The sequence below is a fragment of the Miniopterus natalensis genome, chromosome X, assembly GCF_054644295.1.
Source record: "Miniopterus natalensis isolate mMinNat1 chromosome X, mMinNat1.hap1, whole genome shotgun sequence".
Classification (NCBI taxonomy): domain Eukaryota; kingdom Metazoa; phylum Chordata; class Mammalia; order Chiroptera; family Miniopteridae; genus Miniopterus; species Miniopterus natalensis.
The window spans coordinates 66,330,673-66,402,761 of NC_142103.1; the positions used below are offsets into that span (position 1 = coordinate 66,330,673).

At 39.7% G+C, this 72,089-nt stretch overlaps 1 protein-coding gene across 1 annotated transcript; it reads right to left on the minus strand.

Annotated features, from left to right (window-relative positions):
• Positions 1–18,017: 18,017 nt before the first annotated feature.
• GABRE (gamma-aminobutyric acid type A receptor subunit epsilon) lies at positions 18,018–34,402 on the minus strand. The gene is given in 9 exon segments (XM_016214077.2): positions 18,018–18,223; positions 18,335–18,486; positions 22,454–22,595; positions 23,944–24,026; positions 24,743–24,912; positions 24,914–24,963; positions 29,616–29,675; positions 30,107–30,327; positions 34,347–34,402. Coding segments are annotated over 9 exon segments (1,140 nt in total).
• Positions 34,403–72,089: the final 37,687 nt, after the last annotated feature.

A 72,089-nucleotide genomic window follows, 5' to 3' on the forward strand; every position in this document is an offset into this window, starting at 1 on the left:
TTATTGCATTGTATGTTCTTGCTTCCTTTATCAAATATTAATCAAGCATAATGGCTTTGGTGATTTCTGCATTCTCTGTTCTGTTCCACTGATCAATATGTTTGTTCTTGTGCCAGTACCAGGCTGTTTTGATTACATTGGCTTTGTAGTGTTGCTTGATATCTAGTATTGTGATACCTCCAACTTTGTTCTTCTTGCTTAAGATTGCTGTGGCTATTAGGGTTCTTTGTTGGTTCCACATTAATTTTTGTAGTATTTGTACTAGGTCTGTGAAATATGCAGTTGGTAGCTATTGCATTGAATATATAGATTGCTTCTGGTAGTATGGAAATTTTAATGATGTTAATTCTACCAATCCATGAACACTGTATATTCTTGCACTTGTTTATACCTTCTTCTATCTCTTTTTTCAAAGTTCTGTAATTTTCAGAATACAGGTATTTTACCTCCTTGGTTAAGTTTATTCTTAGGTATCTTAATATTTTTTGTTGCAATGGTAACTGGGATTGTTTTTTTTAGTTTCTTATTCTGAGAGTTCATTGTTGTTGTATAAAAATGCCATCAATGCTTGTTTGTTAATTTTGTATTCTGCTACATGGCCAAAATCATTTAATAAATCTAATAATTTTTTGGTGGAGTATTTAGGGATTTCTATGTACAATATCATGACATCTGCGAATAATGACAGTTTTACTTCCTCCTTTCCATTTTGGATGCCTTTTATTTTTCTTCCTGTCTGATGGCTGTGGCAAGGACTTCCAGTACTATGTTGAATAAGAGTGGTGAAAGTGCAGAACCCTGTCTTGTTCCTGTTTTTAAGGGACATGCTTTTATAATTTAGCACTGAGTGTGATTATTGCTCTAGGTTTGTCATGTACGGTCTCTATTATTTTGAGGTATGATTCCTTTAATCCCACTTTCTGAGAGTTTTTATCAAAAATAGGTGTTGGACTTTATTGAATGCTTTTTTTGCATCTATTGATATGATAGTGTGATTTTTGTCTTTCTATTGGTATTTGTGATGTATCACATTTATTGATTTGCTAATATTACCCAAACCTTGCACCCTTGGAATAAATTTCACTTGGTCATGGTGTATGATGTTTCCAATGTATTCTTGGATCTGGTTTGCTAAATTTTTTGAGGGTTTTAGCATGTATATTCATCAGGGATATTGACCAGTAGTTTTCTTTGTAGTGTCTTTATCTTGTTTTGGAATTATGATAATGCTGGCCTTGTGGAAAGAGCTTGGAACTGTTCCTTCCTCTTGGAATTTTTGGAATAGTTTAAGGAGGATACTTGTTAGTTCTTTGAATATTTGGTAAAACTCTCCTGGGAAGCCACCCAAGCCAGGGCTTTTGTTTGCTGGAAGTCTTTTGATTACTGCTTCAAGTTCATCAGTTATTATCAGCTTATTCATGTTTTGTGAATCTTCTTGATTCAGTTTTGGAATTCGTATTTTTCTAGGAATTTGTACATTTTGCCCAGGTTGTTCAGCTTGTTGGCCTATAGTAGTTCATAGTATTTTCTTACAATCCTCTTTATTTCTGTGATGTCAGTTTTTACTTCACCACTTTCATTTCTGATTTTATTTATTTGGCTCTTCTCTGTGTTTCTTAATCAGTTTTCCTAAAGGTTCATCAGTCTAGTTTATCTTTTCAAAGAATTGTCTCTTGGAGTCTTTGATCTTTTGTACTGTGTTTTTTGTTTTTGTTCTTTTTTTGTTTTTTTCCATCTCTAGGTCACTTACTTCTGCTCTAATCTTTTTTAAAAAAAATATATCTTTATTGATTTCAGAGAGAGGAAAGGAGAGGGAGAGAGAGAGAGATAGAAACATCAATGATGAGAGAGTCATTGATCAGCTGCCTCCTGCACCCCCCCAAATGGGGGTTGAGCCCGCAATCTGGGCATGTACCCTGATGGGAATCAAACCCCGATCACCTGGATCCTAGGTCGATGTTTAACCTCTGAGCCACGCCCGCCCGGGCTGCTCTAATCTTTATTATTTCATTCCTTCTAGTTACTAGGGCCTTTCCTTGTTTTTCTCTAATTCTTTTAGTTGCAGTGTTTGATAGTTTATTACAGCTTTTTCTTGTTTCTTGAGGTAGGCTTGTAATGCTCTGAACTTCCCTCTCAGGACTGCTTTCACTGTGTCCCGTAGATTTGGGGTTTGTGGGTGTTCATTTTCATTTGTTTCCAGGGAACTTTTTATTTCTTTCTTGATCTCATTGGTAACCCATTCATTGTTTAATAACATGCTATTTAGTCTCCATGTGTTTGAATCTTTTAAAGGTATTTTTATTGTTGCTTATCTCTGGTTTCATGCCATTGTGATCTGAGAAAAATGCTTGATATAATTCAATCTTCTTGAGTTTGTAAAGACTTAGTTTGCGTCCTAACATGTGGTTTACCTTTGAGAATGTCCCATGTACAAATGAGAAGAATGTATATTCTGCAGCTTTGGGGTGAAATATTCTGGAAATGCCAATTAAATTCTTTTTATCTAATGTGTCATTTACGGTTGCGGTTTCCTTTTTGATTTTTTGTCTAGAAGATATATCCCGTGATGCTAGTGTGGTGTAAAAGTCCACTACTATGATTGTACTGTTGTTGATCTCTCCCTTTAGGTCCTCCAGAACATTTCATATATTTGGGTATGTATTCACCAGGGTTATATCCTCTTGTTGTATCAAGTATTGTGTAGTGGCCTTCACTGTCTCTTGGTATGGCCTTCAGTTTGAAGTCTTTCTTTGTCAGATATGAGCATTGCTACTGCAGATTTTTTTAAGTTTCCATTTTCATGGCAAACTTTTTCCAACCCATCATTTTCATCCTGTGTGAGTTTTTGTTCTGTGATGGGTCTCTTGTAGACAACATATATTTGGGTAATGTGTTCTTATCCAATCAGGTACCCTATGTCTTTTGATTAGAGCATTTATTCCGTTTAGATTTAAGGTTATTATTGATATATTTATTTAATGTAATATTTTCCCTTTAGGCCTGTGTTCCTTTCTCTCAATATTTCTTTTTCTTCTTAAAGTGTCCCTTTAGTATTTCTTGCAACACTGGTTTGGTGGCACTGAACTCCTTTAGCCTTCTTTTGTCTGGGAAGCTCTTTATTTCACCATCTATTTTGAATAATAGCCTTGCTGGATAGAGCAGTATTGGTTGCAGGTTCTTGTTTTTCATTACTTTGAAAACATGCCAATCTCTTCGGGCCTGAAGTATTTCTGTTGAGAAATTTGCTGAGAGCCTTATAGGGGCTCCCTTGTAAGTCACTGCTTGTCTTTCTCTTGCAGCCCTTAAGATTCTCTTTTTCCTTAGCATTTTCCATTTTAATTTGAGTGCCTTGGAGTGGCTCTCTTTTCGTTTCTCTTGTTTGGAACCCTTTGTGCTTCCTGAACTTGTGTGGCTTTCTCCTTCACCAGCTCAGGGAAGTATTCTGTCATTATTTCTTCCAACAGGTTCTCTATCCTTGGTCCTCTTTCCTCCTCCTCTGGTACCCTTATAATGTTAATGTTTTGTTTCAATTGTCCCAGTGTTCCCTTAAACTGTCCTCATGCTTTTTAAGTATTCTTTCTTTTTGTTGCTCTGATTGTGTTTTTTTCTACCTTATCTTCTAATTCACTTATTCGATCTTCTGTTTCATTGAGCCTATTTTTAATTCCTTCCAGCCTATTCTTTTTTAAAATATATATATATCTTTATTGACTTCAGAGAGAGGAAAGGAGAGGGAGAGAGAGAGATAGAAACATCAATGATAAGAGAGTCATTGATTGGCTGCCTCCTGCATGCTCCCAACTGGGGATAGAGCCCTCAACCCAGGCGTGTGCCCTGACTGGGGATCAAACCCCAATAACCTGGATGGTAGGTCGATGCTCAACCGCTGAACCATGCCCAGCCGGGCCCTGCCTATTCTTGATGTCAGATATAGTATTCTTTATTTATGCCTAGTTCTTATTCATAATATCTGTATCTTTTTTTATGCTGGTGTAGCTTTCACTAGGTTTCTTGTATTTCCCACTAATTTTATGAATGCTCGCATTAAGTGTCACTAATTTCCTTGAGCATCTTTATAACCATTACTCTGAGCTCTGTTTCTAATAACTTGGTTACCTCCATCTGATCAATGTCTTTTCTGGCAATTTTTCCTTTTCTATAGTTTGGGGGCTGTTTTTCTGTCTCCCCATTTTAACATCTCTGTGTTGGTATCTGTGTATTAGATATATTTGTTGTCTCCCAATCTTGTAGGGTGGACTTTTATAGTGAATGTCCAGTGGGACCCAGAGGTGTGTTTTCTTTATTGTTCTGAGCTGTATGCTGTAGGTGTACACTTTCTGTGGGTTCTTTGGGTTCTTCTGTTGTAATTGGGTCTAGATTGTTGTTGATTCATTCATGGGAGGACTCTCCTCTCAGGCCAGTTAACTGTGAGGCTCAACCACAACCACAACATGTGAGCTGTTGTACAGGTGCTGACAAGGCAAAACAAAACACAACCAAACTGACAGGAAACAAACAAGATCTTGAAAAATATCCTGAAATCACAATGAAAACAACCCAAGGGAAAGTAGAATTAGGTAATCAAAGTGAGAACACAAATACTAAGGCAAAAAAGAAAGGATAGCATTGCTAATAGTAAACAAACAAACAAAACAAACAAACAAACAAAAAAACAAATAGGGAAGCTACTGGAGGATAAAAGGAGCAGAGAAAAGATTCTGAAAGGAAAAATGAACAAGCAAAAACATAAGTGTAGAGAGTAGGAATAGGAAAATGGTTAAAAAGACAAAAAGACAGGAAGACAGAGAAATAAAGGGCAAAAAAGTTATGCCATGGGAACAAGAAAAGAGAGAGAGGCAAAGCAAGGATAGGGAAGAAGGCCAATAAGAGCTATGGAAGAAGCAATAAAGAAAAGCAATAAACTTAATTGATTGTAATAATATCCAAGCAATAAAGCAGAGAATATCAAGAAAATATTGATAATAGAACAATAAAATCAGACACAAGCAAAGCAAGAAAAAACAAATCCAAAAGTCGTCTGGGGAGGTTATGTTTTCTCAGGCTTACTATTTTGTATGCTGATTTCAGGTCTCCTGGGAGCTACTTTGTGTCAACCACTGTCAGGAACTGTCTAGGTTTGGCTCTTCATATCTTTATGTACCTGGTTGTTCTGAGGCACCCTGTGGACCACTTCCACCTTTCAGCTATTTTTCGTCCCCCATGTGGTTGCCTGGTCTTACTCCAGGGTCTTCCAAAGAGATTCTTTAGAGTGCAGGCTGGCTAGTGTAGCTCGGGATATTGCTCTCCTTACTTGGAGGTTTCTCTGTCAGGCACTCACTATGGGGAAGTTAATCTCTGCTTCAAAGTCAGCTCCTCAGTTTCTACCATATCCTCCAATTCTAGTTCCCCACACAATGGCCTGCTGTAGGTTCAGATTGAAGTCAGCCTGTTGCCTTTTCCGTACGGGCAATTTCAGAGACCTGGGCTCAGTGGGATTGTTCAAAAGACACTCAGGTGTGCGTGGTGCTTGCCCAGCCCCCAAGAAGGTGTTTTAAGCATTTTGTCTGGTTTCCAAACTATAGTCCCTGAGAGTCTTATTCTTCTAATGTCCTCCTATGAGCTCTTCTCCCTTCCCCCACAGAACTGTGTCCAGGGTGGGGGCAGGGTAATCTGGGGCTTCAGTAAACTGAACCAACCCCTTTTCTGTTGGGCGTGGTGCTCTTAGCCTGCAAGAGAGGTAGGCCTGCTGCACCCCTCCTTTCCCAGTTCTAGTTGGCTGATCTCCCAAGGTGCTCAGTTCAAACTCTCCACAATGCAGACGCAAATCTCAGCTTTCACTGGTCTGTCTCCTCAATGTAATTCAGGAAGGTGGGTGCCATGAGGTGCCAACCAGTAATCAAAAACATATAAAGTAACAAACAGGTAGAAAACCTACTCTGGTACACTTGAAGTTGTACCAGGGCCTCCTTATAATATCCTAATGTTTTAGATTCTTTTTTTCCCCCTGTTCTGATTGGGTATTTTCTGCTACCTTATCTTTCAAGTCTCTGATTTGATCCTCTGCTTCATCTACTCTATTGTGGATTCCCTGTAATGTATTCATTTCTGGTCATATATTCTTCATCTATGACTGGTTCTTTTTAATTTTTTCCAGCTCTGTTTTTATGTTTCCTATCTCTCTGTTGAAGTTCTCATTAAGTTCATTTACTCTTGCTCTGAGTTCATTGAGCATTTTTGTAATCAGTTTTTTGAACTCTGCGTCTGGTAGATTGCTTGTCTCCATTTTGCTTGGTTCTTTTTCTGGAGTTTTGCTCTATTCTTTCATTTGGGACATGTTTTTTTGTCTCCTCATTTTTTCTGCCTCCCTGTGTTTGTTTCTATGTATTAGGCAGACTTGCTGCTACATCTCTCAGGCTTGGTAGAATAGTCTTATGCAGTAGTTGTCCTTTAAGATCCATTTTCATAACCTCTCTAATCATGGAGCTGGGTACTCCAGGTAGTTGAGCCTTGATTGCTGTTGTGACTTTAATGGGAGGGATTTACCCACAAGCCAATTGGTTGCTAAGACTGGCTGTGACCACCTTGAAGAATCAGCTGTGCAGAAGCCAACCCCACAGAGCATGGCTCACTTCAACAGGGCTCTGGTGTCCACTAACTCTGCCCCTTGAGTGTGTGACTTATGGAGGTGGTTAGGTGGTTCTTCAGTGTGGCCTTAAGCTGTCCACTCGGTGCACTGATTTTGGGGCCTTTTTTGGAGGTGAAAGCCAAAGTCAGCCACTACCTGTACCCTGCCCATGGCCACCAGGCCTGAGCTACAAAAGAGGTCTTCAGATGGCTGCTCCCAGTTCTGGGCTAGAACATGGTCAGGAGAGGCCAAACTGTGAACCAAGGTTGGCTGTCACTAGATCCAGTCTTGGGGCCACTTAGAGAGACGTATGGGGCATGCTGAGGACAGGTGTTACTTGTTTGATAAGTTTTAGGAAAGTTCAAAGCATTAGCCAAGACAGGCCATTTGTAATGAAGACACTGGAAATGTTTTGGACGGGTCCACATGATGAGTGAGATGGGGTCTCAGGGAATCACCAAGGCAGGGCAGACAGTGTTAGCCAAGTTGATGGAGACTCAGATAGGGGACCCACCTACCTGCTCTGTGAGGGCAGGTCTCAGAAAAGAAACAATGGCCTCTACCAGCACTTCTGTCTGTGAGAAAGCTGCTCCTCAAGCTCTCACCCTGATGCAAGACAATTTAGTTCCTTCCCATATGTCTTTGGTGCCTTTTGAGCAGGTGTCTGAGGGCAGAAGCTCAGAGTGAGTGAGTCCGAGTGAGTCTATTGCAAGCTCTTTAGGAGGAATGCCTGGGACTCCATCAGACTTGCATCTTGCTCAGCCACAATCCCTGCTTGTTTTTATAGCCAAAAGTTATGAGGACTTCTCTTCCTGGCACTGGAACTCTGGCCTGGGGGGCCTGATGTGGGACTGGGAATCCTCACTCTTCAAGGGATTCATGACTACTGAGATATCCTTCCCTATTTTTATCCTCCACATGTGGGTGTGTGACCAGTTTGTTCTCCATCTCTACCCCTCCTACCAGTCTTGATGTGTTTTCTTTATTTCCTTAGTGGCAGAATTTATGTACAGTTATATTTCAGGTGCTTCTGAATGATGTAGTTTAGTTGAATCTTTTATGTGGTTGTAGGAGGATTTGAGCATCTGATTTACCTACTGTCATCTTTACCCAATCTTCCTCCTAAGCATGGTTTTAAGGCCCTCTCTGATCTCACTCTAGAAAACTTTTGTCTTTGTCTGTCTCCCTTTCACCACACTTTGTATCCAAGGTTTTAATCTTCCTAAAGCACATGCTGTTCTCCAAAACTTGTGTGCTCCTTATCTCCATGGCTTTGTTCATGTTCTCCCTTCTGCTTGGGGTATCCCTACACTTTTCTCTACAAATGGTACACTCCTATTCATTTTTCTATTCCCAGTTCAAGCATCAGCTGCTATAAGATTTCTCTGTCTCCCATATTGTTACTGAGCCTGGGTTATGGGCTTTTCTTCTTTATTTCCACTGCCTCCTTTGTTTCCTAATCATTCATCCTTATTATGGAGTATGCAATCATATCCAAATACATCTGTTCCCAGAACTGAAGGATCCTTGAAGCAAGGACTTTGTCTGAATTGCTCTATCATCTCTGTCTCTAGCTCCTGTGTACAGGATGCACACTCATAGCCCATTTTATGCAAAGCCCTGCCTTGCTTGTGGTCTTCTTGCTCTTAAAAATATTAGAATTTTGTTGTTAAATCGCATTAATTAATTCCATATTCATTATTTTATTTATTTCTGTTGTTTTTTAAAAAAGATTTTTTATTGATATTTAAAGAGAGAATAAGGGAGAGGGAGAGAGAAACATCAATGTGAGAGCAAAACTTCAATCACTGACTCTTGTATGCCCCCTACCATGGTACAAGCCTACAACCTGGACATGTGCCCTGACCGGGAATTGAACCAGCAACATTTTGGTACACAGGATGACACCATTCAACTGAGCCACACTGGCCAGGGCTTTTTCTGATGTTTTGGTGGTGGTGGTAGTAGCAGTGTTTTGTTTTACTTTATATCTATAGTACCATGGCTACCAGACCCTGGAGGCTTAATCCAAATCCCATGGGGGTCTGGTTTCAGTTGGTTACACAGCAGCTTCTACTGCAGAAGTCCAGAAAAATGGCCCAAAGAGAAATCCAAATAGAGATAAGCCCATAAACAGAACCACAGCCACAGCCACAGCATTTTGCAGTCTATAAGACTTTCCCCCCATCTTCCAACCACAGGGTCCCCTCACCACTTAGTGATATAGAGAATCCAGGGATCCCCATTATTTTAACTTAGCAGATGGAAAAGCTAAGGCACTAAAAAGTGGAAGGGTCACTAATGCCTCCAGAAAAATGCTGCTTCCTGGACAAAAGGTCAAGAACGGCTGGCAGGACGAGCCTGGACTAAGGTGCAGAATTTAGAGACACTTATTTGGGGACTCATGTAAGTTCATAGTTGCCACCTGAGAATGAGATTCTGTAGTTAGACAAAGCAGCTGAGGCTTCAGATTCTGGAAGATTGGTGTAGGAGATTAGATGGGCTATTTTCATGCAAGTGTCCTACAAACTCTCAGGATGGTGGTGGGGATGGGTTGAAGGTGATGGGTGGAAGAAGTGTATAAACTGAAGTCACAAAAAACAGTATCCCCAGAGTTCACAGGGTTTGGAAGTGAATTTAGCATCCTGTAGATCACCCAGACCCATCTAGTAGAGAAGGAAGAGAAAAACCCAGAAAATAGGTGACCCATTGGAGCAAATGGCAGTCTTAGGCAGTATACTGCCCACTTAGGCAGACCTCAGAGTAGCCACATGGGGAGATAGCCATCAGAAGGTTTGGAAGGGCTCAGAAGACAGTTGCCTAACTGGTTTACTATGTGCCTTTAGGATAGTCCCTTCTCCTCTTGGGACCTCAGAGTCCCCATCTGGACACACTCTGTCTTGTGGGGTGTTCTGGCTCCAAGCTCTTCTTTTCCATGACTCTGGCCCTTGGCCCAGCCCCTGAACCCAGAAAGCGGCCAGTGGTAGGGAGCTACTGGTATCAGACACTCTGAGAAATCCACTTTGTATGAATCTGAGCAAACTGTTGTGCACAGAAGCCTTGATTTAAGACCATTTCAATAAGCCCCAAATTCATCACTTTGAAGGTCTATGAAGAAAATTCAAGTGCCATTTTCTAAATACCATTATTCAATCAAGCCTTTGCATCCAGCCCGGCAGGCTCACATGCCTACATGCGTGCCCTGACTACTACATCTTACATTTCATTGAGTGTGCCTAGTGTTCCTTTGACAGACAGCCCTGGTCATGCGGGGGCTGTAGTGATGATGCAGGGATGAAATTGGGAGCCCCAGACATGAAAATGACAACACAACAGGCATACTGTGAAAATCTGTGGAAAATTCCATAGCAGGAAGCCTCTACCTGGCCCAGGGTCACTTCTGTCTTTAGAGATACTGAGCTTATTCTCTGAGATCCCTTTCCCTGCAGGGCATTGACCCTAGCCAGCCTTATAAGAGTACCATTGTCCCTAAGGCATAATGCTCAAATCTGAGACCTAGCTGTCAGACTGCTCATGGTTGAGTTCCAACTACATTAGTTCTTAGCTCTGTGACCCTGGGAAAGTGAGCTGACCTCTTTATGCCTCAGTTTCCTCATCTTTAAAATGAAGGTAATAATAGCACATCAACTTCCTAGAGTTAGGGTGACAATTAAATGCTCTAATACCTATAAAGCACTGAGAAAAGTACCTGGTGTGTACTAAACTATGTATCAGTATTATGGTTCTTGCCATCTTCACAGCACTACAAATGTGAGTGGCATATATAGAAGCTAGAAACTAAGTTACATATTCCCCTAGGCCATAGGGTGTGTGGGGAGCAAAACAAGGTCTGGACACTGAAGTCTTGGCTTCAGATTTTGGCTTCACTGTTCACTGGCAGTTGGATTTTATGCAAGTCTGAATACTGTCGTGAGCCTGCTTCCCACCTTTAAAATGTGCAGAGATTCCTCAGGTCATGTTTGTTTTTGTTGTTTTTTTTGAGAAGGTGAAGAGTAAATAAAGAGACACTGCTTTCTACCCAGCAACACACATCTTGGTATCAAGGAGTCCAGTGTAGTTCCCAGACCAGCAGCATCAGCATGACATATGGACATGTTAGAAATGCAAGACCTAGTGAATCAGAAACTTCAGATGGTGAGCACAGTAATCAGTGTTTTAACAAAAGTTCCAAGGAATTCTGATGCATGAAAAAAAAAGCTTGAAAATCATTGCTCTAATCCAGCCTCATAGAGATGAGGAAACGGAGGACCAGAGAAAGCCAAAATATTGTATACTCACAGGGCACAAGGTTCCGGGTAATGGGAAGTGATGACCCTGAGGTAGTCCATTAGGGTACACATGAGATCATGGTCTCTTGTTTCCCAAGTGGCACTTTTGCTAGGCCATCAGTCTGAGCAGTGCTTAAAACCCCTTCTCCCAGGGAAGATACCCGCAAAGAGCTCCAGCTGAACCCAGACAGAGTCTTGATGCTTGCTCCTTAAAAATGTGCAAATAGAACATTTTTAGGTGCTAGTCTCATGGCTGAAAGGGAGGCTATTCCTTAGAGAAGCATTAGTAGGCATTGAACAGGTGGTGTCTTAATAAGAATATGGCCTGGGAAGCAAGAGAGACATTACTCTTACATATATCTAACTGGACACATTTCTAAGGAATAGCCTTTTTGTTTGTTTGTTTGTTGTTTTTTCTTTTTTTGTTCATTTTGTGTGTGTGTGTGTGTGGTTTTTTTTTTAAATATTACAGATGTCCCTTTTTCTCCCCAATGACCCGTTCCACCCCGTTCCTTCCTCCTTCCCAGTCCCTTTCCCCACCATTGTCCATGTCCTTGGGTTGTGTATATATTCATATAAATTCTTCGGTTACTCTCTCCCCCTCCACCCACCCGCCCTCCTCCATCCCTCTGACATTCATCAGTCTCATCTATGCTTCCATGTCATTGAATCTATTCTGTTCATCAGTTTATTAAATTTTTATATTCCACGTATAAGCGAGATCATGTGATATTTGTCTTTAGCTGCCTGGCTTATTTCACTTAGCATAATATTCTCCAGGTTCATCCATACTGTCCCAAAGGGTACGAGATTCTTCTTTACAGCTGTGTAGTGTTCCATGATGTAAATGTCCCACAGCTTTTTTATCCATTCATCTACTGATGGGCACTTGGTCTGTTTCCAGATCTTAGCTATTGTAAACTGTGCTGCTATGAACATCGGGGTACATAGATCCTTTCTGATGAATGTTTCGGGATTCTCAGGATACATTCCTAGGAGTGGAATCACTGGGTCAAAAGGCAGCTCCATTTCTAATTTTTTGAGGAACCTCCATACTGTTTTCCATAGTGGTTGCACCAGTCTGCATTCCCACCAACAGTGCACTAGGGTTCCCCTTTCTCCACACCCTCGCCAGCACATGTCGTTTGTTGATTTGTTGAAGGCAGCCATTCTGACAGGTGTGAGGTGATACCTCATTGTGGTTTTAATTTGCATCTCTCTGATGATTAGCGACGTGGAGCATTTTCTCCTGTGTCTCTTGGCCATCCATATGTCCTCTTTGGAGAAATGTTTATTTAAGTCCTTTTCCCATTTCTTAATTGGGTTATTTGTCTTCCTCTTGCTGAGTGCTATGAGTTCTTTGTACACTTTGGAAATTCGCCTCTTATCAGATACACCCTTGGAAAATATGTTTTCCCAGACTTTGGGGTTCCTTTGTATTTTAAGGCTGTTTTCTTTTGCTGTGCAGAAGCTTTTTAGTTTGCTGTAGTCCCATATGTTAATTTTTTCTTTTGTTTCTCTTGCCCTAGGAGATGTATCAGTAAAATTTCACTATGTGGGATGTCTGTGACTTTACTGCTTATGTTTTCTTAGAAGATTTTTATGGTTTTGAGACTTACGTTTAAGTCTTCTATCGATTTTATTTTTGTGTATGGTGAAAGATGTTGGTCTAGTTTCATTTTTTTGCATATATCTGTCCAATTTTCCCAGCACCGCTAATTGAAGAGACTGTCTTTACTTCACTGAATGCTTTTGTCTCCTTTGTCAAATATTAACTGACCATAATGGCATGGATATATTTCTGGGGTTTCTGTTCTATTCCATTGGTCTATATGTCTGTTGTTGTAGCAATAGCAGGCTGTTTTGATTACAATGGCTTTGTAGTACAGTTTGAAGTCTGGTAATGTGATCCCTCCCACTCTGTTCTTTTTCCTCAAGATGGCTGCAGCTATTCAGGGTCTTTTTTGGTTCCATATAAGTTTTTGAAATGTTTGTTCTAGATCTGTGAAATATGCTGTTGGTATTTTAATAGAAATTGCATTGAATTTATAAATTGCTTTGGGTTGTATGGACATTTTAATGATATTAATTCTTCCAATCCATGAGCATGGTATATTCTTCCACTTGTTTAAATCTCCCTCTATTTCTTTTTTCAGTGTCATGTAGTTTTCTGAGTACAGGTCTGTTACATCCTTGGTTAAGTTTATTCCTAGGTATCTTACTTTTTTTGTTGCAATGGTAAATGGTATTGTTTTTTTAGTTTCTCTCTCTGAAAGTTCATTGTTGGTGTATAAGAATGTGATTGATTTCTGGATGTTGATTTTGTATCCAGCTACCTTGCCAAATTCGTTTATCAAATCTAGTAGTACTTTGATGTAGCCTTTGGGTTTTCTATGTACAATATCATGTCATCTGCAAATAATGACAGTTTTACTTCCTCCTTTCCAATTTGGATACCTTCTATGTTTTCTTCCTCTCTGATACCTGTAGCAAGGACTTCCAGTACTATGTTGAATAAGAGTGGTGAAAGTGGGCATTCCTGCCTTGTGCCTCTTTTTAATGGAAATGGTTTTAGATTTACCCATTGACTATGATGTTGCTTGTAGTTTTGTCAAATGTGGCCTTTATTATGTTGAGATATTACCCCTCTATTCTCACTTTGTTGAGAGTTTTTATCAGAAATGGGTGCTGGATTTTGTGGAATGCTGTTTCTGAATCTATTGACATGATTTTATGATTTTTGTCCTTCTTTTTGTTTATGTGATGTATCACATTTATTGATTTTCAGATGTTGTATCAGCCTTGCATCCCCAGAATAAATCGCACTTGGTCATGGTGTATGATCTTTTTAATGTATTGCTGGATCTGGTTGGCTAGGAGTTTCGTGAGGATTTCCACATCTATATTCATCAGGAATATTGGCCTGTATTTTCCTTTCTTTGTAGTGTCTTTATCTGGTTTGGGGTTTAAGATGATGCAGGCCTCATAAAGAGTTTGGGAGTTTTCCATGCTCTTGAATTTTCTTGAAAAGTTTGAATAGAATAGGTGTTAATTCTTCTTTATTATGCTTGGTAAAACTCTTTTGTAACTCTGTCTGGTCCAGGACTTTTGTTTGCTGGGAGTTTTTTTGATTACTGCTTCAATTTCATTAGATCTTATCCACCTATTGAGATTGCCTCCTCTTCTTGATTCAGCTTTGGAAGGTTGTATACTTTTAGGAATTTGTCCATTTCACTCATGTTGTCCAATTTGTTGGCATATAGTTGCTCATAGTATTTTCTTACAATCCTTTGTATATCTATTGGCTCAGTTGTTATATCGCCTCTTTCATTTCTGATTTTGTTTATTTGGGTCTTCTCTTTGTTTCTTAGTGAGACTGGCTAATGGTGCATCAATCTTATTTATCTTTTCAAAGAACCAGCTGTTGGTTTCATTGTTTTTTTGTATTTTTTTTTTTTTTAGTCTCTATGTCATTAATTTATCCTCTGATTTTTATTTCTTCCTTCTACTTCCTCTGGGCTTTTCTTGCTGTTTTTATTCTAGTTTTTTACTTGTTGTGTTAGATGGTTCATTAGATCATTTTCTTGTTTCCTGAGATAGGCCTGTAGTGCTATGAATTTTCCTCTCAGGACTGCTTTCACTTTGTCCCTTAGATTTTGGGTTGTTGTCTCTTCATTTTAATTTCTTTCCATGATATATTTGATTTCTTCACTGATTTCATTGGTAACCCTTTCATTGTTTAATAGCATGCTATTTATCCTCCATGTGTTTGAATATTTGAGGTTTTTTTATAGTGGTTGATATCTAGTTTCATAGCATTGTGATCTGAGAAGATGCTTGATATGATTTCAGTCTTCCTGTATTTGTAGAGACTTGCCTTGTGCCCTAACATGTGGTCTGTTTTTGAGAATGTTTCATGTGCATTTGAGAAGAATGTGTATTGTGCTGCTTTGGGATGAAATGTTCTGTCAATGTCAATTAAATCCATTAGTTCTAGTCATTTAAGGTCTGTGTTTCCCTGTTGATTTTTTGTCTTGATGATCTGTCTATTGCTGACAGTGGGGTGTTAAAGTCCCCTCCTATATTTGTGTTGCTGTCAATCTCCCCTTTAAAGTCCACCAAAAATTTTTATGGTGTTTTTTTAATATTTAGTTTTTTTCATTAATTTTAGATATCATGCAACCAATTATGTTTTTAATTTCTTCATTTTAATTTTATTTTTTAAAATTTATTTTTAGTTTTGAGAATATTTCAGATATATCCCTTTTTTCTCCTCATTACCCCCTCTACTTGGCTCCTTCCCCACCCCAGGTCTTCACCACACTGTTTTCTGTGTCTATGGCAATTGATATATGCATACACGTTCTTTGGTTAGTCTCTTCCCACCCTGCACCACTTCCCTCTGAGATCTGCCAATCTGTTCCATGCTTGCATGTCTCAACCTGTTTGCCAATTTCTTTTCTTATCTAATTTATTGGGGTGACATTAGTTAATAGAACCTAATTTCTTCATTTTTAAAGAACTGTTTGCATGAGTTTTTAAAAATTTACAAATGATGCGGCTTTTATTTGTTTTTAGCTTTATTGCAGTGTGGCTAAGAAATTCCATCTGCACTTCTTCTTTGTTTCAAAATGAATTTGAATATGAGTGCTCACAAATTTGGCTTTTTCATTGCTCAAGAGTCAGGCTACCTTTTGTTTTCTCTCTGTATCATTCTAGTGTAAAGGAAAATGAGGAGTTGTTTACCTTGTTCTAAATTGTTACTTGTAATTTGCCATAGGTTAAAACATCAGAAAATATACAATAGAACATGTAGATTTTTTATAAGGAAGGTATTTCAGCATTATTTCAAGAACATTATGGCATAATTGTTGGCTAATATTATGGCAAAAATGTTAGTCACTCTTTTCTTTTCAGTTCTGCACTGAGAGCAGGTACATATGCATGCTTTGTAGGTCTGCAGGTCATTGATGGGAGAGCAAGACAGTCAAAAGTCTGGGTCATTACTTTAAGATTTAAAATCTGAGCTGAGAACAAACTTGGATGCTTGCCACACATTTCATGCTTTGCTGATAAACTTATTGATATATTTCCCCTTTTCAGGTGATGATAACAAATAGCAGATGGAAGCCCTACCTTACGCCTCCCATCAAAATAGACACAGATTTCATTCAGCATGTCCAAATGCACTTCACTGGATTACCAGAGCCAGGAGAGGTTGGATCTTGGGGACAACTTGAGCACCTGAGACCCAGGAATTCAGCAGGCCAATGCTGAAGAGAGGCCACCACTCTGGTCCCTGCCATTGGGTTGCCAGCAGAGGCTGTAGAATTGAATCATGGTGAACACAGATGCCTAGCTTTATCATATAGTCTAGAAAGTGACAGTGGGCTCTTGGGTAGTTTCCAGTGAGATCCACAGTCGCATAGAAATCTGTGCCTAAGGGTTCTCATCTGAAAAGTGCAGATAAGAATCCTGCCCTGAATCTTTCACAGGGCTATAATAAGGCTAGAATAGAATAATTTTTCAAATGTGCTTTGAAAAAGGTAAAGTGCTGTACAAATTTAAGGAAATTCAATTGATGGACTGTGATTGTGAGAGTGCCCCAGGGATAAGAGTGGACTGGCTCATGGATCCAGGGGCCAAAGAAGAGACAGAAATTCTATGCTGTGCTTTAGAGGGCATCAACCAATGCAAGTAATGTACACTGCAAAGAAACTTAGTTTCCTAAGTTTCTTGGCCTCCGGAAGTCACCATGGCCTAGCACCTGGGTCAAGGTTGGGAAAGCCACTGGGGGAGTTATATTAAGAGTCCCAGGGTTCAAAGAAAAGTGATAAGGTGGCATATAAAATGAGGGTTTATTACTGTTATCCCACAAAAATAGAAACCCACTGGATGCAAGGCATTGAATTGATAGTACAGGTGAGTGGAAGAGAAGGGGGTAGGGGAGGGAGAGGGAAGCATCACAATAGCAGAGGAAAAGATATTGTCCCAAAGAAGCTTAACCCTTGGCTTTCCTCTTAAAAGAGTAATAACAGTCTCTGTTTATCTGCAGGGGAAGGGCAGGCAGGGAAATAGAACCAAAAATATAATAATCTCACCTAAGGATAGGGGTATACGCACACACACCTATTACACTGCTGCCCAGCATCTTAAGGAAGTGTCAGAAACAGGCAAGCAGCTGGTCTGTGCACTTTGAGGCTTGAGGCCAGAGATGGGCCTGGAGCACCACAAAGGCAGTATTATGATTCTTGAAAAAAGCAGTGGTTGTCAGCACTGTTGGGAGACAGCTAATCGACTCATATGTGGGCATGGTGTTAGGGAGCTGATCACTGACAGCCTACAATTTTTAAACCCCTTGAGGACTGAGCTGGGGGCAGTGTGAGGGCTAAGAAAAGACACTCTGTAGTTGCTCTTGCTGCCTCGGTTTTCCCCAAACTCCCTTGGCAATGGATATGGGACCTCCTGGGGAACATAGGAGGCTGTCCCACAGAGTACCAGCTGGTACCTAAAAGTTAAGGCAAACAAGCCAGTAGAGCACGCTGAAGAAGAAGAAGGTCACTGGGAAAATAACTCATGAGTAGTTATGGATGTGGATGAAGAGGTGGCTCTGCTGCCACATACTGCCCTCACAACTGTGGACCATGCACAGGTATGGACAGCTGCAACAGTGCTGGGTGAGACTCATATGGAGCGACTGCTGAACTGGGCAAAATGGGCCATCCTCTTCATCATTCTCCTTTGCAGAGTCCTCGAACTCACACACAAAAGCATTCTGCTGCTGTTGGTAGGCACAGGCACAGGGAGGGGTAAGGCCAAGGGCATGGATACAAGGCTGAAATGAATAAGGAAGGGGAAAACGTCAAGGAAAGATGAACCAAGCCTAAGTGTTGCTTCAGGGGTTTCTAGGGATTCTGTCCTTGGCACACTGTTTTTGTCCCTTAGAATTCCCACCATCACATTAAAAAGTTTAGTCAACTCTCTGTAACACTTCAGGTTACCCTCCATCACTCAGTGAGCTGGTACCCATGTTCCATGAATCCTAGTGCCCTCACTTGCATGCCTCAGTATTCCAAAACCATGTTACCACTCCCATACCCAGCTCATATATGGTGAAGCCTCAGAGAAGAACCGGGTTCCGTGTGGTTGTAGATCAGGAAGTTAAGCATAGCGAACTCCACCGGAGTACAGAGGCAGAAGAGGAAACAGATGGCAATATAGAAATCCAAGGCTGTAATGTAGGAGACATGTAGGAAATTCTTCCGGGAATAAGAACCCAATGTGGTCATGGGGAGAACAGAGGTGATTCCTGTTAAAGCACAGTAGCAGAGGTAGGCTTAGCTACTTATCCATATATCACACTGCTGACCCCTGACAAAGCAATTCTGTGCCCAAGTGGATGCCCACCTTACCCACTTACTTAAAGAAGTCTTGGCTGGAACAGAGTCCTTCTTGATCCAAAAGGAAACCCAGAACATGATCACTGTCACAGAAGAAGGGACATAGTTTTGAATGGCATTTAAGCCAAACAACCTGCTCACATTGAAGAAAAGCATGATAATCATTAAATCACTAAGAAAACAAAAAATACCACTTCTTTACAGCAATGACATAAGAGTCTCTCCCAGGCAGGACATGTATATTAAATGTCCCATTGTTCAGCCCAAGGGATCCCCACCACAATCCTAGGATAGAGGCACATTATTCCAGTGCCACACACAGAATCAGAAGCCCAGAAAGGAGACACCCTGCAAGAGCCATGGTCAGTTAAGAGCTAAGCCAGGACCAGAACCTTAATTGCTTCTTTCTCAGTTCACTGTCCCACACCCTACATCTGTCTTTCCAGGATGGCAGAAGAGTCAGGTGAAAGTGAAAAATCAGCTGGCTCTCTAGATATCAGTGCACACAGCTAATGTCCAGATGGTTGAGACTTTTACTCCATTGAGTTGCCACCACATTTACTCTCCAGAATCACAGCTTTACACATGCACTGCTTGGCCTTACAATGTTTGTTCTCAGGAAATGAACCAAAGGTGGCTTGTGTGGTAGTGCGGGAATGACCAAATCCATTAGGCCTCCTTTCCATCCATTCATATGCTGGTGAAACGCCTTAATTAGCACTGTTCCATTGATCACCAAAAGAAATCACTCACCTAACCCCAAACCTCTGGGGGTTACCTGCTCCAGAAGAGCTACAGAATCAAGTCTACACTCTGTAACTTGATACTAAACGCCTACCACGGCCTGACTCAAACTGACATCTTACATATATATGCACACACCACCACACCCTAAGCTAATCTTATCTATTCTCAGATTTCCTGCAATAGCATTCCTATTTATACCAATATTCCAACTCTGAACTCCCTGTTATATTAATCTATTATCTTAACTCAATTGAGTGTTTTGGAAAAACAAAAGATTTAGCTGAAAATAAAAATTTCATTCAGTCCTCTAAATGTCTGGTCTGCAGAGTATACACCCACAAGGTGGCTGAGGTCTTCACATTCAGTTGAGCATCATGTCCTTGATGTTGGCTCTCTCTCTAGATGGTGATGGTTTCTACAGGAACTGATGACAACCTACCTCTCCAGTTGGCATCTTCTATTGTACCCTTATACTATGACACACTCATCTCAAACACTGCATGCCCATCATGATTCCAGGAATTTGGGGGGGCTTTTCTGAACCCAAAACATCCCTTTTCACTCTCAACATCACATTGGAAGTGTAATAGCTCAAATGCTGGCTCCTTAGTGAAGCTAAGTTCCAAACTCCCACCTCAGTGATGCTATAGAATTCCTTGGCTTGAAACCCCTTTTAAACCACTTCAGAGCAGGGCTTATGTGAGTCCTATGGCTTGAGTCGTGCCCATTAAGTCTGACAGAGCTTGGAACCTAGTACATTCTCAGCAAGTCTTACTACTGCCTCACAATGCAGCAAGGAGAGCACTAACCTGATCATGTGTCCTCCTATTTTGGAATGTAGATCACCTGTCCAGCTTGGGTGTATTGGAGCTGAGTGAGAAGATTAGCCTTTCCTATTCACCTTGGCAGCACTGATATTCAATGAATAAGACTTCACACATATTCTGGAAAAAGGCAAGGAAGTGTCCTGGAGTCAGTGGAATACCTGTGTCTCGACTAGTAGCTTTGGGTATAGAACTCCTCCAGGGTTGCTGCAGGGACCACTCACACTTGCCTACTGGCCAGAATGTATTTATCAAGTTCCTAGTTCTCTTTCCCTGGGGTCTTGACTAAAATTTAAGACACCCTTATTTAGCTACAACTACTCACATAGAACTTTGCTGAGTTTATATATTCTTATTGAAAGAAGATTTATTATCTTATTGGCTTTTTCTATTTTTATTTTATTTATTCCATCCAAAGAAGGGCCTTCTCCACTTGTCAACAGATATAAATTTATCTTTGAAGGCTGATAGAAGAATACTAACACATACCACTTTGTTATTTCTGAGGAATGCAGGAGCATGGGTAAGGAAAAAATGGAGGGCTGGGGAGCAGAAATACCTGAGGCTAAAGATGTTGTTTTTTGCTCTTATCTGCTTTGGCCAGACCCCAATTGGTTAATGCACTGTCAAAGGAGCAGAATTAAAAAGACTCTGTCCAGAGAATCAGGACTAGAAGGATGAGTAGACCCAAACCTTTGAGTAACAAAGGAAGAAAAAGAAACTAGTGCTTTATAGCCTATAAAAGAATGTGACCCAGGCTTGAAACCATAATACTGGTTCTTTAATCTTAACCCTGTGGAAAAGTAAGTTGAATAATTTTAGGGGGAAAGAACGAGATCCAATGGGTAAAAGTTCCAGAGATTTCAATTTCAGATGAACAGGGAGAGTTTTCTGATGGACAGAATTATCTAGAGAAGGAAGAAACTCCTTTTCAAGAAAATGAAGTCCTAATCACAGATACAATTCCATTAGAGTCTCAACACCCACCAGTGAAAGCTGATGTACTCTCTGAGGGCAAGTCTGGACTCTCTAAGAGCCTTCTGGTTCTAAGCCACAGTAGCAAGCTACCACAGCATTATGAACATTTAGGAGCTTAGTTCTTAAGTTTGCTACTTATGAAGAAAACTTCCCTTGAGCCAACTGGAAGTGGAAGAGTTTGGGATCAATCCCAAAGATAACTGTGATACTGGAGAAACCATGATTGCAGATCAATTGGTCTCTAGCAGAAGAGAAAGAAGCCCTCCTTCTTTCTCCCTAATAATGCTGCTTACCTATTATCATTGCTTTGGTGATGATGCTGGCTCTAGGGCTTTGTAGTCACTAGGGTACCATTTTGAAACAATGCAAAACCATCTACTAAACAGAACCACTAGTGACTTGAAAGCCCTTGGGCCTTGTCTCTTCTGTCATTTTTGATGATGGGTCTCCTACTTGATTGGAGAAACTGAGGTCCAGAAACACAAGAGGCAAGCCCACAATTAGTTAGCAGAAGATCAAGGATCCCAAATCAAAGGTAGTAAAATTGCTTACCCAGAATCCCCAAGAAAAAAGAAAGCATTTGTAAAGCAGACCTCTCCCCCTGCCTATTACTGTGCAAGCAAAGCTCTAGCCACATAAGCATGAGCTATCCCTCACCCAGTGATCAACTCAACAAGTAAAGCAAAAACATATTTTCTGCCCAGCTTCATGGAAACAAAACAAGTCATGTCCTGTAACAAATGGCTGTTTGGGTGAGTGGCTTCATCTGCATTCTGGAAACAATGAAGACAGTGTCTCCACTGCCTTGACTTGGTCAGTATGTGTGAACAGGTTTTCCAGGGCTGCTCTGGGAGCAGTCCTGAGGAGGTCCCTTGGCTCCTCATTCAGATCACCTGGGAACACAAGCAAAGATGCACACACCTAGTTGGACGCTGAAGTATAAGAGACCCAAGACCCTCTCCTCTGATCCTTCTTGGGAAAAGGTCAGAAAACCAGTGATCACCACATGTCCATGTTGAATTCACCATGAAGCCTTTGACAGGAACCTGTGTTTTCCAGAGCTACTCCTTTAAAATATATGTTGATGCAGCAGCCACTGTAGCTGCTGAAACTTCCTCCATACTACCCCAGACCTCACCTAGTTGACATTAGAACTCTAGCCTCCACCTCCTATTAGGAAAGTCTTTGCTTCTCACTCAGCTGGCTTGGATTTGTTCTGGGTATGGAGAACTCACATGAGCTCCATTCCCCAAAGTCATTCAAGTAGGTCAGTTGTAACAAAGACTTGAAACTAAAGGGTCTGCATGACAAAGCTGGTTGCAAATTCTGACAACAGAATAACTTTACTTACTTACCCTCTCAAGAGCTTGGCAAAACACTTACTTCTTTGCAGATGAGACTGAGATGTAGTTACAAAGTCTCAGTTTCCTCTGCAAACAGTTGTAAGTGCTTAGCATTAACAAGACAGGAGCCATGTGCTACAATATTTTCATGGGATGATTACATAACATTTGTATGGATGGATGGCCACCTCCACTCATCCTTACTACCCTCCTGGGCCTCTCCTTAGCCCTGGCTTCAAAGGGACACTTACCAGCTATGGTTGAGATAGTTTCAGTCTCATTGCTCACTCCTGTAAAATTAAACTGGAAGAGCTTCCAGGAATTACTCTCATTGATTTCAAGCTTGAAATCTTTCCACTTGTACATCATCTCATTCTCAGGATAGGAAACTGTAAAGCAATGTGAGAAGAAGAGTCATGTGAGACTGGGAAGCCCTGTGGAGGTCTCCATCAACATGGAGTCTGAACAATGCTTTGGAGTCTTGACTCTGGCTTCACCAGTGTGGTACCTTGCTTCTCTTACTTCACTGTTGAAGTTCAATCAATAAGTTCATTTACTGAGTGTTCCTCAATACCAGACCTTGTGCTGGAAATACAGAGATGTACAAGGCAGGAACCCTGCGCTCAAGCATTCACATTTTATTGAGTTGGACAGTGAGTATACATCTGTAATTCTCAGAATTTCTCTAAGAAACATCTGCTCTTGGGAGAGTAGGGAAACAGAGGAGGAAAGATCACTTACAGACATACCCAGAAAAGACCTCTTAGAGTAAGTGACATTCCCATAAGTCTTTAAAGTAGAGTTAGTTTTCTCTACATGTATTAGGCTTGAAGGGGTAAAGAGGGTGTTGTATGCACAGAGAGGTGAACATATCTGATGTATTATGGAAATGGAAAAAGTTCAGGATGGCTAGCTCACAGAGGTTAAATGAGGTATGCAGGAGTAGGTAGTAGGGGCCAATTTGTGAAGGGCCTTGAAAGACATTATAATGATTTGGAATTGATACATGAAAGTTAAAGAAGGTTTTGAAACTAAGAAGTGACCTGATCTAAATGATTCTTCAGTTAGGCCACTCTGGTCATAATATGAAGATGGATTGTTGACAAGGATACTAGTTATGTGAGGCCAGTGCAGTAATCCTGGCATAATAAAATAAGTGAAGGCAGGATTCAAAACTGTAACAGTGAAAATGCAGAGGAACAGACAGGATCAATAGAGATTTTGAAGGGAATACCAACATGATGTAATTGATTAAATGTAACAGGTGAAAAAGAAAGAAACATCAAAGTTCTTGGCTTCAACAACTGAGTGGGTGATGATGCAGTTCAATGAGATATGTGAGAACACAGAAACAGCACTTTTGTTTTGGGGGTAAAGGTTGGGAGTAGACAAAATATTTAGTTTTGGACATGTTCAGCTTCAAAGTGAAAATGTTGCAAAATCCAAGTGGAAGATGACAAAAACCTATCCAAATTAGTGACAGTAGAGATGGAGAGGAGCAGACATACATAAGATACACTTCAGTGGTGGGTAAGAGACTTGAGATGGAGTGAAATGAAGAGGGAGGAATCCAACATGAGGCCCAGGTTGAACAACACAGCACTGTCAGCAGGAAAGGAGATGGGCATGAATTGGGAGGTCCTGGGAAAACTTGACACCAACTTAGGAGAAATGTAAAAGACAAGGATGAGAAAAAGAAGGAGCCCAGCATGACTTTGGAGCCCCAGAAATCTAAGAAACTAGAAAAAGACAGAGGGCAAAAATGAGAATCCATTGGAAATTTGAGCATGTGGAATGAACATCCAGTATCAGTGGTCACCCTGGAAAAGAGAAAAAAACCTCATTAGGCTGGCCCTGAGTACTTACACGTTCACTCAACTTGGGCCCAGAGACCACCACCAATGAGTGGCAGCAAGGGGATTTGAGACAAAGAGCTCAAAGGAAAGACAAAAATAGAGAAAGAACAGCTTGGAAGAATCTGGCTACTCTGGTCTCCATCAATAGAGAAGTGTAGGGACTGACTTAGATAGGCTTTTGTTTTTTGCCCATCCCAGCTTCCAGAATCTGCCACTTTCCAGCTCTCTAACACCTCCCCATCCCACACCACATTCCCCTGCCAGGCAGTCGGGTACCTAGCCTGGTCTTTGCTATCTTTTTTACCATGTTTTACTGTTCCACCTAGACAATTCCACCACCGTGGATATGTCTTTACAGTCAATGCTCACTTGGGATGGAATTGTCCAAGCAATGCAGTCATACTGATACATTCTAGTCAGGGAGCTCTGGACTTGGAGCCAAGTAACTGGGTACTAGTCCCAGCTCTGCCACAAACTTGGCGTATGGCCTTAAGCAGTATTTTTCTATTTTGAAGCCTTAGTGTCTGTACATGAGAGAGTTGAGCTCATGGTTTTGGAAAGTTTAGAAAAGCCCTTAGAAGTAGCATTCAGGATGAAACCTCTGTCCATCTTTCTTTAGTGAAAATTCTCAGAAGGGGAGGAAAAGTCCCAAGGGGTAAGATTCCAGAGGTCTGACATACCTAATTGTGTACAACGCCTTGCCATCCTTGTGGATGTGGACCACCTGGTTTGGCATAGTGATTTCATATACAAGAGTCCACTTAGAATTCCTAAAAAAACTGTCTGGGTTCCATAACTGGCTCACCATGTTGCCATTCAGAACTAAGTTCTCAAAGCTGCCATTGTTAATGGAAGTGTTCATCATACCAGGTCTGGCACAAGGTGATGTCAATGGAGTACTCTTGGTGGAAAAGATAAAATAAAGCACACACTTGGGGCTATGCCAAGAACATCCCTATGGCATCCTGTGACAAGCTTATCAAGTAGATAGGAACCCACTTAGGTTTGCATAGAGGAAAGCAACATGAGTTCGGCTGTAGGAGTTTTCTATTTTCCGGTATTCCAAAAAGAAATACATGTTCCCAAATGGATAACAGTCTGGGAAGATACATTTCATCTAGAAACAGGCAGGCAATGGTGGCTTTGCGTGGGCTGGAATCATCATTTCACCACTCCCTTATAGGACTGTGGTGCTACTCCAGCCAGGTCAACACTCTCTCAGTTCCCATAGTTTCATAGGAAATCAAAGATCTCAGCTCAAAATCATTTCAAACATTCATAAACACACACAACTCTGATTATATACAGCAACGTTTCCCCTTTCAGCTTTTATTTGGGGAACACAAGTTTTAATTAACCTAAATCCTTCATCCTTCAGAATTACATTAAAAAATGAAGTGCTCTGAGTCACAAGAGAAATGTCTATTTAGTTGCATGTTTTTTAAATCATTTTTTGTTTTGTTTTTCCTCTTAAACAAGAGCATTTAACCTCTGAATGTGTGTGTGTGTGTATGCATAGATATATATATCCATGATTATTTGGTCTCCAGATATTGTCTATTCCATAAACTGTTAAACACCAAGAAGGATGTTTAATAGGAAGAAGCAGGAGCAACTGGAAATTTGCACCACTGGTACTGAAGGGAGAAAAAACAGACTGTAATAAAACTGCAAGCAACTTGAACAATAAGTAAGTGCCAGAACTAAGCCAAGGTAGAACCTTGAGGGCTAACCCAACTGCCTTTACTGTAGAGGTAGGGAAACTGAGGCTCAGAGAGAAAAGGGCCTATCCAAATCACACAAATAGTTAATGACAGCACATTGGCTCATGCTCAGAGCACCATTACCATAGCTTTGTCCTAGGACAACCTTCACTGATCTCCCTCTCCAGTGTTTACTGCACTTGCACCAACAATCCCTTTGGGTATGGAGATCCAATTTCCCTCTGTGGAATACCTGAGTTATCCTGCATCAAACAATGAACACCAACCAGACACCCATAACCCTGGAGGTCAGTAGAGCCTGCACAGGGAAAGTCAAGACAATTCCTGCTTGCCTTTGCTGCCTATTCCAAAAGGTGGTGAGAACTGCTGCCAAATTGCTGGGATCCAGCCTCCCGCACTGAGAATGTTCCCTGGAATAGTCCAAGAAAGCAGACAGAAAAAAGGTGGCAGAACCTGGCTACCATTCACATGGGAGCCCTCAGCCTTGCCCTGCCTTGTCCCTCCAACCTTCACAAGTGGCCTTTAGAGTGTGTGTTTCTACAGTCCCAAGTGGCTGGTAGTTCCAGCTTGGCTTGAAGAGCCTCCTTTGTTCTCAGGTCATATGAAGTACTTGGTATTCATGAAAAGCCTTCCCCTCCACAATCCATGCTGTCCTCCTGCTCTATGTTATAGTGTTTCAAATGAACATTTAATTTCTATTTAACAAGTGATGTAAATTCACAACACATCAACTGATAGCTAACAGTTCAACTTTCCCCAGTTTGACAAGGGAGCTTGGGATATACATCTCTTTTAGCTCAGCTGAAACTCTAGAAATTCGGTGTCAAGAATTGGCTTAATTAGAATCACTTGCGATAATTACCACAGCAAGAAGCAGCCTTAGCAATTGTTTATGTTGTGATGGGAAGTTGTTCCAAGACTGATCACTGTCTTCTAAGCTTAAGTCAGAAGACTGGTAGAAACACTTGATTTAAATCCACGTTGTGGGCTCAGGTTTCTCTTCCTGAGGACAATTCCAGTCTTCCACATAACATCTGACTGAAAGGTGTTGGAACTCAAAGAACACTCAAACAATCACTTCTACTCTGTTAACAGAATCCTGGGGACTCACAACCTTGCTGAGAGACTCAATTGTCTCAAACATAAAGTGAGGATTCTAGTGGCAGCCTTGCCTGCCACACAGGCTATCATGAGGATCCAAGGAGACAAATATGCTCTGTTTATTGGCAAGTGCTCTGGCTATGTGAGAGCCACACCAACCATAGGATTCTATAGTGTCACCAGGGAAAAGTAGGCTGTACAATAACTGGAACCTCCCACAGTTTTAAAGAACAATTTGGAACTGTGTAGAAGACCAGACTACTCAGGAACTTTAATATCACATAAGTGTTTGGGATCTTCTAAAGGCACTTGGCTAAAGCACCACCTTACTGGCAAAAGAAAATCAAGTTGTTGACTCCTATTTGGACCAGTTCTGTGTTGGATGCCAGGTTCGGTGACTGCTGAATTATTATACTATATCACTTGGGATTGTCAGGTATCAGGACTTCTTGGCACCTCAGGTGAGGCCAATGCTATCAACATTAATAATGACAGAGCAAGAAGAAATAGGGCATTCAAGCTACTATGAGTGGGGCTACTGCTCTGCTTCCACAAGGGCTCTTGCAGATGATAGAAATTGTCTTCCCCAAATTGTATCTTACACATATAGCAAGGAGGTTATAGCCACAAATTGTCCACTACTCTTCAGGCCACTTTCTCCATCCCCACACTAATAACCTAAAAGATCCATTTTCTATTAAGAGTAAACAATGGTCATGATGGTGGGACCACAAGACCACAGTCTCTGGTCTTGCTCAGAACCCAGTATTTCTTAGAATATCAACAATTTAAATAAAACTAACTGCTAAATTCATACTCATTTAGTAGTAAGCACATTGGTAATAGCAAAAAGTAAATCTGACATCAAGGGAAGAAAAAAAAAAACTTCAAAATGTCGACAGAAACTCAAAATCTGTCTGCTCTCATGCTTCTCTTCCCTGTTTCCCAGTATTCCATTCTAATGGTTACAGGTCTTTACTTGATCATGGTCATGTGTATTATGCAGACTCTAAGAAGGCCCTCAATGATCTTCACCTCCTGGTATTCATGCCCTTGTGTAATCCTCTCTACTTCACTGTGGGCTGGACCTAATGACTTGCTTCTGATGAATAGAATACTATAGAAGCAATGGGATGTCACTCCCAAAATTACAAGTTTGTGAATACCTTTTCTCATGTACTTGCTCACTCTGAGGGAAGCAAGCTTCATGTTGTGAGCTATTCTGTGGAGAAGCCTACATGGCAAGGACTGTGGGAAACCCCTAGATAACAGCCAGAATGTACTAAATCCTGCCAACAAACATGTGAGGGCTTGAAAGTGGATCTTCCCTCAGTTGAGCCTTGTAAAAGACCCTGAAACAGAGGATCCAGCTAAATCGTGCCTGGATTTCTAACCCACATGAACTGTGAGCTAATGACTATTTATTGTTTTAAGATTCTGTGTTTTGGGGTAATTTGTTACATAGCAATACATAAGTACACCATACCTCAAGAACCTGGTAACCAAACAAAGCATCATGAAGGGGAATCTCATCCCTCCACTCAGCTTATATAAACATCTTGATCTACCATAAATTTTTACTTACCTTTGAGTGTCTATTTGCAAATCCCATCACAGAGCCTGGACTCTGAGCTCACCCAATGATGCTTATTGGGCCGGGCCAAGTCTATGGTTACAATGGAGTTGGTTACCACAGCCTTTCTCATGATCAGGCCGAGTATATGAAAATGACTTGTGCAAAATATTTTTCACAATTCATTTGTTCACCTAGCATATACTGAGTCCTTGACATTAAGAAGTCCATAGTCAAAGGAGCAAGGCAGACATAGAGCACATAATTACAACATAACGAGGTAAGGAAGGTCAAGTAAACAACTAGGATATAATCTAAAAAGATCTGAGTGTTAAAGAGAGGAGTATCGTGTAAGAAGGGAGCAATAAATAGCTGCAGAGGTCAGGAAAAATGCCATAAAAGAGATGTTATTTGAGCTAAACCCTGAAGGATAAGCTTATGACGAATAGAAAATTTGAGCAATGGCATACCTTGAACAATGACACAGAGGCACAAGATAGTTTGAGCGTACCCACAGTCTACTGTGAGTAGAGCATGTGGTCTCTAAAGGGGTTAAAAGAAATAAAACCAGAGTCCTGGGTTGGCTCCAGCCATTGGAGGTCCTTGACTGCTAGAGTATGGGGTTAAACTTCATGCTTTAAGCAGGGTCAGAATTGCAGGAGGCACATCACTCAGGAGGTTGGTTAGTAGGTGGACTGAGGTAAGCAGAAACCTTGAATTTTGTGTATTTCAAGTGGGAGATAATTAAGGCTAACTGGGGACAGTACTGACACTAGAATGATAGCAGTGGAAAAGGAAAGAAGGAACCAGGGTAAAATTAGAGAAACATCTTAAAGGAAGAGTTGCTAGCTATAGATTAAAGTTCATAAAATTCATTATCAGAAGAAACAAGCCATTCCATTGTGGTATTTAAAGTTGCTTTATTATTTTTATTTTGAATGAAAGACTGGAAGATGTAGTCAGGATTCTGAAGGTCCTCTTCAGGCAGCTAGGGGCTTTACCTTTCTCAGCTTCCTTCTCAAGTCAGTGTTGGTTAAAACCTCTCCCTTTGCCCCAAACTTGTGTTATAGACACACAGAGCAGAAAAAACAAGTATGTGAAAAGCCTCATGGTTCAGCTACCTAAGTTGGGAGATACTGTATCAAAGCTCAGTACTCCTCTTCAGGATAGAGATAGGATCAAGGATAAGATCAACAGTGGCCACAGTGGGCTTCTCTGTAAAGGAAGCAGAAGTAGCAGAGGTAAGTTTCCAACAAGGGCATGGGACAAGAAAGGGTGTGGTCTGAGGGGAGAAAAAGGGAGAAGGATAAGGGTTAGACTATATGGTTTCAACATTCAATCCTATTTCTTTCTTTGTTCTTTCATGGCAAGAACCAATTCATAGACTGTTAAGAGTTAGACATACCTCAAAGATCATATGACCTAGTCCAGTCATCTCATTTTATACCTGGAAAAATGGGGTGAGAGAAGGGAAAAGTCTAAACCAAGGTAAATGGCATTGCTGAGCTATAGTTGACCTTTCACCTGACAGGTGAGCAACAGATGTTCCTGCTCACATGCATGGTACCCTAACCTACTCACTCTCAATACTTATGCCCTCAAACCCTCTCCCCTCTGGGAGGGAAGAACTGTGTTCTGTTACTTACTGTCAATGCCAGGGTGCAGTTTATAATCAGAGTTATTCAGGATACTGTCCAGGATTTGAGAGGCTGCTGGTAGTTTTCCAAGGTTTTGGTGAGTATCAATAGTAGCGGGCGTTATTTCTTCAGAGGGGACCTTCTTTTTGGCATCCTGGGGCTTAGGGCCATAGACATCATCATGACCAGCAGAGGGTCCCATCTCCGATTCAACATGAGGTCTTTCAATCCTAGAATATACAAAGAAAAAATGAAGTTCTGTACTCCACTCTGTAGAGGTCCCAGTTGGTGCCTTTTAGGACAGAAGCAAACCAAAATAATCTGCAACCTAAGGCATAGTTAAAGAGTGACTAGCAACAGTAAATTATGAGCCAGTATAAAATTATACTTATTTATTTCTTCCAAATCTTACTGCTCTTTGGGAATTTTCCATGCTATCCCTTTTTTATGATAATTATTTTAAAAATCAATATCAAAACCAAGCTCAATATTTTAAAAGAATTTTTCTATATAAAATGATGAAGGCATTGCTGCATGAGCTTTGGCCAATCAGCTGCAGTTACTAAGCTTGGTCTCCAGTCTGCCTGACCAGCACTGTTGGGAAGCAAATGGGTAGGAAGAGGGCCAGGACTCCTGAGGAATGCTCAGGAAAACCAGAGAAACTTCTCCCAGAGAGGGCTGGAACACTGGGAATATTCTGCATTTCTTTGCTTTCGTGATACTCATTACATTGGAGTTGGAGGCTGGGGATTGGCGGAAGCTCTAATCACCCAAAGACTGTCACCCAGAAAATAGATGGCCAACGGAAATCCACCCCAAAAGCCATAGTCATGCACCACAGCCAACAAGAATTCATGAGAAGGATAATTAAATTTAAAAAACCAAAAATTTTAAAAGCCACCTGTCAATATATTTAGTCAAGGTTGTGCTACTTTTGCTAAGAGGCAGTGAAGAAAAGGGTACCAAGGGACTTCTGAAGTTCTGGCCATGTTCTAGTTTCTAATGTGGGTGTCTTGATGTCAGTGTGGTCATTTTCTGACAACTCATCAGCTGTACACTTATGATTCGAGCACTTTTATGAATATATGTTCTAATGCAGTAAGAAGTGTTTTGAAAAATAAAAATGCTAACAAAAATTTGTTAATATGTGGACCTTATTCAGACACCAGTTTTAAAAGGCAAACTAAAAAACAAACAAACAAACAAAACAAAACAAAAATACATTTATGACAAAATAGGGGTGATTTGAACTGAGTCGTTTCTTCAGCATGAAGAAATTATTCTAAAATTTTGGGTGTAATAGTGGTATTTTACTATGTTTTTGGAGTCCTTATGGCTAGAAATGCCTACTGAAATAATGACTTATAAAATTATATATTGTCTGAGATTTGTTTTAAAATAATTTAAGCTGGAAATTGAGTTTGTTGGGTACAGAGAAAATAAGAGTGGCCATGAGTTGATAATTAATGAGGCTGGTGATGGGTACAAGGAGATTCACTCTACTGTTCCCTCTACTTTTATATATCTTTGAAAAAAATTATAATAAAGTTATTTTATTAACTATTAGGAAAACTGAACTGATATACTGGAAGGCAGAAGAGTAGTTTCTTTTGAAGAGGAGTTGACTGGGAGGGGGCATGTGGTGAGGGTTGAAGAGGGAGTGAAAGTGCCTGGAATGTTCTATTACCTGGTCTAGTGGGGGTTACATGGGCATGCTTACTTTGTGAAAATCCACTGAGCTGTTCACTCATATTTCTATATTTTTATATTTGTATATTACACTTCCAAAATGATTTTATTTTTAAAAAAGCCATCAGGAAACTTGTTTCCCAAAATAAGGGATTAACAGGGCAGGAGATGTGGGCATGGAGTCTATACTGCATACCAAGGGACTGCCAACTTGAACAGCAAAATGCATTTTCTTGTACTATTTCAAGCTCTTAGAATTGCTTAACTGGCTGGTGTACAGATGTGCCACATCTATGCCATTTCTCATAAGTGAAGTAGCTAATTCCCACTGTGGGCAAGGGGAGAATTGAGCTTAGAAAAATCAGTTTCCATTTCTAAATACCACATCCAGAGATGTCCCCTCTCCCTGAGGCTTTCCCTTAGTCCCCTGAATAGATAATACCAATCGCTTCTGGAGGGGTGGAGGGAGAAGAAGGGCCTGAGGCCCAGAAAAATGAGTGACATAGCTGGGAGTATGGCACTATTTAGACTGGCACTGCCAACCAAGGCTATAGAAGAACCTGCAGCAGCTCCTCCCTGATGTCTGAAGCCAAAAGCAAGAACCCCAAGGTTCAAGAGACAAATAAACAAAAGCCCAGGGTCACCAAAGCCCCCCTGCTCCTACATTAGTCTGTAATGAAAATGATATCAGAGGGTCTTCAGGTTGCTGTAATCCTACAATTATCTTTCTCAATAAACAAACAAACAAACAAACAAAAACACTCTCATCCTCTGATCCTTGGGGTTAAGGAGCTGCTGACAATGCATACTTTTCTTCAGTCAGCCATTAAGCCAACTTTCAGGGCAAGAACTAACAAAAACTTGAAAAACACTCATGCACTGGACTAGTGGGATCATTCCATGGAGGCATTTCAGGCATCCACATCCCTCTTTTAGATGTGATGGTCAAAGATGGAGCTGAATTTCTGCAACTTTTACCCCTACTGAGGATGTTCATTTAGCTGGCTGGGAGGAAAGAAAGGAATTAGAGAAGGGCTACTAGATGGTTTTTCTTTTTTTTTCCAAATCAGCCCTCTTTTTCACCTTACAGATGGAGAAAATGAGGCGCAGATGGGGGAAGGGCTGTGCCCAAAGTCACACAATTTTTTTGAGGCTGAGCCTGGACCAGAGCAAGTATTCCTGGTTCGATGAGGCTTTGGCCAGTACAAACCACTACCCTCTCCCCAGCTTTTTCTTGACATCACGGTTGCCATGTTGACAAAGTTTGAACTTCAGTTACTGCAGCCCTTCCCCCAGGGTAGAAAGGTAGTTTCCATTTCAATAGCCCATCTTCCTGGTTGTTTCCCTTTCTGCTCCCCCTCCCTCCTTCCCTGCTCCCATCCCTCTTTTCCTTAGCTCTTCATCATGTCAGCTCTCTCAACCAGTCCGTTTCACATCTGGATGGATGTGGATAACTGGAAATTCTTAGCACAAATTCAAAAATATTTACCAAGCCTCTGCTGCTCTCCCCCACCCCCCAAGTGAGGGCACCAGTGAGAGAGCAGGGAACCATACAGCTCCTTCCTTGAGGAACTAAAGTATTCTTAAGTGAGAAGAGAAGCCATCTTCCCTCTCCCAAAAACAGATAAGACACAAACCCAGAGCCATGGAGACTTGGAGAATGTTGGACAGATAAGGAAGCTTAGGGACACTTGACAGTTTGCAGCCAGTGTGAAACCCTCTCAGAAATATGAAGCAGTCATCTTCCATCCTAAAAAGCCAGAAATGTAGGGGACAACATTCCTAGCAAAGTCACAGGGCTAGAAGGTTCGAGGGAAACTGGTTGCTCAAGCCTTTAGAAAAGTGAGGAGAGACTGAAAACCAAGACCCTGACCATAGACCTAAGAGAATAACACTCCTGACCTTTGGCTCCAGATTGCCCAAGACCCAGGAGGGTGTGGGGGGGGGCGGTGAAGAAGAAAGGGGGAGGCTGGAGACAGAGGGGATGGAGTGGATAGCTGGCCTGGGAACCCTGAGACTAAACCAGGCTAGTGCCTGGGCCTGGCATCAAGAAGAATGGAGGGAAGGGGAAACAAGTAAAGCTCGAGTTCTCTGGCACCATACTTGGTACTCTATCGGAGCTCAGAAACCAAGTTTTTGAACGAGAAGGCAGACTGGCCAACACTCAAACACTTTAGGCAAAGTTTTGCTCCCCCAGCCCGCGCACCTTTTTGAGTGCTATCTTCCCAACCCCATTGCCAAAGAGCTAGAGCTTGCCCTGGGAGGTTGCCCCATGGGTGCTCACTTTTTCCCACGGAAGACTAAGAAGACGTGCTGGTTTTCAGCCGTTAGTTTGGAGGAGAGTTCTGCACCGCGAGCGGCGAGGGCACAGGCTTCGTACCCTCCTCCCTGGGAGCGCCCTTTCAGAGGTCCAGCCCACAGGTTCTACAGGAAGCTGCATGGAGGATGGCTGCACAAGGGCTGGGGGCAAGTTGGGCCTGGAGCTCCCAGGGGCAGGCCTAGCTCTTTGGCTGAAGGAGCTGGGTTCAAAGGGCTCCTGGGTTCAGGGATGAAGACTCACCTAGAAGGCAGGATTATGGACATGTCCAGGAGGATCAGGAGAACTTTGGTCAACATCTTGCCCGAGAGCGGTACAACTACCTGTGCAGTGTCAAGTTGGAGATTTCCTTTTGGGCCCAAGGGGCGGGGCCAGGGTGGGAAGCGCAAGGCCGAGCGAGTGGGAGAAGTGAAAGTTGGAAGTCATCAAAATGCTCCACACAGCTCTGGGTTCAGCCTCCCACTTTCACTCCTCCCAGAAGGGCTCCAGATTGCCCAAGACCCAGGAGGGCGGTGGGGGGCTGCGGATGAAGAAGAAAGGAGGAGGCTGGAGACAGAAGGGATGGAGTGGATAGCTGGGGTGGGAACCCTGAGACTAAACCAGTGGTGGTGTTGAACCCAGAGCAGTGTGGAGCGTTTTGTTGGGCTCCAACTTTCTTTTTTTTTTTTTTTAATTTTATTTTTGTTTAAAATATTACAGATGTCCCTTTTTCTCCCCAATGACCTGTTCCACCCTGTCCCTTCCCCTTCTCCAGTCCCTCTCCCCACCATTGTCCATGTCCTTGGGTTGTACATATATACATATAAATTCTTTGGTTACTCTCTCCCCCTCCACCCACCCGCTCTCCTCCATCCCTCTGACTTTTGTTAGTCTCATCTATGCTTTCATGTCATTGAATCTATTCTGTTCATCAGTTTATTAAGTTCTTTAGATTCCACGTATAAGTGAGATCATGTGATATTTGTCTTTCGCTGCCTGGCTTATTTCACTTAGCATAATATTCTCCAAGTCCATCCATACTGTCCCAAAAGGTACAAGATTCATAGTACTCAGCAAGAGGAAGACAAGCAACCCAATTAAGAAATGGGAAAAGGACTTAAACAGACACTTCTCCAAAGAGGACATACAGATGGCCAAGAGACACGTGAGAAAATGCTCCACGTCACTGATCATCAGAGAGATGCAAATTAAAACCACAATGAAGTATCACTTCACACCTATCAGAATGGCTACCATCAACAAATCAACAAAGGACATGTGCTGACGAGGGTGTGGAGAAAGGGGAACCCTAGTACACTGCTGGTGGGAATGCAGACTGGTGCAACCACTATGGAAAAGAGTATGGAGATTCCTCAAAAAATTAGAAATGGAGCTGCCGTTTGACCCAGTGATTCCACTCCTAGGAATGTATCTTAAGAATCCTAAAACATTAATCAGGAAGAATATATGTACCCCGATGTTCATAGCAGCTCTATTTACAATAGCTAAGATCTGGAAACAACCCAAGTGCCCATCAGTAGATGAGTGGATAAAAAAGCTGTGGGACATTTACACCATGGAATACTATGCAGCTGTAAAGAAGAAGAATGGGTTCCAACTTTCACTCCTCCCACTCGCCAGGCCTTGCGTTTCCCACCCTGGCTCTGCCCTTTGGGCCCAGAAGGAAATCTCAGATAACTTACACTGCAGCTGCAGAGTGGAGGGGGGCAGTCAACAAGAGCCTCAATGGGAGGAGGAGGGAGAGGGAGAGGAAGGAGCCCCAGCTCCCACATGCCCCCACCACTACGGCGCTGCCAGACAACCAGGGACTGAGAACAAGAGAGGGAGGAAGCTGGCAAGCTGGCCTGCGTGTGGTGTCCGTCTGTGCCCGCCCCCCCACGTGGGGAAACTAGAGGCCCAAGGCTGCACCCGCCAGGGTGGTAGCAGAATGGGCCTGGCAAGGACAGAATGGGTAAGCTGGATGTGCTGCTTCTTCCTCCATGACCCCCTGACAGTCTGCGGGGTAGAACTATGGCCTCCAGCCCTTGGGTCCCCACCACCTCCTGTTGCACCCCATTGCTTCCACAAGTAGCCTGGCCTCTGAGATTTCCCACACCTTCCAGTCTTTCAGAACACATCTCTTGACATCCAAAAGCAAATGGGTAATTTAGCACCTTCCTTGACACAGGGGAAGAAGAGAGACTTGGGGGGTCTCCCTAGCAAGCTGATATGAGCTACTATTTCCCCAGGTATTTGAGGGAGGGACAGGACCTGTAAACAGAAGACCAAGCTGACACATTCACTGGAGGACTTTCCTAACACTCCACAGAGAAACTGACACAATTGGCTTCTGGTTCAGCCTGGGCGTCTGAGTGTGAGACGGACCACTTAGGGTGGAGGGAACTTGGAAATCCCCTCTGCAAGATCAGCTGGTCAAATCTTTCTGAAGACTTGGCTCCTGGTGATGCCAGAAAAAGTGAGAAGGCACTGAGGATGGGAAGGGACATAAATGCTCCCATTCAGGGTGAACATCTCAAGTCTTAAGGCATCCTTGGACTTCATCTTTCTTGCTTAGACCCTTATGATTCACTTCAGAGGGGAAAGAATGGCAAAGATTTGTTTATCAAGCTGATGCCAAACACTAGCAACATCCTTACCTGTTGCTCTAGAATGGGCTGTGTATATCCCACATCACCTGATGGCTCCTTTGAGAGGGTTTGCTGTACCACACTAGTTTAATACAACTTTTCCATCACCCATCCCCATCCTATCACTGTGCTTTCTCATCTTCACAATACTGCTCACTAATAATTTTCATGGGCTATTCTTTATGAGCTTTTTAATGGTGGGTTTCCCCTACTGGAGTAAGCTCAGTGATAATACAAAACAAAACAAAACAAAAAAAATTGTGTCTGTCTGGTTTTCCAACACATCTCTGAAACTTAGATGAATTCTGGGCACACAGTAGGTACTAAACAAATATTTGGTACTGACCTTTGTGCAGCTGTGCCTCCTAGTGCCACTAAATTCACTGGGATCTTGGCTCCCTTCAGACTCTGTACAAGAGAGAAGACTTCAGGGCACATCCAGACCTCTTGTGTGTATGCTTCCTAGCCTTGTGACAGGGCCAGCTTCATGGGAGTGAGATCTGTGCAATTCCACAGGGCCCTGCACATAGAAGGGCTCTATGCTTTGTTTAATGCTTTGCTGTTGCCCTTCCAAATTCTTAATAATTTTTGAACAAGTGGCCTTGAATTCTTATTTTCCTGGGCCCTGTAAATTATATGGCCACACTTGCCTTAGGGAGACATGCTGCAGATCAAGGAACAAGCAAATGCAGAGCATTTCTGAGCTCCCAGACAGAGAAAGCTGTCTGGCCATCTGCTTGCCTTTTTGTCCAGCACAAGACTGCTGTGGAGAGGGGCAATTATGTACTTACTATAGCCAGCCTTGACTTGAAGTGTCTTATATGAACTTCTGTTCCTCCACTGACATTGGAGCTCCAGGAGATGGAGGTTTGTCTGATTTACCTGTCTTCCCCTGGGTTGAACCCAATGCCCAATGACTGCCATTAGTTATATTTGCTGAATGGGTGACTGAATCCCAGGCAGCCAAGAAGCAAGTAGTTACAGCTTCCTAATCACAAGACCCACCCAGGGCACCTTTCTCTTAAGGGTTGAGATTATTCACACTTTGTGGTTCTCCAAGTATTTCACACATTCTTATCTGTGCTGTGCCCTCGACTTGGTGATGGAGGAATATACAGCAAGGCCCCGGATTGGTCTTGGTTCCCACATATGTGGTGCAAGAGAGAAGAGGGAACTTCTCTCAAAAATTATTAACACTAGGTAGAAAGTCATTATTGCCCCGTCACTCCCAGGAAGACGGGACTGCCTCTAGCTGGGCAGTTCTGGAATCTGCATACAGGCTGGAGGAGGGTATAGTCCCCATGGACTTGAGCTTGGCAATAATAGGTCTTACAGGCAAAGATACAAAGATGAGCATTCCAAGCAGAGAGTCAGCCAATGTGCTGAAATCAGAAATGTGTGGTGCTTGATAGAGAACAAGGAGTTTTCAGGGAACATTTGTGTGAAGAGATACTATGAGAGATAAAGCTGGAGTGGGAGGATGGACTGGCCTTGAATCCCAGTCAAGAACTTGCACTTTATCTCGTAGGCAAAGGGGAAGTTGCAGAAGAGTTTTGAACACGGAAATTACATGTCAGAACTGTTCTCTCAGAAGACCCCTCTGGTGGAAGCAAGAAAGAGTGCTTGCAGGAAGAAGAGACTGCAGCCTCTTTTCTCCCAGAAAAAGAGTTATATCAATCTCAATGAGAGCAGAACTACAGGGGTGGTTGGAAAGGTGGGAACAATCTGTGGGACGTTTAATTGATAGAACTGATGACTCATTTCATGGAGTAGGGGAAGAGGCAAAGGAGAGAGAGTTGCTGGAGAAGACACAGTGTCTTCTTCAGGTAACCAGGGTAGCAGAACAGAAATATGGAAGGCAAGATGAGAGGGAAGAGCTTTTAGTTAATAGAATGGTCTCGCATTTTGTTTTTCAACTCTAAGCTGGCTAGGAAAAACATTCAAACTAGAACTTAGAGAGCCCTTCCCTACCACTCACTTGCCTTGCCCACATATGCAGGCATGGTTTGAGCTTCCCCTTTATAAACATCCACTCTGTGACATTCAGATGATTTGATTTTGGGTGGTGGACACACAATGCAATATACAGATCATGTATCATAGAAATGTATACTTGAAACATAATATAACCATAATAACCAATGCCACCCCAATAAATTTAAAAAATAAGTATGTGACACATTATCTTAACATTCCTGGTATTATATGGATCAAAGATTAGCCAAGAATATAGAGACATCACACTCATCTGGACTTCCTAAAGTCAACACTCAAGATTCTGCTATTTCTTCATAGACAAGCCCTTAGGACTTTACTCAGAGCCTGTTTACACTTAGTCTACATACAGTTCAAACTATTCTGTGGCAGTCTGGTTACCCATTCCACAGAAGCTTAACAATTAGAAGGGAACAGGGCTTATTCGCCTGATAATCGAGGCTGCAAATAGTTTTATGTATTGCCATAATAATGCAATTAGCCATAGAATTTTCATGTGCTCTCGAGGAAATTATTTTTCTTCTCTGAGTCTCAGTTTCTATTTTTGTTTATTTGGTTGATGCGAGAAAGATGAGAGTACCCTGCACATACTGCATAGTCCTCTGTTATTTCTCAAATCAAATATTATGTTAGATCATTTACAGTGCTTTTACTTGAAAATAATAAAAACCTTTTCTTAGGTTGACTCAGACAACAACATCTATAACAGGAAGTCCAGAGGTTTGTGGGCTGCTGGGCTGCTTAACTCATCAGCTCAACAATGTCATTGAGAACTATCTTGAAGATAATACAAAGCAGAGTGCTCTTTTCTTTAGTGGCAGAACTTAAACTAGAACAAGACCTGAACCTAAAGTAACCCTAGTGCCATGGTGTTAAGACTGTGTTTTCTCTTTTAGGGGACATTATATGATTTAAGTAGAAAAGTTTGACATGGTCAGACTTATGTTTTTGAAAGACTAGTATGACCATTATGCCAAGCATGGATTTGAGGAGGCAGGGTGTGAACAAGAGGTAGCTGGTTTCTTAAGATGCTGTTGCAATATTCCAGGAAATAAATACTGAGAATCTGACCTAGGTCAGGGCAGAGAGTGTAGAGAAAAGGGCTCAGACTCCTTCAGATATTAGTCTTATTCTGCTCATTGGTGACAAATTGGATTTAGGTAGTGAGGAAGTATTCAGCCTATGGACATCTTCAAGTTTCAGGTGTGGCTCCCTAGTGCTGAGATAGGCTCCACAGGAGAGACAAGATGCCTTGCGATAGAAGTTAAGATTTTGGTAGTTTGAGACGTGTTGACTCAGGGTTATCTGTAGGATGTCTAAGTAAAAATTTCCAGGAGGAATTTGAATATATTAGGATAGAGCTTAGGACAGAATTCTAGGTTAGAGATGGACTTATTAATATTATGAATGATATTGTATAGCCCTTAATGTTTTATAAAGCACCTTCATCTTCATGATTTTATTTAATCCTTACCCCAATTCTGAGAGGTAGACATTATTTTTCCTACTTCCCAGCTGAGGCAACTGAGTACCAGATAAATTAGGTGACTTGCCTAAGATCACACACTCTGGAAGTAACAGGGCTGGGACTAGAATGCATGTCCCCTAATGCTGAATACCACATGTTTCCCACTGTTCTTCAAATAGTAAAGTCAGCTTCAAAGATGGTGGGAGAAGCCATGGGAATAGCTGACGTCCCTCAGAAAGCTTTTGGAGATTAAGAAGAGAGTTGAGAAAAAGATGGAACCTTGGAGTTTTCATGGACATAGACATGAGTTGCCTGCAGCTGGACTTGCAGAATTCTGATCAGCGGGACGTTACGATTCCATTTGCCTTTGGACCTTGCCTGGGCTCTTTGTTCGAGGGATGCTGCTACTTTGCCTTCTCAGCTTTCCTCCCATACCCACTCTAGCCCCCTCCTCCCTGTGCTTCTATTGAAGTCACTTGGTTTGTAGTTTGGATCTTGGCTCTGTTAATGATGCCTTGAGGTTCTGAACCCTGGCTTCATCCCTAGACTGTTGACTCATGGGACTTACCCTGGGCTTCCCTCTTTTGGTCTTGGACAGGGCTTATGCTGGCTGAGTTTCAGGTTCTAACAGCCAAGGCTCAGCGAGTGTTATAGGGGAGGAATGAATTCAAACATGTTTCTTCATCCCCTCTTAGGCTTGTTTTCTTACCCAGTACCTCATGGAGGAATGGCTGCGATTTGCTTGATTGGCAAATAATCCCCAGTGAAGGTTCACATGGCATGTGAGTCAGCAATGAGGACTTTGTAAACTGGAGGGCAATTCTCCAGATGGTCCTTGTGAGGAGGCAGTGAGAAAAATCCTAAAAGCAACATCAACTTGGAGGTGCATTGGGGAAGTGGGGGTGGCAAGGAAGACAATGGAAGCTCTCATTCCTATCTTCAGGGAGACTGGAAGCAATTTATTTCTGTCCTCAGATCAGGAGAAAATGAATAGCAAAACTATGCTAATCACAACCATACTTCTTATATCACATTTTCCATCCAGGGGAGTGAGGGATCTACATAAGGTGTCTAAAGGACTTCAAGCATCAAAGCTTTTGAAAAGAGTTATTTAAACCACATATTAGGAGGGACCCCCCCCCCCCTCCAAACACAAATACCGGGAGAATGGCACATTTTTCCACCTTAGCAAAACAAAGCACACCAGGTATATATAACCTCTTCTTAATGACTCCTGGTTCTTACTGTGAACTTCACATCGTGTCCTTGGACATGACAGTTGTTTTCTTGGTTGTTACTTGGATGTAGTCACTTTACTTCTATGGAAAATGGTCCCAGATGGATGTGCTCTTTGAATCAGTGTTTCTCTCTCTCTCTTTTCTTCCCCCCCATCACCCAAAGATGTGTTTTTATTGATTTTTTTTTTTTTTTTGAGAGAGATGTCAGAGAGAAACATTGATCGGTTGCCTTCTGTATGCACCCTGACAGGAGACCAAACCTGAAACCTAAGTATATACCCTGATTGGGAATCGAACCCACAACCTTTTGATGTATGGGACGACGCTCCAATCAACTGAGCTGGGGCCAGTGTATGTTTTTTTTACAGGGTTTCTTTTCTTCCTTCACTGTCATTCTGTCAACTGTCACTTTTCATGATTGTCAGCAAGCCTACTTCTTGCATGAAATCACTTTTTCTTGTTATTTCTCATTTGCTTTGAGATTGGAATTTAGATACATATGCTTCATAGAACTTTATGTAAAGTTTCCAGCTTCTGACTAAACTCCTGACACTCCCCCCCCCCCCCCCCAGAAAAGCATGAGGCTTGGGCTTCATGATGGCCATTTCAGTTTCTCTGAGTCTTTCTTTTTTTCCCTTTTCTCAGTTGTGTTCTTATTAACCATAGCTTATTCATTCTTTAGGTAATATTTTACATAATATTTTCTGACATATGTCTACCATACATATGTCAGAGATATTTTTAGAGGTTGGGGATATAGAAGTAAGCAAAATAGAAAAGGTCCCTGGTCTCATGAGGCTTGCACTTTATGGGAGGAGACACTTTAAAAATTAAGTACATTACATAATATTAGAAGATTCAAAACACTATCAAGAGAAATCAAGCAAGGGAGGGATGATGTAGTGCTGAGGGTTCAGTTCATTATTTTAAATAGGATGGATCGAACGGAGGGACTGAACCATGTGAATGTGAGAAGAAAGCATTCCAGGCAGAGGGAAGAGGAGTACAAAGGCCCTGAGGTGTTTGGGTGCATACATGCCTAATGTATTGGAGAAATGACAACGGGGTCAGTGTGGCTAAAGGAGAGCGGGCAAGGGGATAGTGGTAGAAGGATGAGGTCAGGGAGTTGCTGGGCATTGGATCCTGAACTATCTTCAGAACCATTGAAAGAACATTAGTTTTTACTTTGAAATGGGGCATAACTAAAGAGATTTTGAGCAGAAAATAGCATTATGGGGTGAATTGTGTCCTTCCCAATTCATATGTAGGTGTCCTAGCACATTTTATTTCAGAAAGTGGCAGTTCTTAGAGATAAGGTCTTTAAAGAGCTAATTAAGGTTAAATGATGTAAATAAGGTGCGATCCTAATCCAGTATGACCGATGCCTTTATAAGTAGTGGAGATTAGGACACAGACATGTACAGAGGGAAGCCCATGTGAAGACATGGACAAGTTGGCCATCTGCAAGTAAAGAAGAGAGTTCTCAGAAGAAATTAACCTTGCTGACACCTTGATCTTGGACTTATAACCTTCAAAATTGTGATAAAATTAAAGTATTTTCTTTAAGCCACTCAGTCTGTGGTACTTCATTATGGCAGCCTTAGCAAACTAATTAGCAAACTAATGTAAGTGGCATGATCAGACTTAAATTTAAAAATAGCACTCTGGCTTCTGTGAGAAAAAGGAACTATTGACGCACATAAGTGGCCTGTGGATCTGAATATTGAGGAAGCACAGTGAATGTAGTTTAGAAGTGTGTGTTGGATCTAGAATTGAAGGTGTTGATAAATAAAGGCTTTAACAGAGCAGAATGTAGGGTATGCCAAGGAGTGTGAGTGACATGTGCAAAGTGATTGAGAACCTGTTATAAGCAATAGTGCAAAGGACATAAAGCATCTTAGTCTGTTTATGCCTAGGAATCCCTATTGGGACTATATACCATCAATCTGTCAAGGTAAAGAAGGTCCTATTCTTGTGGTGCTTTGGCCATGTCCTAGGAATTATGAGGAGGGGGCAGTAGACAAATCAGAAATGGAGGTAAATAGTTAATAACTATGTAGCAGATAATTATTAGAAAGGAGGAAAGATGGAAAATAGGATAGTAAAACAACTTACAGGTGCTTGAAGTTAGAAGATTAGGGTTATGATCTCGGGTTTGGCACTTGTGGGGCAGATAACTTCTTTTCTCTTTCCATTGGAGGCCAAAGTTTACACCATGTCTGCCTCGCAGTGCTGTTAGGAAAGTCAAGTGTGATAAAGACTGTGGAAGTTCTGGTGTCTTTCCTCTAGCTCCTGTTGGTGGAGCACTCCCAATCACTTCCAGTTTGGCACTGCCTGATTTGAATCAATTTTTGTTCAACTAATCTCTTAAAAATATGCCTGTTTATCTTTTAACAGCTCTTTTGTTAGCCCTTTCTATAGTAGCTTAAGTTGACCATAACAAAACTAATAAAAGAGGTAAGAGTGTTTATTTTTTATGTTCCCTCTGAGCCACCCATCTGGAATTTGGATGCTCACACTTAACCAAACTCAAGGAAGAAGCCACCAGTTCCTCAAGATTTGCAGTCATCAACTTGATACCTGGCCTCACTCAGAAAAAAGTACTTACATGTGGCACTTTTTGTCATGCCAGTAATTAGCAGGTGGCCTTCAAGGGAAGTCACTCTTACAGAAAGGCTCCAAGGAGAGAAAACAACACTAAGCAGAAGGGATTCAGGCTTGGTTCTGAGATTGGGGCACTCATTGCGAGCCTGAGTGCTGTCTTTCAGGCTTCCAGCTTTCTTGACTTCCCCAAGATTGCTAAAGACTTTGTATCCTTCAAAGTCTATGCTCAGGATGACTTGGGCTTGGAAGTAGGAAAAGCTTATTCTTTTACTCATGTGAAAATAATTATTTGATGGTAGGAAGGCACCAAGATGAAGGCTATCTACAAATTCTTCAGGTTGCTCTATATTTTTCAGGAACATTATGCTTTATTTCAAGAAATTTATGGAGCTAGAAAAGAAATGAAACAATTGCCCAGTGAGCTTTCTTAGGGGGAAAGAAGGTCAAGTTATGAGGGTGGTTCAATTTTTTTAAAAAAAGCTGCCTCTGGAGGCTGGAACAGACTGGTACTTGAATTTGTAGCTCACTGAAGAAATTCTGGAATGCTACTGCTGATATACAAGGCTCAGAATCCAAATCTGTTGATGTAACAACTGGGACATTAAGGCCCAGAAAGGGCAAGGGGCTTGCCTATGGTCACCCAGAAGGTCAGTGGTAGAGTCGCAATAAGTAATAACTTGACTGCCTCCTTGTGTAATTAGTGCCCTAGCCTGAATCCAAACAGAAAATATATTTTTCTAGAAATTATGTTTATGCATTCTGCATAAAAATTTTCCCTCCACCAAATTATTGCCGCTTGGGAAGCTTAGAAGAGTTGGTAAGCAAAAACCATGGGACTGACTCAGTGGGGTCTATACAGAGGGGGCACCTATGAGAATGGATTTTGTTCCACTCCACTAATCCTCTGAGTCAAAATTGCTGGCCATTCTTCTTCTACAAAAGCACTGTGCCTCATGCCTCTCACCACTTCTGTCTCCTCCTGCTCCTCCAGCTCTACTGGCACTGAACCTGTACATGAGGGATCTGGCGCTGTATTTGACAGACATTTTTGTTTGTCTGTGTCTGATGATCCTCAGTCAGAACCTATCGGAGTCTGAAGGCTGGAACCTCTCACCAAATATGAGTCTCTAAGAGGATATATGAGAAAGATCATGCAGGTGATTCAGCAATGTATGGTGAGCAGTTCTGAATAGCTTCACCTACAGCTGAGACCTGGTAAACAGATTGTTTAGCAATCAATCAGATGATTTCTTTGCAATTAATAGTGCAGTTTGTGTATTCCCAGCTATAGGCAAGATGATCTGTGTGACAGTTCAAGGTGGGTTTGACGAGGCGGGGCCCACTCAACTCCTCCAGAAACAGGTATTCTCTTTAGTGAATAAGACCATCTACAGAGGCAAGTATTGAAGAGAAATAAGCCGCAAAGCTAGAGAAATTCCATATATAGGAAGAGAGATGAAGCAGGTATTGAATTTCCATGACCATCAGAAGCACTTGGGGGACTTGTTAAAATGCAGATTCCTGGACCTTGCTCTAGACATTTTGATACAGTAAGTATGGGAAAATTAATTCTGTTGCTGGTGGCTCAAGGGAGGACTACATGTTGATAATTGGTCTCAATTATCCAGAGACTCACTTGAACAAGGATCAGGTGAGCTGGAAGATTCTTCTTTCCATTTTCAAATGTATACAGTTACTCTAGTTGGTCAGCTAATCCTTAGTCAACCTGCTACCTGAATCTGTGAACAATACACTCTGATACTGTACAGACTGTAAAGGCCATATCTCAAGAAAATACTCCTTTGTCACTAGGCTGCCAATACACTTCTCATTACCTGAGGTCCAATCCAGAGCTCTACCATCCTTCTTCATCAGAGGTGTCTTACACCCCTGCAAGGCTGTCCTCTCTGAACAGCGTGCCATCTCCCACACTTCTGCCTTCTCTCCATCAGAGCATACTATCCTGGACTGGGCTCCTTTATTTCCAAATGACTAAGTCTGAGCGTGTACACTAGTTTACTTAGATCAGGGAACCCGAGAAGCTTTTATTAAAGCCCAGACTAGTCCTCAAAGAGGACCTTTTTCCAGGTCTGCCAATCATCTTTCTCAAACTTACAATCCAACTCTATATTTTAAGATATTGGCCCCAAAGATGGGCTTCAGAGTGGATCCCAGCCCCACCCCCCAATCTGTTCTCCCAGCTCTGGGATTAAAAGCTCTCCTTTCTTATTCAGAATGTTCAATTCGATTATGGGAAAGGCTTTGGGGTTTATTTGGAGCCCCTGAACACTTGTACAAAAGGCCAAATAATGTCACACTCATCAGGTCTGAGAAGAAAGTTTGCCGATTGACATCTCACATCTCACTCTCCAAGAAGATCCTCATTTCATCCTGAAGATTATTTCTTTGTTCAACAAATTTTTATTGAGTTTAATATGTCTCTTCTAAGTACTGTAGGAATCTCTGGCAAAATAGAAGCGAACAAAACAGGCAAAAATAACTGCTACTGTGAACCTTATATTCTAACAAGAGGGCATAAACAATGACTGACACAAATTATGTGTAAAGTATGTACTTCAATTGAAGATGATGAGTACTAAGCTAAAAGGGTAAAAAGGTAGAAAGATAAAGTATCTGGTGAGTGTTACTGCTGTGCATGTGTGTAATTTTATTTTATTTTTTAATTTTAATTTTTTAAATTTTTGTTCAGAATTTAACAGATGTCCCTTTTTCTCCCCATGGACTCAATCCACCACCCCACCTCCCTCCCCAGTGCCTCACCACACTATTGTCTGTGCCCTTAGGTTATGCATAAATACATATAAGTTCTTAGGTTAATTTCTCCCCACTCACACAGACACACCTGCCTTCCCTCTGAGATTAGTCACTCTGTTCCATGCTTCTATGTCATTGAATCATTTCTGTCCATCAGTTTATTAAGTTCTTTAGATTTCACATATAAGTGAGATCATGTGATGTTTTTCTTTCTCTGCCTGGCTTATTTCGCTTAGCATAATATTCTCCAGGTCCATCCATACTGTCCTAGAAGGTATGAGATCCTTCTTCTTTACAGCTGCATAGTATTCTATGGTGTAAATATCCCACAGCTTTTTTACCCACTCATCTACTGTTGGGCACTTGCGCTGTTTCCAGATCTTAGCTATTGTAAATAGCGCTGCTATGAACATAGGGGTGCATATATTCTTTCTGATTAGTGTTTCAGAATTCTTAAGATATATTCTTAGAAGTGGAACCACTGTGCAAAAAGGAAGTTCCATCTTTAATTTTTTGAGGAAACTCCATAGAGTTTTCCATAGTGACTGCACCAGTCTGCATTTCCACCAGCAGTGTACCTGTGTTCCCATTTCTCCACATCCTCTCTAACACATGTCATTTGTTGATTTGTTGACACTAGCCATTCTGACAGGTGTAAAGTGATACCTCATTGTGGTTTTAATTTGCATCTCTCTGATGATCAGTGACATTGAGCATTTTCTCATATGTCTATTGGCCATCTGTATGTCCTCTTTAGCGAAGTGTCTATTCAGGTCCTTTGACCATTTGTTAATTGGATTGTTTGTCTTCCTCTTGCTGAGTAGTAATTACACTTTGGAAATTACTGCCTTTTCAGACACATCCTTGGCAAATACGTTTTCCCAGACCATGGGATTCCTTTGTATTTTGAGACTGTTTTCTTTTGCTGTGCGGAAGCATTTTAGTTTGATGTAGTCCCATATGTTTATTTTTTATATCTCTTGTCCTAGGAGATGTATCAGTGAAAATTCCACTATGTGAGATGTCTGTAACTTTACTTACTTTTTTTTTTTTCTTCCAGGATTTAATGGTTTCGTGACTTACATTTAAGTCTTTTATCCATTTTGAGTTTATTTTTGTGTATGATGAAAGATGGTGGTCTAGTTTCATTTTTTTCCATGTATCTGTCCAATTTTCCCAGCACCAATTATTGAAAAGACTATCTTTACTCCACTGTATGCTCTTGCATCCTCTGTCAAACACTAACTGACCATAACAGTTTGGATCTATTTCTGTGGCCTCTGTTCTATTCTGTTGACCTATATGTCTGGTGTTGTACGAATACCAGGCTGTTTTCTTTACAATGGCTTTGTAGTACAGTTTGATATCCAGTACAGTGATCCCTCCCACTCTGTTCTTTCTCAAGATGGCTGAAGCTATTCAGGGTCTTTTTTGGCTCCATATAAATCTTTGGAATATTTGTTCTAGCTCTGTGAAATATGTTGTTGGTATTTTAGTAGGAACTGCACTGAATCTATAAATTGCTTTGGGTAGTATGGACATTTTCATGATATTAATTCTTTCAATCCATGAGCATGGTATATTCTACCAGTTGTTTATATCTTCCTCTATTTCTTTTTCAGTGACCTGTAGTTTTCTGAGTATAAGTCTTTTACATCCTTGGTTAAGTTTATTCCTAGGTATCTTATTTTTTTAGTTGCAATGGTAAATGATATTGTTTTTTCAGTTTCTCTTTCTGAGAGTTCATTTTTGGTGTGTAAGAATGCCACTGATTTCTGGATGTTAATTTTGTATCCAGCTACCTTGCTGAATTCATTTATCAAATCTAGTAGTACTTTGTTGGAGTCTTTAGGGTTTTCTATATACAATATCATGTCATCTGCAAATAATTACAGCTTTACTTCCTCCTTTCCAGTTTGGATATCTCTTATGTTTTCTTATTGTCTGATGGCTGTGGCATGGACTTCCAGTACTATGTTGAATAAGAGTGGTGAAAGTGAACATTCCTGTCTTGTTCCTGTTTTTAAGGGAAATGGTTTTAGTGTTTGACTGTTGAGTATGATGTTTGCTATAGATTTGTCGTATATGGCCTTTATTATGTTGAGGTATGCTCTTCCTATTCCCACTTGGGTGAGAGTTTTTATCAGAAATGGGTGCTGGATTTTGTCAAATGCTTTTTCTGCATCTATTGATACAATCATATGATTTTTGTCCTTCATTTTGTTTATGTGATGTATTATAAGACTGGGTGATATACCAGTCTTGCATCCATGAAATAAATCCCATCTGGTCATGGTGTATGATCTTTTTAATGTATTTCTGGATATGGTTTGCTAGTATTTTGTTGAGGGTTTTAGAATCTATGTTCATCAGGGATATTGGCCTGTAATTCTGTTTCTTTTAGTGTCTTTATTTGGTTTTAGGATTAGGATGATGCAGGCCTCATAAAAGAGTTTGGGAGTTTTCCGACCTCTTGAAATTTCTGGAATAGTTTGTGTAGAATAGGTGTTAATTTTTCTTTGAATGTTTGGTAAAACTTGCCTGTAAACCCATCTAGTCCAAGACTTTTGTTTTTTGGGAGTTTTTTGATTACTGGTTCAGTTTCATTAGCTGTTATTGACCTATTCCGATTTTCTGCCTCTTCATGATTCAGCTTTGGAAGATTGTATGTTTCTCCGAATTTGTCCATTTCACCTATGTTGTCCAGTTTGTTGGCATATAGCTGCTCAGAGTATTTTCTTACCATCCTTTGTATTTCTGTTGAGTCAGTTGTTATACCGCCTCTTTCATTTCTGATTTCATTTATTTGGGTACTAGTTCTTTGTTTCTGGTGAGTCTGGCTAAAGGTGCATCAATCTTATTTATCTTTTCAAAGAATCAGTTCTTGGTTTCATTGACTTTTTGTATTGCTTTTTAGTCTCTATGTCATTAATTTCTGATCTAATCTTTACTATTTCCTTCCTTCTACTTCCTTGGGGCTTTTCTTGCAGCTCTTGTCCTAGTTCTTTTAGTTTTTGTGATAGGTGGTTTAGTAGAGCCTTTTCTTGTTTCTTCAGGCACTCCTGTACTGTTAATGAACTTTCCTCTCGGGAATGCTTTCTCTGTGTCCCATAGATTTTGGATTGCTGTCTGTTCATTTTCATTTTTTTCCAAGAAGTGTTTGATTTCTTCCTTGATCTCCTTGGTAACCTATTCATTGTTTAATAACATGCTATTTAGCCTTCATGTGTTTGAATAATTTTTAGTTTTTTTACACTGGTTGATGTCTAGTTTCATGGCATTGTGATCCAAGAAGATGCTTGAGATGATTTCAATCTTCTGGAATTTGTAGAGGCTTGCCTTGTGCCCTAACATATGGTCTATTTTTGAGAATGTTCCAAGTGTGCTTGAGAAGAATGTATATTCTGCTGCTTTGGGATGAAATGTTCTGTAAATGTCAATTAAGTCCATTAGATCTAGTGTGTCATTTAAGGTCTGTGTTTCCCTGTTGATTTTTTGTCTTGATGATCTGCCCAGTGCTGACAGTGGGGTATTAAAGCTCCCCACTACAATTGTGTTACTGTCAATCTCTCCCTTAAATTTCACCAAAAATTTTTTATATATTTAGGTGATCCTATATTGGGTGCATATATATTTATAAGGGTTATATCCTTTTGTTGGATTGATCTCTTTAGTATTATGTAGTCACCATCTTTCTCTCATTATGGTCTTTATTTTGAAGTCTATTTTGTCAGAAATAAGTATTGCTACTCCACCTTTTTTTTCATTTCCATTTGCATGGAATATTTTATTCCATCCCTTCACTTTTAGCCTGTATGAATCTTTTGCTCTCAGGTGGGTCTCTTGTAGACAGCATATATTTGGGTCCTGTTTTCTTATCCATTCAGCTACTCTATGTCTTTTGATTGGAGCATTTATTCCATTTATTTTTAAGGTTACTGTTGATATATACTTATTTAATGCTGTTTTCCCCATTTGTGCTGATGTACCTTTCTCTCACTCTGTCTTCTTTTTCTTAGAGCAGTCCTTTTAGCATTTCTCGCATTGTTGGTTTGCTGATACTGAATTTATTGTACTTTTTATTGTTGGGGATGCTCTTTATTTAACCTTCATTTTTAAATGATAACCTTGCTGCATAAAGAAGTCCAGGTTGCATGTTCTTGAGTTTCATTACTTTAAAAACTTCATGCCACTCTCTTCTTACCCTAAGATTTTCTGTTTAGTAATCTGCTGTCAGTCTTATTGGGGTTCCCTTTTAGGTCACTGTTTGTCTCTCTCTTGTAGCCCTTAATATTCTTTCTTTGTCCTTGCCATTTGCCATTTTAATTATGATGTATCTTTTAGAGTGGGACTCTTTGGGTCCCTCTTGTTTGGAATGTTCTGTGCTTCCTGAACATGTGAGACTTTCTCCCTCTCCAGCTTAGGGAAATTTTCTGTCATTATTTCTTCCCCCAAGTTCTCTATCCCTTGCTCACTTTTCTCCTCCTCTGGCACTCCTATAATGCAAATGTTGTTTCCCTTCAGGTTCTCCCAAAGCTCCCTCAGACTGTCCTCATGCTTTATAAGCATTTTTACTTTTTCTTGCTCTGATTGAGTGGTTTCTTCTACCTTGTCTTCTAAGTCACTTATTCTTTCCTCTGTATCATTGAGGCTGCTTTCAATTCTTTCCAGCATATTCTCGATATCAGATATAGTATTCTTCACCTCTGCCTGATTCTTATTTATGATATTTATCTCCTTTTCCATGTTTTCATTAAGCTCCTAGACCTTACCATTAAGTGTCTTGCTGTTCTCATTAATTTCCTTCAGCATCTTTATAACCATTACTCTGAACTCGATTTCTGATAACTTGCTAAACTCCATCTCATCGAGGTCTTTTTCTGAAAATTTTTCTTTTTCTGTACTTTGAGGGCTGTTTCTTTGTCTCCCCTTTTTGGTAACTCTTAGTGTTTGTATCTGTATATTAGATATATTTGCTATCTCGTAGTCTTGTGGGGTGGGATTTTGTAGTGTATGTCTAGTGGAGCCCAGAAGTGTGTTTTCCTTATACTTTTGAGCTTTTTGGTCTAAACGTGTCCCTTTTGTGGGTGTCCCTTTTGTGGGTTCTTTGGGCTCTCTTGTTGTGAATGGGTCTAGATTGTTGTTGACCTGTCCTTGGAAGATCTCTCCTCTTAGTTTGGTCAACTGTGTGTCTCAGCCCCAACCACATCATGTGAGCTGTTGTACAGGTCCTGGCAAGGCAGGACAACACACAACTAAACTTCCAGGAAACCAGGGGTATCTTACAAAATATCTTGACAATCACCATGAAAACCACCCAAGTGAAAATTGAACTGGGAGAATGAAGGGAGAACACAAATGCTAAAGCAAAGAATAAATAAGTAAGAAAAAAGAGAAAGAGAGAAAGAGAAATAAAGCTAGAGAAAGAAAAGTATATTATCGCTAATAATAACAAAAATTTAAATAATAATAAACTAAAACAAAATATAAAAAATAGAGAAGCTACTGGGGGAGAAAAACGGGCAGAGAAAAGATTCTGAAAGAAGGGAGAGCAAAAAATTAAAGCTAAAGTGTAGGAATAGGATAATATTTGAAAATGAAAAAATAAAAATACAATAAAGAGAGAAACAGAAACTAACAATCAAACAAAAAGACAGGAAGACAGAAGGGAGAAAATTCAGAAAGAAAGAAAAGGAAAAAAAAGTTATGCCAATGGATCAAAGGGGGAGAGAGAGAGATAAAGGAAGTGCAAGAAGGGAGTCCAGTAAGAGATATGGGGAAACTATAGGGAAATGGAGTAAACTTATTGGTTATAATGATAATGTTCCCTGAATTAAGCAGAGAATATCAAGAAAATCTTGATAGTAGAACAAGATAAAACAAAACAAAGTGGGGAAAAAAACCCAAAAATATATAAAAAAAGCTAAGCAAAACAAAATTAAAAAAAAAATTGATTAAAAATTTTAAAATTAATAAAATATATAAAATTTAAAAGAAAAAAAAATTTTCTTTCTCTTTCCTAAGAAAAGAAAAGGCAATCAGGTGAGTTTTGTCTGGGCAGCTTATGTTGTCTGAGGCTCCCTGTTTTGTATGCTGATTTCAGTTCTCCTGGGACGTACTTGTGTATCAGCCAATGTCAGGAGCTGTCTAAGTTTGGCTCTGGTGTCCTTAGGTAGATGGTTGGTCTGAGACTCTCTGTGGACCACCTCCACTTGTCAGCTATTTTGCAGCCTTGTTGTTTCCTGATCTTACTCCAGAGTCTTCTGTAGAGCCTTTAGGGTACAGGATGGCTAGTGTAGCTCGGGATATTGCTCCCCTTAGCAGTTTTCTTGTCAAGCACTCACTGTGAGGAGTTAGTCTCTGCTTCACAGCCAGCTCCTCAATCTCTACCCTATCCTCCAATTCTAGTTCCCCATACAATGGCCTGCTGCAGTTTCAGACTGACTTTAGTCTGTTGCCACTTCTGTATGGGCAGTTTCAGCAGCTTTGGCTTAGTTGGTTAGATTAAAGAACATTCTGCTGAGCACTTTTCCTGCCCAGTCCCCAGAAGAGGTTTTAAGCTTTTCCTCCAGTTCCCAAACAATAGTCCCTGAGAGTCTTATTCTTGTAATGTCCTTCTGCGTGCTGTTCCCCCTCCCCGCTCTTGACTGTGCCCTGCAGGAAATATCTGGAGATTCTGTGAGCTGAACCAGCCCCTTTCCTGTTGGGGGTGGTGCTCTTAGCCTGCAAGAGAGGTAGGTGTGCTCCACCCCTACTTACCCAGATCCGGTTGGCTGGTTACAGGGGGACATATTTCAAACACTCCACTATTCAGACACAAATCCAAGCTTCTGCTGGTCTGTCCACCCAATACAAGACAGTTCAGTAATCAAAAACTCAAAAATGCCCAAAGCAGCACACAAGTAGAGAATCTACCCTGTGAGGTTCTGCAGCACCCGAGCCAAAGCACACAACAGGAGGAGGCACAAAGCCAGCCCCACACAGCTCCCCTGCTTGGCTGATCTTAGTAAAGCTAGGGCAGCTCCATGTGCGCCACCATGGTACCCTTCAGGGTTGGTCAAAAATCCCATAATAGACTCATGGCTGTGGAGGAAAACTCCCCCCCAAGGATAGCTCTAGTCCCTCTCTGGTGGTGTGAGGGCTCTCTTCCTCTTCCTCACGCCACACATATTAAATGCTTTCTGGGGCTCAACACAATGGCTGGTCAGTGCAAACCTCTGGTCCCTTTTGCTTGGGTGCCATACACTTTAAGACTGCTTTTCCTATGGTCAGCACCCTGCGCATAAGATGCAGATTGCAGCTGCCATTAGAAGCTTTGTTTTACCAGGAAGGCGTAGTTTTCTCCTCTCAGGCACACTGATCCCTTGGGTACCTCTGCCTTCCATGCAGGGCACGCTTTTCCTTCTCCTCTGCTCAGGGTTTGACATCCCCACTTTTGGATGCCAGTTCACATTCCCAAGAGAAAGAAGCTTTGCAGCCTCTCTAAGCCTCAGGGTTCAGAGTCCAGTACAGACTTCAGGAAGGACTCTTCCTTTCTACACTCCCCCTCTCTTACCAGACTCCATGATGTTTCTTCAGTGCTCCCTACTCGAAATATGTCCACTCAGGTATATTTCTCTGGTTTTTCAAAGTTGGTTATGCAGTATTTTAGCAGTAAATTGAGTCTATGGCTGGGAGCAAGAGTGCTCTGCTTCTTCTCACAGTGCCACCATCTTCCTCCAGTATGCGTGTATAATTTTAAATAGTTGGTCAGTGAAGTCCTCAGTTAGAAGATAACATTTGATAATGACCCAGAAGAAATGAAAGGGTAACCATCTTGTGGATATCTGGAAAAACAGTATTCTGGACAGAGGGAAGACTAAATGCAAAGTCCCTAAAGTGAGAGCATGCTTAGCATATTCCAGGAAAAGCAAGGAGGCCAAGTGTGGCAAAAGTGGAGTGAGCAAGGGAACAAGGTCAACAGTATTAAAAATTGAAGTTAAAGAGGTTGGAGCAGAGAAAGAGGAGCAGATCATTAGGGACTTTTAGGCTACGAGAAAGATTTTGGTTTTTACCATGAGAGAAAATGAGTAGCCATTGTATAAGGGAAAGTAATAATCTGGCTCTGTTATTTTTAAAATCTGCTCCATTGGAATATATATATATATTTTATGTTCAATAAAATGCACCCAGTTTAACTATAGTACAGTTGAATGAAATTTTTAAAATGTACACAGTTGTGTAATTACCATCACAATAAGATATATAATATTGCACCACACCAAGAGGCTTCTGAATGACATTTTGAAGTACGCACCCTCTGTCGAATCCCAGGTAATGCCACTTATCTAGCCACAATGCATATGCTTTGCCTATTCTAGAATTCACATAAGTGGAATTATACCACATGGATTCTTTTTGAATGCCTTCTCTTGCTAAGTCTTATGTCTATGAAATTCATCCATGTTTCATGTAGCAGTAGTTCATTATTTTTAATACTGAGTAGTATCCCACTGTACAGATATAAAGCAGTTTGTTTATCCATCCACTTTTTGATAGATATTCATTTTATATCATTTTCTGTTAGGGGCAAACATGAATATATATGCTATGAAAACTTGGATACAAATTTTTTGTGGCCATGTATTTTCAGTTCCCCCAGGTAAAAATCATACAGCAAAATAAACATTTTTATACTACCACCTAGATTTTACAAATGTTTTATTTTATTCACTTTATCACACCTGTCTTTTCCTCTATTGATCCATTAATCTCTCTTATTTTTGTTTGCATTTCAAATTAAATTAGATACCATAGTTATTTTCCTCATAAATATTTCACTAGGCATTTAATTAACTAGAATTCAATATTTTTTTTTACAGTTTTTTATTTCAATTTAAAATTTACACACAACAAAATGCACAAATTTAAAGATATTACCTGAGTTTTGACAAATACCTACACCTAAGTCAAATCCTCAAAAAAATATAGAACATTATCATTACAATTACTGTATGCTCTTTCTCAGTCAATACTTGTTTATGCCATCCTCTGGAAGCATCCACTGTTCTGACATCTTTCCAGGATGAATATTTTGCCTGTTCTAGAACTTCATATAAATGGAGCCATACAGTATGTACTCTGTTGTGAAATTCTCTTTTTGCTTATGTTGATATTGTTATTCTTTGCTCTATTTTTGAGGCTTCATTAATGCATTTGTATGCATCAATAGTGCTTTTTTTTATCTCTAAGTAGCCTTCCATTGTATGTATATATTGTATTTTGTTTATCCATTCTCCTATTGACAGACATTTGTTTTCATTTCCATTTTTGTCTATTATTAATAAAGCTGCTATGAACATTCTTGTACAAGTCTTTTTGTGAACATGTTTTAATTTCTCTTGGATAAATACTTAGGAGTAGAATGGCTGGTCATATTATAGGAATATTTTTAGGTATAAAAAACTTCTAGAAAATTCTCCAAAGTGGCTGTAGTACTGTACATTCCAACCAACAATGTACAATAACACCGGTTTCTCTCTTAGTCTTTTCAAATTTTAGCCATTCTGATGTATGTGTAGTGGCATTTTCTTTTGGTTTAATTTTGTATCCTCCTAGTAATTACTGATGTTGAATACATTTTCATGTGTTTTTCAGACATTTATATATTTTGTCTTTCAAAGTGTGTGTTAAAAAATTTTGCCTACTTTTTTTTTTAAATTTTTTAAAAAATATATCTTTATTGATTTCAGAGAGAGGAAAGGAGAGGGAGAGAGAGAGATAGAAACATCAATGATGAGAGAGTCATTGATTGAGCCTGCAACCCGGGCATGTGCCCTGACCAGGAATCGAACCCCAATCACCTGGATCCCAGATCGAGGCTCAACCGCTGAGCCACTCCCGGCCGGGGAATTTTGCCCACTTTAAAGTGAGTTTTTATCATTTTTTTCTTGAGTTGTAGTTGTTTTTTGTTTTATAATATACATCCTGGATGACAGTCTTTGTTAAATACATGTTTGGGGAATATATTTGTTCAGTCTGTGACTTGTCATTAATTTTATTAAGGGTGTCTTATTATGACCAGCATTTTAATTTTGATTGAACTTATGTTATTAGTTTCAGGTTATAGCTATTGTTTTCTGTTGCCTATTCCCAATTATTATTTTTTTAATTCTAACCCGAGGACATACGGGGAGGGGGGTTGGAGAGAGAAAGAGAGAGAGAGAGAGGGGAAGAGAGAGAAACATTGTTGTGAGAGAGAAACATCATTTGGTGGCCTTCTGTACATGCCCAGGCCAGGATCAAAACTGCAACACAGGTATGTGCCTTGACCTGGAGAAGGAATCAAACTGGCAAATTTTTGGTGCACAAGATGATGCTGAACCAAATAAACCACTCTGACCAAGCCCCCCTTTTCTTAAAAACACTATTCTTCGCCCTGGTCATTGTGGCTCAGTTGGTTTGAGAATCGTCCCATGCACCAAAAGTTTGCAGTTTTGATTCCAGGTCAGGTTGCAGATTTGATTCCCTCTTGGGGCACATGTGAGAGGTAACCAATCAAACCAATCAATTTATCTCTCTCACATCTCTCTCTCTCTCTCTTTAAAGATCAATAAAAAATTAAACAAACAAACAAAACACTCTCCTTCATTTTTCTTTAAAAGCTTTAGGGTTGAATTCAAAGATGGCTGCAGTCTAACAAGAAGCAAACTCCACTTGCTCCCAGCCAAAGACTGAATTTACAGTTAAAATACTGTATAGTCAGCTCAGAAAAACAAAAGAAATATAGCTGATTGAACATATTTGATCAAGGAGCACTAAAGAAACATTGGAAAGACTGGTAAGAGAGGGGGAGGCAAGGAAAGGGGGAATTACCCCACTGAAGCCTGTGCTCCCCAGCAAGTTCTGAGGGTTGAAAGCTGAAAAGCTCCCTCAGCCTGGGAGAGTGGACTGGCATCCAAAAGCAAGGATCTCAAACCCTGAGCAGTGATGTGGTACTGTTGCTTCCATATAGTTTATTGACCTGCTTCCTTAATCTTGCTTTACGGTTCTCTCTTCTTGCTCCCTTGGCATAACTTTTTTCCCTTTTTCTCTCTGTCATCCTATCCTTTTTTAACCATTTTCTTATTCCTACTCTCTACCCTTATTTTTTGCTCTTCTTTCTTTCCTTTCAGAACCCTTTCTCTGCCCCTTTTATCTCCCAGTAGTTTCTTTTTCTTTTTTTTTCTTTTTTACCTTTTTTTCTTATTAGCATTAATATCCTTTTCTCTGTTTTTTTTCATCGTAATGTTTCCTTCACTTTCTTAATTCTACTTTCTCTTGGGTAGTTTTCATTGTGATTGTTAGGATATTTTTAAAGTTCTTCTTTGTTTCCTGTTGGTTTGGTTGTGTTTTGTTTTGTCCTGTCAGCACCTATACAACAGCTCATATAATGTGGAAGTGGCTGAGCCTCACAGCCTGCCTAAGAGGAGAGTCCTCCCATAAATAGAACAACAACAATCTAAATCCACTAACAACAGGAGAACCCAAAAAATCACACAAAAAGGACACACCTAAAGTTTACAGCTCAGAAGTATAAGGAAAACACAACTCTGGGTCCCACAAGACATTCACCACAAAAGCCCATCCCACAAGACAGGGAGACAGCAAACATATCTAATACACAGATACAAACACACAGAGACTACTAAAATGGGGAGGCAAAGAAACAACACCTAAACTAAAGTAAAGTAAAAATGGCCAGAAAAAGACATTGATGAGATGGAGGTAGCAAGTTATCAGAAATAGAGTTCAGAGTAATGGTTATACAGATGCTTAAGAAATTAATGAGAACCACAAGAAACTTAATGGGAAATTCCAGGAACTTAGTGAAAACTACATTGAAGTAAAAAATTATATAAATATTATAAATAAGAACCAGGTGGAAATAAAGGATATTATATCTGCTATCAAGAATACACTGGAAAGAAAAAAAAAAGTAGGCACAGTGAAGCAGAAGATTGAATAAGTGAATTAGAAGATAAGGTAGAAAAAAACAATCAAAGTAGCAGAAAGAAAAGAACTCTTAAAAAGCATGAGGAGAGTTTAAGGAAACCTTGGGGCAACATTAAATGAAACCACATTTGCATCAGAGGGGATTAAGATGGAGAGGAAAGTGAGCAAGGTTAGAGAAACTGTTGAGAGAAATTATGACAGGAAACTTCCCTAAGCTGGTGACGGAGAAGCCACAAAAATTCAGGAAGCACAGAAGGTACCAAAAGAGAGAAACCCAAAGAGACCCACTCCAAGACACATCATAATTAAAATGGCAAATGTTAAGGAAAAAGAGAGTATCTTAAGAGACACAAGAGAAAGACAATCAGTGACCTACAAGGGAGCCCCCATAAGGCTGACAGCAGATTTCTCAACAGAAACACTTCAGGCCAGAAAGGATTGGCAAGGAGTTTTCAAAGTAATGAAAAGCAAGAACCTGCAACCAAGACTGCTCTATTCAGCAAGGCTATCATTCAAAATAGATGGTGGAATAAAAAGGTTCCCAGACAAAGGAAGGCTAAAGGAGTTCAGTACCACCAAACCAGCATTACAAGAAATGTTAAAAGGACTACTTTAAGAAGGAGAAGAAATCATGAGGGAAAGAAACATAGTCATAAAGGAAAAAACTGCATTAAATAAGTATATATCAATAATAACCTTAAATATAAGTGGAATAAATGCTCCAATCAAAATCTGTAATACTTTCAAAATTAAATAGATTTCAAAAAATACATAGGGTAGCTGAATGAATTTTAAAAATGACCCATATATACACACTTTAGAAAAGACCCACCTCAGAGTAAAAGATTCACACAGGCTAAAAGGGAAAGCATGAAAAAATATATTCCAAGCAAATGGAAACAAACAAACAAAAAGCTGGGGTATCGATACTTATTTCTGACAAAATAGACTTCCAAATAAAGACCATAACAAGAGACAGAGAAGGTCACTACATAATATTAAGGAAGAAATAACCTTTAGAAACATATATGCGCCCAATATAGGAGCATCTAAATATATTTAAAAATTCTTTGTGGACTTTAAGGAGGAGATCAACAGCAATACAGTCATAGTGGGAGACTTTAATACCCCACTGCTATCATTGGAAAGATCATCAAGACAGATAATCAAGAGGGAAACAGATCTTAAGTGGCACACTAGATCTAAAGGATTTAATTGACATTTACACAACATTTCATCCCAACGCAGCAGAATACACATTCTTCTCAAGTGCACATGGAACATTCTCAAAAATAGACCACATTTTAGGGTAAAAACCAAGTCTCAACAAGTTCAAGAAGATTGAAATCATATCAATCATCTTTTCAGATCACAATGCTATGAAACTAGAAATCAACCACTATAAAAAACTCAAAAATATTCAAACACATGGCAGCTAAATAGCATGTTATTAAACAATGAATGGGTTACCAATGAGATCAAGGAAGAAATCAAACACTTCCTGGAAACAAACGAAAGTGAACACACAGCAACCGAAAATCTATGGGACAGATTGAAAGCAGTCCTGAGAGGAAAGTTCATAGCATTACAGGCATACCTCACGAAACAAGAAAAAGCCCTAATAGACTATCTAACACTACAACTAAGAGAATTAAAAAGAGAATAGCAAGAAAAGCCCAGAGGAAGTAGAAGGAAGGAAAAAACTAAAGATCAGAGCAGAAATAAATAACATAGCGACTAAAAAACAGTACAAAATATCAATGAAACCAAGAGCTGGTTCTTTGAAAAGATAAATAAGATTGATGAAACTTTAGCCAGACTCACCAAGAAACAAAGAGAGAAGACTCAAATAAGTAAAATCAGAAATGAAAAAGGCGATATAACTGACACCACAGAAATACAAAGGGGAGTAAGAAAATACTATGAGCAACTATATGCCAAAAGATAGACAACCTGAGTGAAATGGACAAATTTCTAGAAACATATAATCTTGAAAAACTCAATAAGGAAGAATAAAAAAAAACTAAATAGGTGAATAACAACTGATGAATTTTTAGCAATAATAAAGAATACTCTCAGCAAACAAAAGTCCGGGACCAGGTGGATTTACAGGTAAGTTTTACCAAACATTTAAAGAAGAATTAACACCTATCCTCCTCAAACTATTCCAGGAAATTCAAGATGAGGGAAAATCCCAAGTTCTTTTTATGATGCCAGGAATATTCTAAGTCCAAAACGAGATATGGACACTACAAAGAAAGAGAATTGCAGGCCAATATCCCTGATGAACATAGGTGCTAAAATTCTCAACAAAATATTAGCAAATTGAATCCAGCAATACATTACAAAGATCATACACCAAAACCAAGTGGGATTTATTCCAGGGATGCAAGGCTGGTTTAACATTCACAAATCAATAAATGTGATACATCACATAAACAAAAGGAAAGACAAAATAATATTAACATATCAACAGATGCTTAAAAAACATTACACAAAATCCAACAACATTTTTGATAAAAACTCTCAGCAACAAGGTTAGGCATGGCTCAGCAGTTGAGCATCGACCTAGGATACAGGAGATCTTAGTTCGATTCCCAGTTAGGGCACATGCCCAGGTTGGGGGGTAAATCCCTAATTGGTGGTGTGCAAGAGGCAGCTGATCAATGATGACTCTCTCATCATTGATGTTTCAACTCTCTCACCCTCTCCCTTCTTCTCTCTGAGATCAATAAAAGGTATATTAAAAAAAACAAAACACAACTCTCAGCGAAGTGGGAATAGAAGGATCATATCTCAACATAATAAAGGCCATATATGACAAACCTACATCCAACTTCATACTCAATGGTCAAAAACTAAAACCATTTCCCTTAAAAACAGGAACAGGACAGGGATGTCCACTTTCACCACTCTTATTTAACATGGTGCTGGAAGTCCTTGCCACAGTAATCAAACAAGAATAAAAAATTAAAGGCATCCAAATTGGAAAGGAAAAAGTAAAACTGTCATTATTTTATGACATGATACTGTATATAGAAAACCCTAAATCTCTATCAAAGTACTACTAGGTTTGATAAATGAATTAAGCAAGGTAACTGGATACAAAATTAACACCTGAAAGTCAATGGCATTTTTGTGCACCAATAATGCACTCTCAGAAAGAGAAACTAAAAAACAATACCATTTACAATTGCAACTAAAAAATATAAGATACATAGGAATAAATTTAAGGAAGGATGTAAAAGATCTGTACTGGGAAAACTACAAGATACTGAAAAAAGAAATAGAGGAATATACAATCAAGTGGAAGAATATGCCATGGTCATGGATTAGAAGAATTAAAATCATTAAAATGTCCATACTATTCAAAGCAATCTATAGATTCAAGGTAATTCCTATTAAAACACCAACAGCATATTTCCCAGAACTAGGACATATATTTCAAAAATTTATATGGAACCAAAACAGACCCTGATTAGCCACAGCAATCTTGAGAAAGAAGAACAGAGTTGGATCACTTTCCCAGATATCAATCTATACTACAAAGCCATTGTAACCACACAGCCTGGTACTAGTACAAAAACAGGCATATAGGTCAATGGAACAGAAAAAAGACCCCAGAAATCGATCCATGTCATTATTGTCAATTAATATTTGACAAAGGAGGCAAGAGCAAACAATGGAGGAAAGATAGTTTATTCGATAAATGTTGGAAAAATTGGACAGGTACATGCAAAAAAAAAAAAAAAAAAATGAAACTAGACCGCCAACTTACTCCTTACACAAGAATAAACTCAAAATGGATAAAAGACTTAAATGTAAGTCATGAAACCATAAAAATCCTAGCAGAAAACATAGGCAGTAAAATCACAGACATCTCACATATCTGAATATTCATTGATACATTTCCTAAGGCAAGAGAAACAAAAGAAAAAAAATAAACAAATGGGACTATATCAAACTAAAAATCTTCTGCACAGCAAAAGAAAACATCCTCAAAATGCAAAGGGACTCCACGGTATGGGAGAACATATTTTTAAAGGGGTTAATTTCCAAAATATACAAAGAACTCATACAACTCAACAAGAGGAAGACAAACAATCCAATTAAAAAATGGACAAAGGAGTGAAGTGATACAAACCACTGAACGACAAGTACTGGGAAAGATGTGAAGAAAAGGGAACCCTAGTATACTGTTGCTGGGAATACAGACTGGTGCAGCCAGTACGGAAAACAGTATGGAATGTCCTCAAAAAATTAAAAATTGAACTGCCATTTGATCCCCAAATCCCCCTTCTTCTTAGAAGAAACCAGAAACACACCAATCAGAAAGAACTTATTCACCTGTCTGTTCACAGCCATGCAATTTACAATAGCTAAGATCTGGAAACAGTCCAAGTGCCCATCAGTAGATGAGTGGATAAAAAAGCTGTGGGACATTTACACCATGGAATACTATGCAGTTGTGTAAAAGAAGGATCTCTTACCCTTTAGTACGGCATGATGTATCTGGAGAGCATTATGCTAAGTAAAATAAGCCAGTGAGAGAAATACAAATATCACATGATCTCATTCATATGTGGAATATGATTAACAAAATAGATCCAGTGACAGAAGTATGGAACAGAATGAAGGATATTAGAGCCAAGGTGGGGATGGGAGAGTGGGTGAGGAGAGATTAATCAAAGAATTTATATGCTTATATGCATAGCCTACGGAAATAGACATTGGTATGGGGAAGGCCTGTGGTGGGGTGGATGTGGGGTGGAGGGGATCAATGGGGAAAAAAAGGAGACATCTGTAATACTTTCAACAATAAAGATAACTTTTTTAACATGGGCAAATGACCTGAATAAACACTTCTCCAAAGAGGAGATTGCCAGGAGATTTATAAAAAAATGCTCAAAGTTGCTAATCATCACAGAGATGCAAATTAAAACCACAATGAGGTATCACTTCACACCTGTCAGAATGGCTGCCATCAACAAATCAACAAATGACACATGCTGGCAAGGATGTGGAGAAAAGGAAACCCTAGTACATTGCTGGTGGGAATGCAGACTGGTGCAGCCACTACGGATAACAGTGTGGAGTCTCCTCAAAAAATCAGAAATGGAACTGCCGTTTGAGCCAATGATCCTACTTCTAGGAATATATCCTCAGAAACCCAGAACAGTAATCAGAAAGAACTTATGCACCCCTATGTTCATAGCAGCACTATTTACTATAGCTAAGATCTGGAAATAGCCCAAGTGCCCATCAGTAGATGAATGGATAACAAAGTTGTGGTACATTTACTCCATAGAATACTATGCACCTGTAAAGAAAATGGATCTTGTACCCTTTGCGTCAATATGGATGGACCTGGGGATTATTATTCTAAGTGATATAAGCCAAGGAGAGAAAGACAAGTACCACATGATCTCACTCATATGTGGAATCTAAGGAACAGACTAGATTGATGAAGAAGATAGGACCACAGACATGGAAGCATGGAACAGACTGACAGGTCTCAGAGGGATTGTGGGAAGGAGGGAGGGAAAAGATTAACCAAAGAACTTTTAGGCATATATGAAAAGCCCTTGGACACAGGCAGTGGACAGGAAGGGGCTTGGGGAGGGGTGGGAGATGGATGGAGGGTGATGAGAGGGGGAAATTGGTGACATCTGTTATAACCTCAACAATAAAAAAAAAAAAAAAAGAAAAGAAAGAAGAAAACATAAGCTTTAGGGTTTTAGTTTTTTCATTTAGATCTGTGATCCTTTTTGAATTAATTTTAGTTTATGGTGTGTGATATGGGCTTGATTTTTTTTTTCAGTATAAATACCCAATTGTTTCAGTCTTTTATTGCTCACTTGGATTGTTTTGAAACCTTTGTAAAAAATCAAATGCCTTTTAATCATGCATTTATTTCTGGGCTCTGAATTCTATTCCACTGATCTATGTGTCAATTTTTATGACAGTTCTACACAATCTGTATTACTGTGTGTTTATAGTATGTCTTGAAATCTGGTACTGTAAGGCTTCTTTGTTTTTATTTGTGGGAGACTTTTAATTTTTATAAAGCTTGATTTATATTTTTTGTCTTTTTATGCTTAGTGTTTTTTAAGTCCTGGCTAAAAAAATTTGTCCATTTAAATTTATGAATTTTTTCTTCAATGTTTCCATCCAGAATTTTTAGTTTTAATTTTTATATTTAGGTCTATGCTCAATTTCAAATTAATTTTTGTATATGGCATAAAGTAAGGGTTAAAGTTCATTTTCCCCCATAAAGATATCCTAATGCTATAGCACCATTTATTAAAAAGACATTCTTTCCACATTGAAACGACGATGGCTTAGTCTAACATCAATTAAATGTATGTGTGAGGGTCTATTTCTAGACTATTTTTTCTGTTCTAATAATTTTTATATCTAATTGTTGTGTCAATACCATATTGCCACTTTGCTGTAACTTTATTTTTTATTTTTGAACTACTCTCTTGAGGTATGATTGACATATAAAATCTATACTTATTTAACATATACAACTTGGTGAATTTGGAGATAAGCATACACCCATGAAACCATCATCACTATCAAGGCCAAAGACAGATTCATCATGTCCTTTATTATTTTTTTGTGTGGTAAGAACTCTTAAATTAAGATCTGCCCTCTTAACAAATTTAAGTATATAATACAGTGTTATTAGCTATAGGCAATATACTGTATGGTAGTAGATCTCCAGAACTTATTTACCTTGCATTACTGAAATTTTATACCTGTTAACTATTACCTCCCCATTTACCCCTCTCTCCATCCCATGGAAACTATCATTCTATTCTCTGCTTCTGTGATTTTGACTATTTTTAGATTATACATGTAAGTAAGGTTATACAGTATCCATCTTTCTGTGTCTGGCTTATTTCACTTAGCGTAATGCCCTCCAGGTTTATCCATGTTGTCATAAGTGGCAGGGTTTCCTTATTTTTTAAGGCTGAGTAATATTCTATGGCCTGTGTATACCACGTTTGTTTTTTTTAATCTATTCATCCATCTGTGGACATTTAGGCTGTTTCCACATCTTGGCCATAGTGAATAATGCTGCAATGAACATGAGAATGCAGCTATCTCTTTGAGATCCTAATTTCAATTCCTTTGGATAATATATGCCCAGAAGTGGGATTGCTGTATCCTATGACAGTTCTATTTTTTAATTTTTGAAAACCTCCCACACTGTTTTTTATAATACTTGTACCCATTTACATTCCTACCAACAGTGCACAAGGGTTCCCTTTCTCCATATCCTCGCCAACACTTGTTATCATAAATTGGAAAAATTAACATTGTTAAAATATCAATACTACTAAAACACATCTACAGATTCAGTGCAATCTTTATCAAAATTCCAATGACATTTTTTTACAGAAATAGAAAAAAACAATCATAAAATTCATACAGAATCACAAAAGACATCAAATAGTCAAAGCAATCTTGAGCAAGAACAAGACTGGAGATATCACACCTCTTAATTTCCAATTATACCACAAAGCTATAGTAATCAAAACAGAATGGTACTGGCATAAAAACAGACATATAGATGAATGGACTAGCATAGAAACCCCATATATGATCAACTGATCTTCAACAAGGGTGCCAAGAATGTACAATGGGGAAAAGATAGTCTCTTTAATAAATGATGATAGGAAAACTAAATATCCAATTCAAAAGAATAAAATTGGACTCTTATCTTACACAATACTTAAACATAAATTAAAAATGGATTAAAGACTTAAACATAAGACCTGAAACCATAGGCCTCCTAGAAGAAAACATAAGGGAAAATCTCCTTGACATTAGTTCTGGGCAATGATTTTTTGGATATGACACCAAAAGCAATAATAAAAAAGAGGGATAAGGGATACAACAAATAAAAAAGCTTCTACACAGCAAAGGAAACAATCAATATGATGAAGAAGCAACTTACAGAATGGGAGAAAAGTTTTGCAGACTATATTTCTGATAACAGGTTAATATCCAAGATATATAAGGAACACATAAAACTCAATAACCTAAAACCAACTAACACAATTTAAAAATGGGCAAATGACATGAATAGACATTTCTCCAAAGAAGATTTACAACTGGCCAGCAAGTATATAAAAGATGTTCAACATCACTAAGCATTAGTTAAATACAAATCAGAACCACCTCACACTCATAAGGGATACCCACATGGGCTCCTGAGGCACTGTATTTTATGCAGATCCCTCTTCTGTAGCACTCTGCCTCTCAGATTCCAGCCACTGCAGGTACCCTTACCTCTGTAATCTGCCTTCTCACTCCATGAGAATCACTGCACTGTGATTGGAAAACTTTCTCTGGGCCTAGAGTTAGGTGACTTGAGGCTTACGATGTGAGTTTACTTTGTCTTAATTATCTGAGTTATGTGTTTGCTGTTCCCTAATGTCTGAAAAGATTTGCCTCATATATTTTTTATAGTTTCATTGTACTTATCAGCTGGAAAGCTTGTCTGCTATACACAAATTGTGCTTAGGGTATAAAATTTATAACATATCAAAAAGTATGGAGAAAATAAAATTATCGCAATATCACCACTCAGGGAAAAACACTCTTGCATCTTGGGCTCTTTTTCTTTCATACATTTTCTTATATATACATACAAATGTTTATGCGAAAGAGATATCAGACTGCATATATAAAGTTGCATCTTGAGTTCCTCACTTGACATGATATGGTGACTGATTAAAAAATCAGCATGCAACAGTTATGTAAGTTTTAAAAAGTATACAAGAATAAAAGGTGAAAATAACATCTACACTAATCTCCCCATCCAAGGATAACCACTGTGGGTGGCCAATTTTAAGTGGCAGAAACTTCCTGAGCCTGGTTAATTCTTGGATAATCAAATTCAGTAGTGTTTGGCTCTTTTCCTGTCCCAAGACACCAAGGGAATATAATGCACTCCCCTGAATAGTTTACAAGGTCTTCTCTCTAATCTAATTCTACTCCTTTGTTTTACAGACAAAACCTGGAAATCCAGAAAAGTTAGCTTCTTGCCCATGAGAATTGAGTCTACCATCCAGGTTTTCTGTTCCCTGAAACACAGCTCATATTGCTACACCCAGTTATTTCCTCCTCTTTAAACTGGACAATCTGTATTGTCACCAATACCCCCATCCCCCAACCACCAATGCCATTAGTGGCTTGAAGAGAGTTTAACAAAGTCAAATATAGCCTAGAGCAGCAGAATAAAGGGCAGCTTTTGGGTGAAGTGGGCAGTAACAGAGTAAGGCTGATTATCTGATTGTAAAGGAGGCCTTAAGGTCTTTCAGCAAAGAGAGAAGATGGCTCATTTATTCAATTATTCATTTGTTCATTTATGGTGGGGGAAAAAAACAATTGTTATTTTAAGACCTATCTTTAATTTGAGTGTGTTGGCTTTGGAAGAAGCAAAATTTTATAAGGAAAAAAATCCCTTGTTCGTAAAATCACCTTATTAGGGTCACTTGGCCATAAGAGGCAGAGCCAATGGGGAGAGTGGAGGTGAAAGAGGCAAGATCAACAAGAATTAATTTTCTCGGCATAGTAAAGTAGCAGGTGTTTTCCCCTCTAGTGAGCCAGGAACAATGGAGTTTGAGAAGTAAAACTGATAGGGAACCTTGGAGGGTGAAGGAAGAATTTAGAATTTAGAGAAATAGCAGACAGGGTCATAAGGGTGAGGGTGATGGTGATACCATGATACTGTGCAGTGCATTCCCTGGGGCTGCAAGAGAGTCTGGTCTCATATTTAATTCTACTTTGTTATTGTGTTGAGCTATAATCTCTCTCTGCTACCCCTCCAAGATTTCTTGTTCTTTCTCTTCTTCTTCTTCCTTCTCCTTTTCTTTTTCTTGTTCTTGTTGTTCTTATTATTGTCTTCTTCTTGTTCTTCTTCAATGTCATCATTATCATGTTTATTGAGTGTGTAATACATGCAGGCACTGTGCTATTTAATGTGCAGTGCATCATTTAATCCTCACAAAGAGTTCATGAAGTAGAGGTTATCAATATTCTCATTTTCAGATGAGAAACCAAGCATAGAGTGGTTAAACAAGTTGTTCAAAGTGAAGGATCTAGTAAGAGATTCGGTTAGGGCATAAGTCCAGATCCGTGCTCTAAAATAGTAATCTTCACTCCTTTGTGATTGCCCATCCCATCAGTTAAATATTTTGATCGTCTAACCCCAATATATGAATATTTACTTATAGCTTATATACATGTACCACTAGACAATCTCTATATTATAAATATATTGTACATCTTTATTATAAAACATTTAAATCTAGAATTTTGAGAAGGATGTTCTAAATATGAGCTAACTGATACCTGTAAATACTGTATAAATCCTGATGGCTTTACTCTGAATTGCTAATTTCTCAAGTCATGATATACACTTATTGCAAGGTTCATCATTAACAATAGTGAAGAAATATCACATTTCACATTATCTTAATAATTTCAACTTTTTGCCAATTTTTTCTGTCACATATGATTTGCTTGTCATGTAGCTTACAAAGGATTTTTCCCCAGATTAGTTGAAGGGCCGGTGGTGCCATTTTCTTGTCACTAATTTATGCTTGTATTGTTAGTGTTATTTTCAATCTGCTGTTTCTTTGCAGAAAACTTTTTAAAGCACTTATCTACTTTGGGAGAGTTATTTGAGTTAAAATTATATGATGTCTTTTTTTAATTGAATTTATTAGAGAGACATTGGTTAATAAACCTATATAGGTTTCAGGTGTACAATTCTACGATACATCATCTGTATATTGTATTGTGCGATGATGTCTTTTTTATTTTAGTCATTTTAGAGTGTGCAATTTAGTACCTTATTGTGGTTTTGATTTGTACTTCCCTAACACCTAATGATGATAAACATCTTTTCATGTGTTTTTTGGCCACTTGTTTATCATGTTTGGATAAATGTCTAGTCAGATATTTTGCTCACTTTTTAGTTAAGTCATTTGTCTTTTTTGAGTTGTAAAAGTTCTTTTTATACTCCAGATACAAGTCCCATGTCAGATATTTATTTTGCAAATATTCTCTCATTCTATGTGTTGGAGAGGATGTGAAGAAATTGGATCTCTCATACACTGCTGATAGGATTGTAAAATTGTTCAGTCATTTTGGAAAATGTTGACAGTTAACAAAAAAGCTAGACATAGTTTGCATATGACACAGCAATTACTCTATTAGGTATTTGCCAAGAAAACTGAAAACATACATCTACACAAAAACTTGTACACAAATGTTCATAACACTATTACTCATGATGGCCAAACAGTGGAAACAATCCAAATGTCCATCAATAAATGAATAGACAAAGAAAATGTGGTCTATCCATACAATCTAATATTGTTTGGCTATAAAAAGGAATAAAGTACTGATACATGTTACAATGTGAATGAATCTTGAAAACATTATACTAAATGAAAGAAGCAAGACATAAAAGGATATATATTGTATGAGTCTGTCTATATGAAATATCCCAAATAGGCAAATTCAGAGACAGAAAGTAGTTTAGTAGCTGCCTGCAGTTGAGGGGACAGTTGAAGGGACATGAGGAGTGACTGATAATGGGTATGGAATCTCTGTTTGGGGTGATGAAAATGTTCTGTAATTAGATAATGGTGATGGTAGTACAACTTTGTGAATATACTACAACCCACTAAATATTATAGGGGATACAATTTTATTGTATTAAAGAGATGAATTTTATGGAAAGTGAACTGTACCTCTTATCTCATGGTACCACTCCCATAGCACAGGACTCAGAACTGTCTGGCACATGAATGGACAAAATGAGATAAGTAAAACAGGTCAACATGCATACTCCATAATAGGAAGATAAATTTCTGTTTCACATTTTAAATTTAAGAACAGAAATAAGTTGTAGTGTCTTCTTTCACACACCACAATGGATCATTCCCATGCACTTCACATTGGAGATCACTATTCTATTTTTTTAATATATTTTTTATTTTATATTTTTCCATCAACTATACTCCTACACCTATTTATCCTTCATCCCCTCCTCCACCTCTACCCAAATCCCCCCCCAACAATCACCACTCTGTTGTCTGTGTCCATGAGTTGTTTTTATTTATTTTTTTGCTCAATCCCCCCACTACCAGCCCCTAACCCAAGCAGTCAGCCTGCCATCTATGTGTCTGTCTCTAGTTTGCTTGTTAGTTCAGATTGTTTATTAAATTCCATATATGAGTGAAAAAATTTGGTAACTGGCTAATTTCACTTAGCAATGTTCTTCAGGTCCATCCATGATGTCGCAAAGGGTAAAATTTTCTTTTTTACGGCTGAGTAGTATTCCATCGTATAAATAACATACCACAGCTTTTTTGTCCACTCATCTACTAATGGGCACTTGAGCTGTTTCCAGATCTTAGCTATTGTAAATAATGCTGCAATAAACATAAGGGTGCATATATTCTTTCAAATTGGTGTTTTGGGATTCTTAGAATATATTCCCAGAGTGATCACTGGGTCAAAAAACAGTTCCATTTTTAACTTTTTGAGGAAATTCCATACTGTTTTCCACAGTGGCTGCACCAGTCTGCATTCTCACCAGCAGTGTACTAGGGTTCTTTTTTCTCCACATCTTCTCCAGCACTTGTTGTTTGTTGATTTGTTGATGGTTGCCATTCTTACAGGTGTGAGGTTATATCTCATTGTGGTTTTAATTTGCATTTATCTGATGATTAGTGATGTTGAGCATCTTTTCATATGTCCCTTGGCCATCTGTATGTCCTCTTTGGAGAGTGTCTATTCAGGTCCTTTGCCCATTTTTAATTGGATTGCTTGGGGGGGGTTTGATGTTGAGTTTAGTATATTATTTATAAATTTTGGATATTAACCACTTATCTACAGTCATACCACCCTGAACATGCCTGATCTCTTCTGATCTAGGAAGCTAAACAGGGCCAGACCTTGTTAGTAGTTGGATGGAGACCACTGTTCTAAACCACCATGCTCTAAAAGTACACTGAATCTGCTTCCAGTAAAAGCCAGTTACAGAAAACAACCTGACAAAGTCAGCAGAAGTTGAGCTCTGCCATTACTCATATTCCAGACAAAAGGTAGCGGTTGAACACACAAAAAATAAAAGGGATCATTGATAGTATAAGGCTATGAGAAATTGGGAACAAGTGCGATCTAAAGCAAGAGAGTAGAGATTCAACTAAGATAGAAGGGTGGTCACCTTCTCTAACATCAATGAATGAAATAGTTAAAAATGGATACTCAC